The sequence below is a fragment of the Leptosomus discolor genome, chromosome 4, assembly GCF_034619465.1.
Source record: "Leptosomus discolor isolate bLepDis1 chromosome 4, bLepDis1.hap2, whole genome shotgun sequence".
Taxonomy (NCBI): domain Eukaryota; kingdom Metazoa; phylum Chordata; class Aves; order Leptosomiformes; family Leptosomidae; genus Leptosomus; species Leptosomus discolor.
Window position 1 is genome coordinate 23547111 of NC_141394.1, and position 67450 is coordinate 23614560.

The window sequence follows — 67450 nt, forward strand, 5'->3', positions numbered from 1 at the left end:
GCGTACCAGCTAACAGAATTTAAAACACCAGGGCAGACAAAACAAGCTCTTACTTGACAATTGCAAGTCACACACAGCCCTAATAAACTACTGATGGCCACCCAAGCAGCCAGGCCTCTTCACAAGCTGCCTGAAAGGGTAAATAAGATGAGGTGGTACGTTTTCACCTAGGTTATGGTAGGAAAAAAGCATGCCTCGATCCCAAGCTTTTTTTAAGAAATAATTTAATTGACAAAGCACATTTATTTCATGTTTGAACAGACACATTACAAAACAACCTGAAGAAGAAGAGAAAAAGAATAATTTTGCTTGAGGGAAAAAAAAAAAAAAAAAATCATCAGCCAAAGGCAACCCAGGGAACAGCAGCCCCCAACACCGGGGAAGGCCACGGTTACTTTGCCCCGCTCGGGACCCACGGCAAAGAGCTCGACGCCCGGCTCGGCTACCACAACAGCGCCGGAACGCCGAGACGGGGTCTCCCCTCAGCCCCCCTCGCTCGGAGGGGGACAGAAGCCTCTCTCCTTCCCTGCAGCCCTTTTCCCAGCGGAGGGAGCAGCCCAGAGCCGCGCCTGCAGGTCTCGCTTCCCCGCCAAGGCGGCCGCGAACGAGCCCCGCTCCCCTTCCGCCGCCGCCGCCCACCACGCATGCGCCGCCCATTCTCGCACCGGCCGTTCTCTCACCGCCCGCGGCGCTGTGACGCGCGGAGCGTAAACAAAGCGGTGCATTCTGGGAAGAGGGAATCGCTACGTGCAGGAAGAGGGAGCCTCCATCTTAGGCGCTCGACGCGGCGGCGGGATGGCGGCTGATAGCCGGGAGGAAAAAGGTAGCGGGTGGGAGGGGTGGGGGAAGTGGCTAGGCCCCGGGGGAGGGGGGGATGGCTCGGGCGGGGGGCGCCCCCTCCCGAGCCGTCCCCCGTCGCCCGGGCCTGCTTGGTTGCTGGTGCAGGGCCTTCACTCCAGGAGACGTCCGTGAGGAGAGCGGTGGGGCCGGGAGGCCCTCTTCGAGGACGATTTTCGTAGTGTTTAGACGTGGCGAGTGGGGAAACGAGCCCTGTTGTGCGCTGGGGTGCGGGAGGTGCTGAGGCCGTCGAGCCGTACCGTGGTGCCCCGGCGGCCCTGGGTTGGTGGCAAGGTGACTTGAGTAGCGGGAATAGGAATAAGTTTGTGGGCCGTAAGTTTAACGTTATTGGCAGGGATTTACTGCTGGTTATCTTCTCGCAGACAGAATCTGCTTTATTTTTGTTTGGATTCCTAGCCGTATTGTTTGGAGGAGTTTCTGCCGAGAGACGTAGTTGCTTAAGCGAGCAGAAGCTGACATTAGAATTTTATTTTAGCGACTTTTTTCCTCGGCTTTTTGCAGTCAGTTATGCTTTCTGGGCACTGTGGGCAGATAAGTTTAAATTAAAGGAATTGAATGTGTCTAGAGTAATGTATATTCACAGCTCTCATAACTGCCTGTCACCATCTGCAGAAGCTGAAGTGATCTGCATGTTGTCTGTGAGGTTATACGATCAGGCCTTCACAAAGTAGTCCGTTTAAGAAGTAAAACCAAAGTTTAGCTGTAGAAGATTCCTGTTTGCTGGTTACTGCAGATAATAGCAATGTTACAAAAAAGGTAAAGGGTCACTGTGATGTTGTGGTTTGGTTTACATTGTTTTGGATTTCTATGGAATACATTTCATGTAAAGTTTTTTGCAGGATGGTTGTCTATAAAATGTCTTTGTCAAAGTGGTGGAAGTTTGCTGTCTCTAATATTTATTGTGAAACTAGATCACATGGAAAATTTCCACTAGATTTTGTTAGAACTGATATGTAAAATTATTTCTGGTGCTTGATTATTAATGGTATTGTTATATGACTGGTGGGTAGGATACAACCAAGTTGTGTTGAAGCAGATGTGAGCTGCTACTGCGGATGAGCAGTGAAATTGAAACCTTTATTTCTACTAATATAATCATTTATCCAGATGGGCTTTATTTTTTTTTGTTCTTTGTGGGTTTTTCTTTTTTTATTTTTAATCACTGACAATGGCCGAGTCATGAGTAGCAGACAAGAAATGTTTGTATGTTTTGTATTTTAATTTGCTTTTAATTTTGTGTCCCATGAAGGGGATGATTCTGACTGAATAGCAGGTGTTAATGCACATTTGTTTGTAACTGAACTTATTTCTACTGTAAATGCAGTGTTATTTTTATGTTCATTTTGGAAGCAAAATGCTATTTCACTGCTTAAAAGAGCAGAGATGAATCTTGCGTACCCTTTTAGTTTGAAATTGCCAAGTCTTGTCCCCTCTGTTTGCCAAATCAGATTTTTGCTTGGACCCTTCCTTGAATAGATCTAACGCTTATGGCTAGCAGAGGAAGAATGGCCTCCCCAGATTACTTTCCTGCTGTTTCAGGTGAGTTAAATTTGTTCATGGAAGGATCCAACACGCCCCAGAGTCAACAAAAGAGGAGTTGCCGGAGAGCCCAGTTGGGAGTGTTTGTAAAGAAAAGGGCTCATTTGGACTGTCCACCTTCAGCAGTGATGAATTGTAAGAAATCTGTCCTCTGCCATTTTTCTGTTTCTTTTTTTGTGCTTTTCCTGAAGCTTATCTTGATCTGTCTGAGGTAATTTAGCTCATCAGGTTGAACACTAACAGTGACAGTTCAGTGAGTGGAATCATCGTGTGGAAGTCAGTTGAGCTGTATACCCGATGCAAGTGAGAGGTGGGAATTGTGTGTTTGGATTGCCATTTTTGCATCACCAGGCTGCTAAATAAATATGGACATTTATTTTTAAATAAATCGGGTAGATGTATCTACAGAAGGGGTTGGGGGGGAACTCATCCTGCTCCTGTGTTTTGCATACTTGTTTAAGGTTCCAACTGTAAATCATGCCTAGCTAACCCCAAAGGGGTTTATCAGAAAGTATGTGTCAGGCTTGCTTATTCCATTGAATTTTCCATATCCTCTCACTTATTTGTGAACCAGCTGATAAGTGAGTCTTCTAGCATCTCTGAGTGCTGCTGCAGTGGCTAGGTGAAATGCAGTTTATGCAAGTATGCTGTTGCCTCATCAAGAGGGAAACAAACCCAAGGTTTAATATTTGTGATTTGAGGTGGGTGATATGTTTAATATTCTAATCCTAGTGCACCTCTTTTTCATTAGTCTTCAGTAAAAAAAAAATTGTGCTTTGAACTTGACTAGTCTTCCGTGGGGAAGCAGAATGCAAGCCAGGAAATTGCAGGCTGTGCTTAGTGGTTGCACAGCCATGAATCCAACTCCTGTATATTTCATCCTTAACAGCAAGAATATTTGCTGTAGATATGTAGGTATTTACAAACATAAAGGGCTCTTCCTGAAAGAGTTAGGATGCAGCTTTGTGTTATATTTAAATACCCTCTAACTGTGAACTGCCAGGGAAAGGCTTGATCCACCTCTCTCTGCACCACTTCCTTTGCATCAGCTGCAGCAGCCATGTAGTTCAGGGTCCACTTCTGCATTCCTCTACCACAGAAAAAATGGATAAATGCCAGCAGGAAAGCTAGTACACATACTGACTTCAGATTCAGTAGTATGTAGAGATAAAATTATAAAACTTAACTTTTTTTCTGGTGTGGATTGGGTTTTCGGGTTTTTTTTATATCAAGCTGTAAAACTTCATTGTGGTGCAGCTCAAGACTTTGAGATGGACAGCTTGCCAAGCTCTGGAGGACTTTGTTTGCTGCCTTACCCTGATTTTTGTACAGTACAGGAATCCTTACCTGCTGCTTTATAATGTTGTACAGTGTGTCTTCTACAGATACTGTCAACTAGCTGAATCCTTGGAGATTGCTCCACTTTCCTTTTCCTGAACACAGAAAATAGAATCAATCATGGTAATATGAAGTGGAAAGAGCTAAGAATTCCAGAGTTCGGGAGAAGAAATACGACATTCCAAAATTAATACCTTTTCTATTATTTTTCCCTTTGCATGCTTAGGCTTAGTTCACTCTTATTTTTTAAAGTGCTTGGAATATAGATCTGCTGTCCTAAAGCTGGCGAATCCTTCTACCAGAATCACCGTATGTCCCCTGTGGTTTCAGACAAAGTGAAACGGAGTAGGAAACGGTGACAAATTTTAAAAGTCATGTGACCAATTGTGATCATTTACTGCTTGTAGCATGAATTTTCTTAAACTTCTGCCGTTTTGATCTAGGTGAATTAGTTGTAGCGGGTTTTTTCAGAGCACTTCAGAATTAATTATGCAGCAAGTAAGTACTACTTTCCCCTTCTTCAGCGGAGTGACCTAGTTTATGTTCTTCTTGTTAACTTGCCCTGTTGCATTTTTTTCTACCTGTAGGCGAACCAGAAAACTTGCCCTTAGCGATGACAACAAAAATAGGGGGGCAGGAGGGGAGATAGTTTAAGGTGCCAGTTCTTCAGGATTTTGTGGAGAGAGGTCCCTCCTCTTTGCTTATGGCACTTGGACTATCTCCCGGTCTCCTTTTTCTCAAACTTTGTACAGGCTTTTTTGTTAAGCTTTCATTTGTAGGTCAGCTTTCCTGCAAAGCTTGTGTGACGTGAGGAGCCAACTTGGACCTTATTCAGAGGCCTAAATGCATCCTGTGACGTATTTTAATTCTCTTATTGGCTTTGCTTGATCCTTCCAACTGAAATTGTGGAAATAAATTACGAAGATGGTAATTTTTGCCTTGTGGCAGATTTGTAAACCTAAAGGAAATGTTTGGGTTTGTAAATACTGGTTCTACTGTAGTTTACATATCCGGACTTTTTAATAGGGTTTTTTTTAGCTTGTTTTGTTTTGTTTTCAGATGGTGAACTGAACGTTCTGGATGACATTTTGACTGACGCTCCTGACCAAGATGATGAGTTGTACAACCCTGACAGCGAGCAAGATAAAAGTGAGAAAAAGGGTAGGTGGCACTGGTAGTGGACATCCTGCAGGAATGATAAATGATAAAAAAAATAGATAGATGATAAAAAAAAAAATCTTTCTTATTAGGGTTAAAGTCTTTGAAGTAGCAGCTTTTATAACCTGATTCAAAGAGTGAAAGTGTTCCAAGTGTCTCTGTTTTGTGGACATCTGCTTTTTTTCACCTGGCTTTCCAAGCAAGCAGTTAAATATGTTTCCTTTTGTCTCAAAAGTAATTGCTGAGTCTGGCTTGTTGTGAATCCGTTTGCTGTTAGAAAATGACTTGTCCTTTTTGGTTCGATGAAGTGAAATGGAAATGGAGCAAGGGTGTCCCAAAGTCTGGTTGCAGCTCAGCTCTTGATTTGACTTTAGGCAAATCCCATAAGCCTATAATTTAGCATTCCCATATATAAAATTTAGAAAACACCTACCTAAGCCTAAAGGGTTGGTCTTCTAAAGAAAAATATATATTTTGGAACACGAGCTGTCCCTAACAAGCAGTGTTGTTGCAAAGCCTGCAGCTGGAAAATGTTGCGGATGACTGCAACAGGGGAATTGCCCAAAGCAGAGAAAGTGGGAGCCTCTGTACCGTTCTTGGTTCGATGTACAAAATAAAAGTGAACTTCATATCTCTTTCTGTTTAAGGATCAAAAAGAAAAACTGACAGGATGGAAAACGCTGAAAGCAAGAGGCAAAAACCTTCTGTGCATTCTTCGAGGCAGATGATGCCAAAGCCTCCTAGTTCATCAGTTAGCAATAACAAGAGAATAGTGAGTACGAAGGGAAAACCAGTATCAGAATACAAGAATGAAGAGTATCAGAGGTCTGATAGAAACAAGCGCCCAGATGGTGATCGAAAGACCCGCATGTCAAGCAGTTCCAGGGAGCCTCCTTATAAAGGACAACCAGAAAAAACCTGCATGAGGAAGAGGGATATTGACAGAAGGGCGAAGTCTTCTACACCAGATGGTTCAGAGGTATTAAATACTCTTGCTGCCTTATAAATAAAGCAATTATATGAGACTTTTATAAGGCACATTCTCTTAGGACTGTGTGTGCATCTTGACAATGTTATGTGACTGCTGATTCGCTTTTTTTTTGAACATCAGAGAATCAGGCATGATGTGGATAGAAGACCAAGCAGATCCAGCCATTCTTCTAAAGAAGAGGTGAACTCTGAGGAATATTGTTCAGATCACGAGACCGGCAGTAGTGGTTCGTCTGAACAAGGCAATACAGAGAATGAGGAGGAAGGAATGGAAGAAGAGGAAGATGATGAAGGGGAGGAGGACGAAGAGGTAGAAGAAGATGGGGAGGAGGACGAAGAAGAGTATGAACAGGATGAGAGAGATCAGAAAGAAGGAAATGACTATGACACACGAAGTGAAGCCAGCGATTCTGATTCTGAATCTGCCTCTTTCACGGATGGGTCAGTCAGATCTGGGTCTGGTTCAGATGCATCAGGTAGGTACCATCTAGCATGCTGATCTGAAATACCTTGCCATGGGAAGTTTGGCTGCTTTTAAAAGTAACTCCTTCCTGACTGTCAAAAGTAAGCCTTAGTAGCATAAGTCAGTGAGATGTTAATTATGAGATACCGTAGGCGAGGGAAAAATGTACTGGAAATTGTTATTTCCTTACACCAAAACTTGGAAATATCAGGATTACCGTGCTGAGGATTTGTAGTGTTCTTGATTGCTTTGGCCTTGCTGTTCAATGCTTTGAAACTTCAGAATTAGTATTTTCTTAGGTATCCGGTGGCTTAGTTTCCCATACAATTCATTTTAAGTTGATAGTGAGCTGTGATTAGCTGTTAGGGCAAACAGAAAAAGAGAAATGTTTAAGCAGAAACTAGAAACAAACGCTTCCTGGTTGTATATTATAACTGGTCCTAACTTACAGATGTGAAGTATTAATGACATAAATCCTTCTGGTTTTGGCTGTTTGTTGCTGATTTTGTTGGTTTGGGTTTTTTTTTGAGAAAGCAGTTTGCAATTCTGTTAAGATTCCTCTTGTGTATCTTCCTTGTCCGAAGTCTCAACAGGTGGTCATCCTGCTTAACATAATGCCTTTTTTGGCTCAGCAGTGTTGTTTGGAGTTAGAGAACAGAGAAGTGTAACCTAAAGACAAGTGAAGCTGTAATAACTGTTCTAAAAAGCTCTGTAGTATAATGCAACGCTTCTAAGAGTGGAAATAAGTCCCTGTGTGCCACAGTGTTTTGTTTTCATACCTTGTGTCATTTTATCGAGCTCCAAGTGAATGAGCCTGTATCACTATTGCAACACAGTTTGTGCTCTGTGTTGCAAATTTGACTGAAGGCTGGACAGAGGAGCTAAACCACCCTCACTAAAACAGACAGGAGAGAAATTCTGTCTCTAAACTTTGCACAGAATTACTTAGGTCTGTGCTGTTTGTTTTCCTTTTGTGAATGAAAAGCTTGAGTAACTAGCATTTACGTCTTTTGTGCGTGATAGTTCTGGGGCAGCAGCCACAATTTTCACGTGCAAGCCAAATGCTGACTTCACTATTACAGATGTTATTTGCCTGTTTCGGTACTTTTTATCTTGATTTTTGCCTGCCACTTGATGCTTAAAATATTGCTTTTATTTGTCATGGGTTTTTTTTAGATGAGAAAAAGAAGGAGAGGAAGAGAGCTAGAGGTATCTCTCCGATTGTTTTTGACAGAAGTGGAAGTTCTGCATCAGAATCGTATGCAGGTATTCTTTCCTTTTATTGGTTGTCATGCTGACTTGCATCAAATCTTACTGTGTAATGTAAAATAAATATAACTGGCTGTAGAGATTTATGGGGTATGTAGCTTCGTATAATTTTATATTGATTTCTAGCATGTTGTGTGTGGATACCTTTGGGGGGGAAGTAGGCTTTCTTGTTACTTTAATGCTATTCTGTTGCTTAAGTGGAATTTTCACTTTTTTTTTAAACTTGGAAGATGATGATTCAGTGACTAGTTTTCTGAGTAGGAAATTGTTCAAATATTATTTTAAAAAAACAAACCCAAACCAAACATCCCAAAAACAAAACCAAAACTAAAACAAAACAAAACAAAACACTCGTGCACATTGAATAGTATTTTTTGTGTGTGTGGGTGCGCGCCAGAAAGCATAATTTGTCATGAATGAAAATTGTATGTGACAAGGCTGTAGAAATTGTATATTATCTCTATTAAGGCTCAATCTGAACGAATGTACTTTGGCTAAACACAGGTTCAGAAAAGAAGCATGAGAAATTATCATCTTCCGTTCGTGCTGTCCAAAAAGGTATCATTTAAATTTGAATTTTTAATGCATGCCCCATAGCAAGCCATTGTCTCTGTTCATGAAATTACCTGTAAGTAATGTTCCGATATAAATCAGTTTGAGCACGTCATTGTTCTGAGCGTCACAAGTGAATCTTGAGCCACTTTTCTGTGCGTTGAGGGTGATAATGCGAAAAGTTTGGTCACTTTGCTCCTTGCAGAGGTGGCAAAGCAGAAGATGAAGTGCTTGCATCTGAAAAGAGGAACACTTCAGCATTCTCTATTGGATGGCTTGTGCTGATACGAATGTTACCCAGTATTTAGCCAAAGATTCTTAAGCAAGGAGATAAGTCCAGTGTATCGGAACATCACTGAATCATGCTGATTTTATTTTATTTTTTTCTTTACCTGAATATCTAAGTTTTAATTTTGATTTGGTTTCCCATGGCGTTTTGTGCTCTACAGCTTAGACTTCAAGTTTCAAGTTGGGTGGTTGACTGTGATAATACATAGGTAGGAACTGGGTGGGATGCAGTGTATTTTGAAGGAAACAAACAACCGTCTACACTCAAAGCAACATTTTTGACAACTGTAAATATTTACAGTTCCGCTTATTTGACACTTTGTTTTTTTCAGACCAAACAAGTAAACTTAAATACATTCTCCAAGATGCAAGATTCTTTCTCATCAAGAGTAATAACCATGAAAACGTATCACTTGCTAAAGCAAAGGTATGTTGAATTTTCTTCAAACTGATCACTTTGTCTATTTTCAAACACACCCACTGTACCATAGAAAAGCATTTAGAAAGATACATTCTTTTCTCCCTCACTCAAATCTTGGTAGAGGCAAGGGTGAAAGCTACTGCTCCTTGATTCTTCAAGGGCAGCTATTCTGCTTCCACTGTTACCTAGAAAAGTTTCCAGACCATTGGTTGTTTATCTTAATAAGAGTAGGATTAACAAGAAGCCTCAAGGTCCATTTGATAATGTCCTAAGCCAGCCTCTATTGGGAATGCTGTGATGGTGTTTTCTCCCTTTCATCATCACCTGTGTTCAAATTGCTGTACTGTGAGGAGGTTCAGAAGGTTTTTGCTTCCATCTAATGCTATAAAAGTAATTTTTTTTCCTGTTGATTCGGGGATCTGAATCAATGATGCAGAAATCCATTTCTGGCAGTGCTGGTGTAAGGGAGTTCTTTGGGAGGGATCCCAGTGCGCTGGACTTCCGCTGCTGAGGAATGGCACTAGGGCACTCTGGTGGTTTTGTATTTGAAAGTGTTATTTGGAACAGCTTCTAGAGGAAATAGCTGGTTTGCTGTTACACAATATACACAGCGTAGGTGATTCTATTAGTGAAAATTTTCTAAAATAGAATAGCATTAAAATGATTAATTTTAAAATTCCTGGATGGGTTTGGCTCCCCCTCACCCCCAGCATGGGGTCCAGTCTGTGCAGTGAACACTGTTCTGACTGGTGTTTGCTTCAGCTCTTTAAAGGACTATATCCTTTCTGTGCCTCATCCACACTTGGGGATGCAGCAGTATCCTTGTTACTAAAGTTTTGGACTGGATGCTTTGTCTCTCAGCATGTAGGCATCAGTGCTTTGTTGCTGCGCTTTCATGACACTGGCTTTTGTGGTGCTAATGCAGTATGTTGCTCTAGTTCACATCAGGGTTTCACAAGCAGCTTAAAGCAAGCTGGAGCGTAGGAGGTTCCACATTAACATAAGGAAAAACTTTTTCACTGTGAGGGTGACAGAGCACTGGAACAGGCTGCCCAGAGAGGTTGTGGAGTCTCCTTCTCTGGAGTCATTCAAAACCCGCCTGGATGCGTTCCTGTGTGACCTGCTCTAGGTGGCCCTGCTCTGGCAGGGGGGTTGGACTAGATGGTCTTTTGAGGTCCCTTCCAACTCCTACATTCCCGTGATTCCCGGCTAGTAAAAAGTTGCTGATAGTTCTCTGATGACTCTAATGAACTGTCAGAGTCAGACAAGCGCTGATTTGAGCACAGAGTAGGACATGAAAACATATCCTCAATAAAAAAGGAAGGGGAGGGACATTTTCTTTGGTAGAGCCTAGATCATATACTGAGGCTGAAGCTTCAATGTGTTAAACCGGCATAAGTTTCTCCTCTGAGTTTGTCCAGGGAACAGAATGTGGAGCTGGTCTTGCTGAAAAGTAATGAGAAATGCGTATTCTATAGCTCAGCTCGGTCAGTACTTTTAAAACAGATTGGGTTTTATTGTGCATGGCTACACAATGGCTGGTGAAAGGGAAAAGGTAGGAATTAGTAGGTGGGGATGTGGGCGGCTGAACAAACTGTTCTGAGTTGTCTTGCCAATTTAAAATGTTGATCTGGTGTCTTTAATGTTTCTGGCCTTTCACTAAAAGAGTTTTAAAGTCTGCAAGCTGTCCTCAATAAATCTATCATACTAAGAAGGTTACTGAAGTCTACCTGCCCACTTTTCAGTATATATGCTGCTGTTTTTTTCATAATTTGCGTGTGTTATATGATACACAAACTCCCAAAGTCACTTAAAACATACATTAAAAATACTAAAGGCAAAGGTTTTCATGTATCTATCTGTCAGTATAATTACAAATGAAACCTTATAGATCACAAAATCATGAAATGGTTTGGGTTGGAAGGGACCTCAAAGATCATCTAGTTCCAGCCCCCCTGCCATTGCAGGGACACCTCCCACTAGAACAGGTTGCTCAAGGCTCCATCCAGCCTGGTCTTGAACACTTCCAGGGATGGAGCATCCGCAACTTCTAAATGCATCTGTAACATTCAAAAAAATATTGAAAAGACGGTGTTTTAAAAGCTTTATCTTGGGGCAGGCCAAAAATATTTTGTAAAGGAACTGAATTTAGCAATACCTTCCTGTTACTGTTACCTTCCATCCCAGAACACTGGTTTGGTCTTGTTTTCATCTTCTGCGCTATATACTTCTGTTAGCTAAATCACTTGAGATGAACTCTTAATGTTTTGGTGGTGGGGTGGGGATTGTTTTGTTTTAGGGAGTATGGTCGACACTTCCGGTGAATGAAAAGAAGCTTAATGCTGCATTTCGATCAGCGAGGAGTGTTATTTTGATATTTTCTGTGAGAGAGAGTGGCAAATTCCAAGGTAAGGGCAAGTGAGCTATTATCAAGGTAAGTGAAAGTGAGTTTTATGCGCAATAGCTTTTCTGTTGTGTCTTTGTTACAATTCATATGAAATCCTTTAGGGTTTGCAAGACTGTCTTCAGAGTCCCATCATGGAGGATCACCTATACACTGGGTGCTGCCTGCAGGAATGAATGCAAAAATGTTGGGAGGTGTCTTTAAAATTGACTGGATTTGCAGGTAAATAATTGTTCATTTATGTTGCTGTTTAGTAACAAGGCATTAAAAAATACCATTTCTGAGTATTACTTGCTCGAGTGCATCCTTTTGGAAGCCAGAGGCTCAACCAGAGCCCTCTCCTCCAATCTCTCCAGATCCCTACCTTCATCTTACTGAGCTTGGGACGCTGGTCTGTACCTGACATGCACTATAGAATTTTTTTTTTTTTTTTTAATGTAGACAGTTAATTTAGAGATTTTTAACACTCATGTTGCTTCGTTGATCTCTGACACGGAAACCAGGAAACTGTATTCTGAAGTCTTTGAGTAAAATCAACTGAATAGACAGCCGTGGATAAAAGGGGGGGAAAAAAAAAATCCTGTAAGGACAGATCTGTCTTCATCTGACCTCTTGGCATCTGACTGAACAAAGAAAATGCTACTGCTTTAAAATAACATATGAAGTAGTACACATACTTTGCATAGTGTATAGGTTGCGAGCAGGATGTTCATTGACTTAACTGAGTATGTCTTAAAGCAAAGGTTTTAGACCTCTCTTAAGAAAAAGAGCTATATCAGTCCTGTGAGATACATTGCATGGTTGTACAGGCACTTTGGGCTGCCAGAAAGACTAAATACAGGGAAGGTGAGACTTTAAATTAGAGAAACATCTATGTTGGACAGGTCCTCTGGAAGTTACTGACACCCACCTCCAGTTTAAAGCATTCTGGCTTCATAGTTAGGCCAGGTGCTCAGGGATTTATTTCTGTAGGTACCATGAGCTACCGCCTCACGTAGAGACTGGTCAGCGTATTCAGATGGTGAGATGACAAGCAAGCATGATCTCAATTTTGTACAAAGACCAACAAAAATTTCTTTAGTAAGGTAGGCTGTCATAGTATGGACTACACAAGTTGATATTGGAATACGTCAAAGTGAAATTTTCAGTAACTAGTACTTAATACATACTAATTTGTTCATTCAGAGACCTCACAGTGCGAAGGGTAACAGGATTGTTTTCTATGTAATGTCCTGCTGTATGCATTTTTAAACTTTTTTTTTTTTACAAAAAACGGGGGCAAAACTATAAATGATGCCACTTGCATGTTTAGGCGTGAATTGCCGTTCACTAAGTCTGCTCACCTGACCAATCCTTGGAACGAACATAAGCCAGTAAAGATTGGACGTGATGGACAGGTTTGTTAATTTACTCTTTTCCTATAAACCACATCTTCTAGTGCTTGCTTTCAGCTTTGTATGTACAGAAGATTTGGGATCAGTTTAGATCAGTTGTTACTTGCAGTAGAGTACAAAAGGCACTGTTGTTTCTAATGTTGCGGAACAATGAAGCAGAAAGCAATGTGGTGCCTTTCTGTTGTCATCTTTGTGATAAACAGTGTGTGATGCTTCAAAACTGTGATATTTTGGATTTGAAATGTAACATGCCTTGCATTGTGTAGTGTGCAAACCTATACAGCATCAGTTTTTAAGAACAAGTTCTGGTGTTTGCAGCTGTATTCTGCATTGCATTTTTTTTATCTATACTGTATTGCTTAGGGCATAGACTCCACCATTATGAAGTATATGCTAAATAAATTTTAAGTGGGGTGGTTCTTTATCTTGTCAGACATACCAGAGTGCAGGTATGTTGTTGCTGTCATCAAGTAACCCAGCCTTGACTAAGATAACAGGTTCTGCTTTCTCAAGACAAGATGGGAGTTGCATAATCCCCATTCTGTGTGCAAAATTGTAGACTGTGTGTGTTGTTTTGCCCATAGACACGTTCACTTGGTTGGGTAGCAAAGGTAAAACAATATTTTCAGTCGTGTTTTTAATGTAGTATGAACTTAAAAAAAAAAAAAAGGGGGGGGGGAATTTAAGGGACTTCAATTAAATTTGTTTCTGTTAAATGGTCAACGAAATAAATGTTTTCATGTTTTGTCCACTTCGCTATAGAGTTGCAATCCAGACGTGGGGTTCATCTTTTTTCATAGAATTGTTGTACAGTTAGGTACTGGGCAAGCATTGTCTGATGCTTGCTCTCCCAGCTTGTCAGCGGGGGATATTTCCTGAAGTGATGGTTGTTTATCCATTTACATTTTGTGTAACCCTGGACGGATCTTTCTTCTGAGGACGTACACACTGAATGTTTATGCGTTTACGACATCCTTTGGGAAGGTGTTCCGGAGGCTGGCTAGTCACCAGGTTGAAGAAGCACTTTTTTGGATTGTTTGCACCTGACTCCTCCTAGCTTCATGTGATGGCCCTGAGATCTTGTACTGAAGAGGGAGTCAGAAGGGTTGATCTCTGTCCCTCTGTCCTCCAAACAGCCCGTGGTGTCAGATGCTCCCATTGTATCAGTCTTGTCCCCCATGTCCAACGTATTCATCTTTTATTCTAGGCTGGAAAGACCTAGAATACATTCCTACATTGCACGTAGGAATTGTTGCTCTCATTCAGTTATCCTTGGTGCCCTACTTTGAAGCTTTTCTGTTTCTCCTGTCCCCCTATTTTTTGAGATGCAGAAACCACACCCAGTATTTAATGTGTGGGTGAAACATGGACCTTCAGTGTGGTACAATGACTTTCTCATTCTGCATTCCTTTCCTAATAAACCTGAACACACAGTTTGCTTGTTTTGGCTGCTGTCAGGCATTGAGCTGGTATTTTCATGGACCTGTCTATCATACACTGAAGAACTCACTTTTCAGTGATAATAGTCACCTTCTTCAGGCCATGCCTTTATATGTGAAGCTGGGATGGATTTTTTTTTTGCTACGTGTGTCACTCTTCTCTCTGTAATAGGTGATCATTTTCTTTGTGATGAAAAACAGTCTTCTGATTTTGTAGCAAAACAGTGATGTGGCCTGTATGTCTTATGGGAAGATATGGTTGCCCCAAGTGTTGGACTATTTTATGAAAATTCTAAGTAGTGCCTAAAGAGTGAAAGGTAATGTAAGTGAATTTTGCTCAGTCTTTAGTGGTACTGAAGTCTCTTCAAAGTGGTTTTTTTGTTGTTTTTTTTTTTTTTTCTAATGTGTGTTGTCAGTGTATTTGGGGAGAGTTTCGTTTCTTCAGTTTATAAACCACTACTGAACTTCTAACTAATTCTAGGAAATTGAGCCGGAATGTGGAACCCAACTTTGTCTTCTCTTCCCTCCTGATGAAAGTATTGACTTGTATCAAGTCATTCATAAAATGAGGCACAAGAGAAGAATGCACTCACAACCCCGATCAAGAGGACGCCCATCCCGTCGAGACCCCGTTCGGGACGTGGGAAGGTTAGAAACGTTCTTTGGACTGATAATAGGCACATGTATCAGAATAACGGGATGGAGGAATATGATTCGTCAAAGCTTTCCCTGCGATAAAGAAGAGAGAAAATCCTCAAATCAAGCTGCATGGACAAGTTTGTGGCTTCATTGAGGATTTCGCATGGTTCCCTGGTCTGTCATTTTTCAAGAGGAAAATGGGGATCTTTGCTTTTGCAGAAAAAAAGCTTTTAAAGTCCTGTCTAGTTTAGACCAGATCATTTATTGAGATAATGCAACGTGTAATGCTAGCTGTAGGTAAGCTTGGCTTGATTGAGCAGGCTAGATGGAGAGAAGGAAATATTTCTTTGCCAAAAATGTGTTAATATCTTGTAAAAGCCTTTTCTTTCAGGTGTGTCTCTGGATAAGCCTTATCAAATATGGGACTTTTATAAGGATCACTTAGAATTTTGCAGAAGATGCCGCCTCATTTTGAGGATAAAATATTTAAGTTATTTTGATATTCAAGAGGAGCATTATTGGGACTGTTTCAAATTGTGTCACCGTGATGTGTTAACCCCATTGCCAAATATTCTCTAACATGTAACCACTGAATTCACACATCTTGCTGAGCTTCTGAAAACAGTAGGTTCTTTCCAAAAGGGATCGAGTGGCCCTTGGAGACCCGGCAACAAACCAAAAAGAATGGCTGTTGCTGTGTCTGTATACACAACCTTTCCAGATGCTGGCAGTACCTGTGGACTTAAAGTATTTTTAGAGGATCGACATGGTTATTGATCACTGCTATATGAACTTAACATCATTTTCCAGAAAAAAGGGGTATAACTTGTTACAGAATTGGAGAAGTCTTTGCAAAGAACTGATACTAGCCCTTCTGCCAAACACCTTTTCCCCGTGTAGCCACTTTGCATACAGACTGATGTATGGTTTGGGCTGAAACCTTTGGTTAAGTTTCCTCTCTGTGGAAACATCCTGTGGTAGGTACAGATAACCAACAAGAGTCCCCATTTCCTTGAGCTTAAAAAAAGGACATTGTAACGAGTAGGTAGGAGGAAACCTGGCAGCGCCCCCTTATTTTTGGCTTTAAAGGACTGAACACCAAGATGGCTTTTGAAGTTAAGCTAAGAGGTTTCCAGTGCAATAAAGTATATACAAGTGAAGGTTTTGCAATGGACTGCAAACTATACATATAACAGCACCACACCTTCTCAAGCCTGCCAGGGCCTCCATTTATGTGTGTGGCTTACAGCTTAAAGTCAGTAGTTGGACTACTATATGAACTGTTTCTATCATATTTTATACCGGTCGTAAATGCACTCTCAAAACTACAAGAAAGCGGTATGTTTATTCTTTACACCAGCTTTTATTTTCCTTGATCTGATTTTGCTGTAGATGCAACTGCTTTGGTTTTTGGGCTTTTTGCTCATAGTAAAGAATCTGCTTTCATTTTAAAAAAAGCTTAGTAACTGGGTATGGTGGGCTTTAAAGACTGAAGTTGGGAAGGGGGAGGAGAAATGGTTCTTTATAAAACTAAAAGCTAATGAGCTTGTTACTCCGTGAGCAAGTTGCACAGTAATTAAGCAATTTAAGAAAGCGTTAATGTCTTGTCATAAGAAATTACATTGCTGGGGTGGGGGGGAAGGGAATGGATTTGTAGCTGCTTTGTGGTTAGAAACACTGTTATGTTAGCATTGGAGTTGCCCATTAATGTTTATGTACCTGGGTGGAGCAAAATTAGCAGCCAGTTTTCAGTTCTTTATTAAACGTAATAGCAACTGGAATGTAACTGTTTTATAATCAAACCTCCTTCTTTAAGAAGTGAAGTTCTTAAAGATAACATCTTTTCCGTAAAAGAGCTGTTTGTATAGAAAGGAGTCCGATTACTTTAATTACAAGGAAGCTTAAGCTTAAGCGTTCCTAAATGTTCTGTAAAAGGCACCGATGCATTGCTGGTAAATTGCTTAGAACAGAAGTTGTTAGAAATAGTATAATTGGCCTACCCAGTTAGAAAAGCTACGGTGAAAGAAGCAATTTCACAAAGCAAGCACCGTTTTATTGATAAATGTTATGGAAATAGGCCTTTTATAGAAAGAACTCTATAGCTGGCAAATACAGTAATGTCCGTGCCTTCTGACTGTAATGATGTATTTTGCCATCTATTTTCACTGTATTTAGTTCTGTAAAATATTTTGTTATCCAGTAGGTTGTTTCAAAATGTAATGTGGAAAGTGAATGTTAAAGCCTAAGTCTGTTTTAGACAAATTTGTTACCCTTTTTTTTTTGGTAGGAAGGTACAGTTGGGTAGAGTTCTTCCCTTAACTACCAAAGCTCCTGTACCCAGAAAGTAACAGTGGAGGGTATTTAATCAAACTGTTGTTCCTGGTTATTTGAGTTCAAATTTAAAGCTGTAGAACATTTTGAAGCAGATGGAATTCAGAATGATTAAATTGAGATCCTGGGCAGCTCAAGCTATTCCTGTGAGGTATTCTGCTGTGACGAATGCTCCAAGCAACCTTGTTTAATCTTTGATATCTAATTTGTGTAGGCGTCGACCAGAAGATTATGATATTCATAACAGCAGAAAGAAACCAAGGATTGACTATCCCCCTGAGTTTCACCAAAGACCAGGTTAATATCTTACTATGAAGATTTGTGTGCACCTATTCACAAGTGTTGTAGTATATCCTCATTAATTCAAAAGTAAAGTTATTGATGTGACTGGGTGATAAAAATGGGACTTGTCCCAAGTGCTGCCTACTGGTTTAAACCACCTCTTGCAGAAGTCAGTGTTACTGTTTCACTGGTTTGAGAAAGTTGAATTAATCTAGGCTGAGCCCTTTTAAGAGTCTGAGAATTGTGTGCATTGTTGTGAATGATCCTCTCAAGCGCTTTGTTAATATGGGCACAAGCGTTGTTTTGACCTACTTGTCAGTGCACTAATCTTCAAATTAAAATGTTTATCAGAAATTCCAGCTGGGAAAGTCAGCTGAGATTGCCTGACTATCAGCCTGTGTCAAGTTTGACATGAGGAAGGGAGGGCGAAGTTTCACTGCATTTTACAAGAGGGTCTGATGATGAATTTGAGAAAGGAATTTTGTTGTTCTCCAGAAAGAATGTTTGCAGAGGTAATGCAGCAACACTGGTAATATTGCAGATTTTTTTTTTTTTCTTCAGATAGCAATTATTAAGAAATTGTCACTTTTAATCTACTGAATCTTGCTTCATTGCTGTTAGGAATACATAGTCCATTATTTCAATATGAGATTTCTAAATCTTTTCAGAACCTGCTTTTATCTGTCCAGCTTGACTGCAAAGCCTGTGTTCTTTGCTGCAAAAAGAGTGTTGTTGCTGCTCCCTGGCTTTCCAAGACCATTATTTAGAGTATCGAACAATTTTTTTTTTTAAATAATGAAGCTCGGAAGCATTATTTTACTAGCGTAGGCATGCCTGGTGTTTTGCACCATTTTAATGAGCTCTTTTCCTGGGATTTACTGGAGAAGCTGTAAGAATTCTTTGCCCTGTGGGGCTTTTCCAGAGTTGGTGGTTTTTTGGTTGTTTTTAATTTTCTGTGTAACGTTGTATCCAAAACTTATTAGGAAAACAGCCTTAAGAGTTGCCCAGATGAACTCATTCTACTGAATACACAGTTAATGAGTAGTAATACCCATGTGCTGACTGCCAGGGAACAGTGCCCTTCAAATTTGTGGATGTTCCCAATTAATTTGACTAAAATTCAAGTCTCTTTTTTTGCATAGATACCCCGTGCATATTTGTTTGTACTGTGTGCATGTTCCTATGGGTGTATCTGTATAATTTTGTTACTACATTATACTATTTTTCTATACTGTGTACAAGAAGGTGTAAGTTTTTTGAGACTTTTTTCAATGCAAGGGTAGTCGCAGGTAGACACAACTTCATAGCAGACACAAAATGAAAGGACAGTTTCTAATGAGCTATTTTTTTAAGACTGTTAACTTGAGATGGTAAATTGAATTAATACTGCTTGATGTTCGAACAGGGTATATAAAGGATCCCAGATATCCCGAAGTAGACAGGTAAGGTGTGTTCATGTTACTCATTTTATGCCCTGGTAACTTGTCTGTATGGATAAATTGGATTTAGTTCTACAAATTTTTATTCCCAACAGACGATTTTCAGGAGTTCGACGAGATGTATTTTTAAATGGGGTAAGTTGGTGCATGTGGACTTCTGGGGAATTTTTTATATTCAGCTCTCTGCGCTTCCAAAGGACACTCATCACAAATGTTAATATTGCTGTCTTTCATTTTAGTCCTACAATGATTACGTGAGGGAATTCCACAACATGGGACCACCACCACCATGGCAAGGAATGGTTTGTGTCTTGTTGAATTCAGTTTTTCTCTGTAGAATATGGCTTTTTTTTGTTCCCCTCTAGAGGAGCCTAAATTATTTGATGTGCACTCGACTCTTCCTAAAATGTATCTTTGCTGTAACTATGTAAAATTTTTAGGAGAAAAAAATAGTTAGATCAAGTATTTTATAATTTACTTAGCTCTCAGCAATAGTCCAACATTGTAGTAAGCAGTACAGCAGCAACAATCTGGCTTGGTTTGAACCTACAAGAAACTGAAAGCTCTGAGGAAATAGCAGAACCCTCCTTTAGCCTACGCAAGAGGGTGTGATGAAATTTTGTATTCTGCTAAATATTCATAGTAATTGGCGCTCTCTCAAACAGCAAATGCACCAAAGAGGTGGACTTGCTGCAGAGGCTCGTGGAATGGGCTGGCATGCTCTGGTGTTGCGCAGTGGCTCGCTTCTGGCTATGGCAGTGAAGCATGCAGGAAAGTAGCAGAATGTACTGCACACAGTAACCAAAATAAGTCTTGCTATATTGCAGCCTCCACTGAAATGCACTTTTTCCCCAGTCAGATGAACATACATCTACGGCTACGTACATGGAAATTAACTGATAATTCACTTGTGCAGCTGTCGTTTTGCCATCATGTCAGGAGGAATAGTCATTATAAGTAGTTAGTTTGGTTATATTTAGTGATTCTAGCCCTGAGGGTCCTGATTTTGGATAACTGTAATGAGTCTTTTGGCTTTTGTGTAGACTGTGAATGAGCAAAAGGCAGTGCCAGATGTAGTGATGCTACTATAGCTTCTCATGTTTCTCAGCTGAAGCACCACTCTGGTTTGTCATAACTGAAGGAAGCAAACAAAGTTGTCAGACTGGGAGGAAAATGTTTTTTCAAGCACAGCTAAACCTCCAGAAACCCCCCCCCCCCCGCTATTCCCCATTCTGCATGCTGTCTGAGTAGTCAGCCTAAAATCCAGCACTTCCACCTACTTCCTTTGTGACAACAGTGCAAGCAAAGATGCTTTGGTAATATGGGAAAGAAAAGCCTTGCTGATTGGAGAAAAGGAAGAGAACAGCCAAGAGATTAAAAAAAAACAAACCCAAATTATCTGCTAGCTTTTGTTTTGCAGAGTTAAGTTTGTTCATTTAAATAGGAATATATTCATAAAGAATGGCACTGAAAAGACTCGTTTCTGTAAGAGTGTGCTGGTTTTGACAAAATACACATTCCATATGCATAGATTAAAAAAAAAAACCCCACAAACAGCAAATTTTAAGTAGCAGATGTTTTATGTACAGTATCACTTCAAGGCAGATAAGGAAGGCAGGCGTGTTTGGGGAGGGTGTTGGCTGAACTTCTAAAAAAGCAACGATAGAGAATTAGTAAGGCATGCCAACTTAATGAAATAGTCTGCCATTCAGTTAGGAGATCGGGTAGATTTAGGTGTCATATTTTCGATCTGAATGAAAGTAACCTCTGCTCTTAATTCCCAGCACTCAGCCTTGTGTGCAGCATTCCTTTTTTTTGAAATGCTCAACAACCTTCCTGTAACTTTCTTGTAGCCACCGTATCCAGGTATGGAGCAGCCACCACACCACCCTTATTATCAGCACCATGCACCTCCACCTCAAGCTCACCCTCCATACTCAGGACATCATCCTGTACCACATGAAGCAAGATACAGAGACAAACGAGTAGTAAGTGTCCACAGAGACGGAGGGGGATGTGAGTCTGCAGGCCAGAGTAGGAATTTGGGGTGCAGATGTAGCCTAATCTGAGATTTGTTTACTTTGATAAATTGCGTTTTTAAAAGCCGTATTACTTTTCCTTGGAAAGATCAGTTATTTAGATTGACTAGAGACCCGGCATCTTTGAAAAGCCTCTGTCTCCCAGGTGATGTAGATGTGCAAAATACTCTTAAACTGAGTTCTGTGCTTAAAATGGCTTCCAGCTGTCTAGCTCTGAATCTTCCCATACTGAAGCCCAGCTTGAATAAGGACAGGCCTGTAACATTGCTTGCACTCATGCACAGCAAATTACTTTTATCAGCAGAAGAGTTTAAGGTCTACAACTTTTTACAGTACATGAGAAAAACAGGGCAGATTGTTAAGTAATTTTTGTTAGCTGGCTTTGAAGGCTGCTTAGTTTTCAGGTCTCTTGCTGGTATCTGGCATTTGAACCCCAGCTTCTGCACAGTGGAAGCACAGACATGGTGCTGCCCTGAAGATGAAAGAAGAAACTTGTGCTTATGGATGCTGGACATAATTATTTTTTTTAAATAACGGGGCTTTCCCAGGAGACAACCAGTCCTATGGACAAGGGAAGGGAGGGGAGATTTTAATCTGGGAAAGAAAATGAACAGAGCTATCCTTTCATCGCAGCACGACTACGACATGAGAGTAGATGACTTTCTTCGCCGCACACAAGCAGTTGTCAGCGGTCGGAGAAGCAGGCCTCGGGAGAGGGACCGAGAGCGGGAACGGGACCGTCCTAGAGATAATAGAAGAGACAGAGAACGTGACAGAGGCCGCGATCGGGAAAGGGAGAGAGAAAGGATTTGTGACCGGGACAGAGACAGAGGTGAAAGAGGTAGATACCGAAGATAATCTATCTGGAACCAGTGCTCACTTGAAACAAAAAAAGCTTGTATTTTTTTGTGTGTTTACAAGTAGTACATTTTATTTTCAGCTGTCTACTTAAAGTTCATTGTGTAGAAGGATTTATAATGACCCTCTCTATTCCAAGCATGCAGTGAACCACAAACTGGAAAAACTCAAATCGGCCAAAAATAAAATAAGCAAAGCTGACACTCAACTTCGCGTTTCTGTTGGAGCAGAATGGGAAACGGCTAAGAGTGTAGATAGTAATTCTCATAAGTGTTCATCTACTTAGTGACTTCATTCTAGGTTTTTGAATACTGATGGATAACTGCCATATTTTTTTTTTGCTTTGATGTTTTCTTCCTGTAGTTTCACATGGTTCAGTGGGAGAATGCTGCTATAAAGTATGCAAATATTGAAGTATGATTTTTTTTTTTTTTTGACTGTATGGCAGTGTTGTAGCAGCCTTTTTTTTTTGTTTGTTTCTCCTTCGCCCCCTGTTTTTTAACGCTATCTTGTAAAGTCAAGTGTTTTTTCAGTCTTCAGTAATGAAAGCAATATTAAGAAGACATTATTGATATCTAATTTTTAACCTTTTTTAAAAATCTTCCCATGTTCAGTAACATTTTGGTCAATTCTCTTGTCTAGTCTCCTTCCAAAATGTATACATTGCTTGGAATGTTCACAACCTGCGTGTGTGGAACCAGAAAATATTGCTGTATTCTACATTGCTACCATTATTTTTTTTTTTATAAAAATAAATTGGTAACTATTGAAATGATTAAAACTCCATATCGGGTTTCTTGGTCTTCTAAGCTTGCCAGTTTTGACAGATTCTGGCAGTTCTAAGAAAATATTTGTGTTCAAAAATAGTTCAAAGGTTCTTGTGATAGATGAAATTGATCCAAAGCCTGAATTAGGAAAAGGACTGCTGAAATAAAAGGTAATTGCTTTTCTGTTTCCTCAGTAAAGTAGTCAGCTTATAGCTCTTCCAGCTAGTCAGAGTCAAGGCCCTTACATGTTCAACTTAACCAAATGACCTTTGAGCTATTGAGAGGCTTTAATCATACCTTGGCCATAATCATACCTGTCTCCCAGGAGTGCATTAGTCCTGCAAGATCCAGACTCTGCCCGTGTCTTCTGTGTAGGGATTACTGCATTGCTTGTTATTTCTCTTAAATAGGAAATGTTTGAATCGAAGTGCCAACGGTATGGTTGTGAAAAGAGGAAATTAAAACTTGTAGTGGAAGTTGTTCAGTTTCTCCAGCAATTTCCTAGTTCTTGAAACTCTTATGAGTAGCACTGTCTCGGCAGACTTCATAACGTTTCTTTAGTGTCTTCTCATGTAACAAAGCCAGATTGTAGCACGTGCTTTAAAGACCTCCAGGTCCACATGCTGAGTGCTGTGGCTGTTCTTACAAACTGCAATGTAGGACTGGCTGCGTTGTGGCAGTTGCGGAAACACATGGGGTTTAGAGCTGACAGTAATTTGGGCTCTGTATGTTTTAGTCTGCACAGCTACAGTAAACATCTACATGTGCTAAGCAGAAAGTTTGACCTCCAACATGCAAGTGTGTTGGGATTTTTTAAACACTACAAGAAGTTGAACATATGTTTTGGTTCCTCAAAGCAGTTTACTGTGCACTGAGTGGTATGCCTATTAGCAGATCAGTCTGTCAGATTCAGTACACATGCTGTGTCTAATTGGAGCGATGCATCACCTTCATTCTTTGTTACCTTTCTCTGCTTTATAGACAGATTCTAGAAAGAAGAGGGGGTTTTGGTTTTGTTTGGTTTTCTTTTTTACTTTTTAAATTCAATACTAGATAAGCCAGATTTTTCCAAGTAGGTTACAGAAAAAAAGCACCTCCTTAAAGTGACTGCAGAGCACTTTCTCTGTCCAACTTTTCCCAGCTATCCTGTTTCCCATGTCCTTTGTTAGCTCTGTCTGACCAGTGCCTACACAGTATGCTAGGAGGCTTGCTGGCCTTCCGGCAACCAAACTGACACCTCGGCAAATCTGCTTGCAGAAGCTGGATGATGGGCAGTGTTAGTGATCAAGCTTGGTGGAGCTGTGTCTAGGGACTCAACTCTCTGAACAGGTTACAGCAAAACCTTTCAGATCTGGGGCTTGAATGCCACGATGTTCCGCTTTCTGTTCGCTACGCGCATTTCAATATGCGTCTTCCTGCATATGATCCCATTATGACCACAGAACCGTGTACCAGAAGCTACCGTGAGAAGCACTAGTTGTGTTCTGACCCTTCTTAAGTTTGGAAACAATTCACTTGAGTAAACGTTGGAGTATGAATAGATTGAAGCAGACATTGAAACTATTAACAATGCTAATAAAAAAAGTTAATGTAGTGTAGGGAATTTTATTATGTAAACAGATATAATGTGTTTCCTCAGCCTGTTCTGTTTGAAAACAGTTCCACAGCATCCAGAATACAGCAAATACCAGTTAAAATTGGGGCAGGTTCTTGCTTGAGTGAGCTGGCACAGCAATGGAATCACCAGCAAGTGCACCTTGAACAATTTCAGGAGTGCTGCATTTACTACCACGGTTATCTGAGCCAAGAGCGGCATTATTTTCCCTCCAGCTTTCCAGGCAAGGCAAGTGACTGTTGCAGTGTTCCCACATGCAGTCTTACTTCTTTGCAGGTTTCATCGCTAGAGGCTTTCCTGCGTTTATCAGTTAGCATGGCTCAGAGGCGTTTGGCAGTTAAGAGGGGCAAGTTCCTGACAGAGATGGTTTTCACACCCCTAGGGTGTTGCAGTTAGAATGATGGTCTGGGCAGCAAGACTCCAGGCTGAATGGAAAAGAAGTGGTTCTCAGAAAAGTAATTTCTCTGCTGGTTTTAGGACTCTGGTCTCCCTTCAGCCCCCAAGTAGTGAGTGCATTTGTAAAAATGTGGTGATATAGGCTTCACCAGCCACTTGCAGCTCCCAGTTTTTCATGATCTTGGCCATTCAGATGGGCGCTTTGTAGGAGCCCCGACCTTAGCTTTGCTGTCCAATCTGGAGAGAGCTATTTGGACAGGAGAGGCATTTTGTCTGTGAATCATCAAGCCTGGGTGACATTATAGGACACAGCAGAGTTCAGGTAAGGAGACTAGTTGCAGATTTAGGGACCCACAGTACCACACGTAGGAAGGCTGAATTTATTAAATACACCAAAATGAATTTGGAAAGTTAAAGCAGCAATTACTGTTCTAGAGCCCGTGCGTGATCAGCTAACAGGATCCCAAAGTATAAAGCAACTATAATTCAGTCTCATTTAGGCCAGAAGGAATTTGCTGGCTAAGCAAGCAGCTCTGCCCCACGAAATCTTTTTTAGCATGACCCAGTTCAACGAGGTGCTTCATGATATGCCCAGCTTAAAGCATATCCTAATAATTTTATTCACCAAGGAATGTGCATAAATGCCTTCCTGAATCAGCCTAGGATTAGAAAAAGTGCTGATGGGAATGGGATGTCTATTCTTTCTTTGTCTTTGCAATCCTGCCACATCTTCTACAGCAAAATAAGCAGCACTTGACAATAACGAAGACAGCAGTGACTGTACAGGTGAACAAGAATGCCAGAACATCCAGGCAGTGGTACTGGTACCAGGTGAGATGGTGTGCAGCTGGTCTCAAGTGCTTTGCTCCTTTGTGACGCATGACAAATTCAATCCAGAAGACAGCTCTGTCCAGAGGCTTAACTGGCTGGTCATGGTGTATCTGGGATAACCTTAGAGCATTTTCCTTATAGCTAGGGAAGAAGGAAGAAACCAAGGGGATTTGTCACTGATTCCTGAAACAAGCCATCCAGTACCTGGCAGTCCTCTTGAGGAAGGTAGACAGACCTGCTTTTATTTTCATCAAAGTTGTTTAAATATATTTGAAACTGGCCCAGTTTACTCCTATCTGCATAAAACTGGGTTATGAACAGTAAAAGAGAAAGCCAGTCTTTTGCAATGAAAAAATATTCAAAATTATTCCAGATACTGTTTTAAAAAAGCAACATGGAAATATTTGCAGCATTTTTTGTTACGATATAGTACAGTGTGTTGCTTTTGGCTGGGATAGAGTTAATTTCTTTCATAGTAGCTAGTATGGGGCTATGTTCTGGATTTGTGCTGGAAACACACACACAAAGGATTTATATAAATACTAGCAGAGAGCAAGGAAGAGAGAGAGAGCAGGAAACTGTCTCAGGACTGCTCTGGGCTTACCAAGAACTATTTTTCTCAAAGGAATCATGAAGGGTAGTGTGAGGAAAATCAAATCACTGATCTCTCCTTTCTGAGAAATGTTGTTTCTCAGAAGTAAAAGCTGGTTTTCATCTGAAACCCAAACGCCAGCTACTCAGTATTTTTGGTTCCCAGAAGAGCCAGCAGAATTTCTGACATCAGCAGCCCAAGTTTTTAATAACCTCATCCTACTGTAAGGCAAGAGCAAAACTCACGTGGAATTGTTAATGACCGTATTCAGTGCATCAACTAGGTCCTGCGTCTTCAGCGTGCTGAAATCCAGCTCAACTGCAGCTCCCTTTGCCTTCATGTGAGCGACGTTGTCGTGCTGGTCGGCAAACATGGGAATCCCAACCATCGGGATCCCGTGGTAGATCGCTTCATAGATCCCATTTGTCCCACCGTGAGTAATGAAGGCCTTTGCCAAGGGATGGCCTGGAACAGGGAAGGAGAGGCACGTGTAACAGCAGCTGTGGCAGACTGCGTTCACTGGGCTGTAAGCGCTGCAAGCTACCCAGGCAAATGCACTGCTAGAGAAGGGAACGGCCCTGACCTCTGGATCAGCATCGGAGTTCGCATGTTTAGCTTTCACACATTCCGATTTATTGTAATGCCACGTGTGAATCGGCACATATCCCAGAGTTACTTCAGCCCTTCTGCTGTTGTGCAGTTCTAGTTTTTACGTGGTATCGGGTTCCCAACCATGCCCTGCTGCAGCCTTGCTTAGGTCAAGCATTTTGAAAAATGATCCCTGGAGATTAACTGCAGAGGCCAATTCCAGCTGCAGTATTATGTATCTGCTTTGATGTTAACTGCTGCCTACAGGTGGTTCTTAGCCCTTCCAGACAATTGCCAAGGAGCTCTGTAGGACAGAGGCTTTTGCTTCAGAGATCCGTCTTTACAGCTAAGCTCAAGTTCTGCCTTCTTGAGCCACTGCCCCCTACTCCCTTCACAGCCTGGCTGTATCTGCCATGGTTCTTGTACAGCCCCTCACTTTGAAGTCAAAAGCAGTCTAAGAAGTTAAGGCTCCAAGAGCAAACCCTCACTGCTTAAGCTGCAAAACTAATTGTAGCCACAAGTGTTATGTGGTTCTTTTCCCCAAATAAGCCATTTTAGTGGAAAAACAAAGAAGGAAACAGTTTTTCCAAGGGCACAGTGCATCCCAGATAGAATCAGTCTCACCAAGCAGGTCATTTTGGGGTATCCAGTCATAAACCCTGGTGTTGGAGCCCAGAGTTTCTGGTTTTTTTCCTTTGTACCGCCAGAGGACCTTGAACAAAGGAAGAATAAGATTAACAGAGTGCATGTGACATGCGCTTCTGTATTATTACATGTAATGTAGCGCTTTATCTGAAACCCACGTACTTTTTCCCAGTAATTGAAATAGCCTTGGCTCCAGCTTAGCTCTTTGATTAGTTATTATGTTATGTGCTTGTTACAAACATCTCATAGAGGGATTTTTAAATTTCGGCCTATGAAGACACCTCCACACCATTTGGGTCAGAGAAGGGGAAATGCCAGAACCCCTCCTGAGGTGACTCAGCAGTCTGCCTCTCTGCGGAGCCCAGCTTCCCAGCTGTGGCACGTCCAGCAGAGAGACAGATAGAAACCAGGCCAGTCCAAACATAAAAGGCTCACTGAAGACAACAGGAGTGACAAAAAAGCAGGCAAGTTGATTTAGACCCCAAAGGAAATTCACCTTTTGTGGAATCTGGCTGAGGGCTGTGGCAATCACATTACTTTTTTCATCAGTTAGGTTGTAGACCATCGACCCAAGAGAGAATACCACGATGCCGTGTTCCCCTGAGCTCTGAACAAATTCTTCCATTTCCTAGGAGAGGCAGAAAGCATACTAAGGTTAATTATGCACTGCAGGTTACATGGATTTCTGCGAACAGAGAGCATAACCTTTTTAGCTTATCAAGGAGATGATAGTGGTATGTGAGCACCTCCCCTGACAGAAGGGCATTACAAAGATAGACCTGGCCCCATGCAAAACACTTTGTCCCCAAGAAGGAGCAAGTTGAGAAGTTGAGACAGGTGACGGAAGCGTTGTCTTTTTGAAAGCAAGTCAAGCAGTTTCAGGACACATTTCTTTCAGAGCACAAGCAGCAGGAATGGATCCTGGCACTGGTGTGAGAGGGCTGTACCCTGTGACACCCTCCTTAGCGTAGTTAGTTATGGTTCTGGATTTTCCTGGAACAGGTACTTTGCATTTCATAGCTCTACAGGAAGGGACAGTTTTTCAGCATCCTGATCAGAGATTCATTGAGTCACTGCTGTCACTTTGTTAGTCAGACAGTTCCCTTATTTCTTGCAATACAGCAGATGTTGCTAAATAGATTTCCTACAAATCAGATCAATAGGTCTTCCTGTTCTTTTTTTCAGTTAGTGTCACGTGAAATGGAGCAATAGCATCCAAAGGAGAATGGTTATCCATTTCCCCCAACTCAACCCCTGCTACAGGGGAGTGGGAAGAGAGTTAGAAAGTTTCTTTTGGTAGACAACTTGCACTGAAACTACCCTACCTCCTCTAAGGCTCCTACAGGAGTGATAATCTAGACCAGAGCTTGTCATGTTGCCGTCATCAGTATCTGGGAGTTTCAAATTCCACCTGAATATTGTCAATCACAGCAGAGTGTAGGCTAGAGATGCTGAGTATTTTACTCCCTATAAGATGTCTTAAACTAAGCAACAATAGAAAAAGTGTTTATCACTCATCTCTTTTTGCAAGTCTTGACTCCATTTCATCCAAAGAATTTGGCCTGTCACAGTGCCTTTTTGCATCAGGTATTTCAATGTGATCTTGAGCTGCAAGTCTGTCTCTTAGAATTAAATCTTACACTTTACTCTGGGGTAGCACCTGTTTTTCCTCAAACAAACACTGTTCCCTCCTGCTGACCTCAGCTCTCCTCCTTTAAGACAGCAGGTGGTAACCCAGCCCTCAGTTTGCACAAGTACAGACATTGCTAAATAGCTCTGTGCTCCCCACCAGCAGCGGAGCATCTTCTTTCAGAATGACTGTTCTCAGGACGTGGCTTGCATGGTTCATCAGAGAGAGAAATGGTTTTTGTTCCACTGGGCAACCATCCAACCAGCGGCAGTACAAAGCTGGGATACCTTTGGTAATGGCTTTGCAGGCTGGCAATGAAGTCCTCCAACGAACTCAAAGTTGGGCAGGAAAGGGCGTGGAAATTCCAAATCCCAGTAGGTTCTGATTAACCATATCTCTGCTTTCCCCATCGTCTCACACAGGGTTGTGGGCCTTCCTGGGGACAAGGTACAAGAGGTTTACAACACGCATGGGAGTGGTCTTGTTTGCTGTAGATTGTGAAATAGGACCCTTACCTTTGTCTTTTGGCACTTCCAGTCAGTGTTACCTATCAAATCATGCATGAAATGAAAACGTGGACAAATCCAGACCTATTCCTTGCCCTGTTCTGCGTTCGGCCTTGGCAGATCGCCACGAACAAGGCAGTATGATCTTTAAAAGGATTTTGAACCTTCAGGATTATTTAGAGCAGTTCAAGAGTAAGTGAGGAGCATTAAGTCTTACGTGATATTTAAAAAAAAAAAAATCAATCCAGGGAAAAGGGACGAGTTTGCAGAGCACAAAGGCGTTCTTGGGAAACGTGGGAAGGGATTGGAGGGTAACAGAACGGATGTCTTTGTGCTTGCTGTTCATTTGTCATCTGCCTAAACAAGATTCAAAGTCCATTGAACTAAAAGGTCTCTTTAATAGGCTTTGAATCAAGTCTGAGTTGTACTAGATTGGAACAAAAATTTCAGGTATGTGTGTAGTTTAAGGAGACTATTTCAAGTTCTGAATGATGGGTGAAAGGCAAAGGTGACAGTTCTTAGCATTCTTTATTGGAGAATATGAACTCACGCTTAGTATCCTGTGCTACGCGGGGTTGCAAGATGATACCGCCAGATGATGCATGCTATGTGAATGAAGCGGTTTTTTGCTCTGCAGTTGTCCAGAGAAAGCCAGCGTTCCTCCTTACAACAGGGTTAATTCCATCCCTGTGTTGTCAGTGGAGCTGTCTCTAGTACCTTACACTTAGATAAGGAATGATTTTGCCCTCCAACCTTTATCTACTACCATCTTCATTGTCAAGGTGCCTGTCATCAAGATGAAGAGGCAACAGCTGTCCTCTGAAGGCACTAAAATGTGCATACAGATCACTGCCGGAGCTCACCAGCAGTATCATCATTGACAAAAATTAGAACTGCGTGCTCTAAAGATCCTCAAAGGGAACTATAGCAAAATGGCACTGATGTCTTTTAGACTAGACCAGACTTAAAAGGGAAAGCACAGCCTCCATGTGACCAAAATGGGATTACTATCTCTGCTGGCCATTGAGAACGAGTACTTTGAAACAACAGCATTGAGCTCCCAAAACACTCAAAAGGCACAACATATTCAAGAGGAGAAACTGCTCGGCAGCTGTCTTACCTAACACATTGCTGTAGTACCCATCCCATTTGTCATGCCAAAGCTTCAAGAACAGTAAATCCGTGTAAAAGTAAAAGAGGAAGTTCTGTAGTCTTTCCACAAAGGACATCTGGTCTGTCAGCCCCATTGTGCTAGCAGGCACATAAGAAGGTGGGGATGGGAGCCCACCGCACAGCCGCTCTACCACATTCCCATCAGAGAAGCGGAAGCTGTAGACAAAAGGGATTGCTAGGATTTCTGCTGCAAGCTCCCCACCTACAGTCAGGGGGTCAGCAATCAGAACATCAAACTTGGCCTGGTGCAACTTTGCTATCAGCTGATGGTTCATCAGCAAGGTGTCACAGATCTGCTTTGTTATATTAGTAAAGACCTCCAGGTCCTTTTTTAGCCTCCATATGACCTCCCAGGAGGAGAGATTAGAGAGCTCATTTGTCCAGAAATTGACGAATTCCTCCATGATAGCATCCAGGGTCTGCTGGGTAAAGGGGACTTGCAGGACCTCAAAGGTAAAGGGTGAGGAGGTGTCTTCGTAGTTGATGAGCAGATTGCTTGAGGGCACCAGCACAGTCACTTCATGACCCCGGAGAACGAGCTCTTCCAGCAGCACTTTCATATTGATCCAATGACTTGCATCGGTGGGCCAGACCACCACCTTCCCACAAAAGCCAGCGCTCCAGCAGCATGTGTAGGCCCAGAGCAGCCAGGGGAACCTGGGCCTCATCATCTCAGCAGTCCGTGTACAACTCCAGTCTGATTGAGCTGGAAGCAGTCCACTGTGCGAACACTTCAGAGCCAGCCAATAAAAGTGAGATCCATTGGTGCCAGGCTTAGCCAGAGGGCATGTCAGAGCACAAAATAACACTCACGGGAGGACTAGGCAAGCAGCAAATCCCGTTCTGGATTCTCCTACAGAGCCACAGCTGATCTCCAAATGATGGCAACTCCTGTTTCTGCTCACCACAGTGTGCATTGTGCAGCATGTGAGGACCAGAAGCCCTTTCCTCTCCTGTGGTTTAATCTTGATAGGCAGCTAAGCACCACAGAGCCTCTCACTCCCCCGCAGTAGGAGGGGAAAAGCAAGGGCAGAAGTTAGAAAACTCACGGGTTGAGACAAAGACAGCTTAATAAGCAAAAACCAAAAAACAAAACCAAGAAAAACAAGTAATGCAAAAAGAACAGTTGCTCATCACCTGCCAACCAATGCCCAGCCAGTCCCTGAGCAACAGCAGCCCTGGAAGCCCCCCAACAGCTTCTTTTGCTGAGCATAACATCACATGGTATGGGATATCCCTTTGGTCAGTTGGGGTCAGCTGTCCTGGCTGTGTCCCCTCCCAACTGCTTGTGCACCCCCAGCCTGCTCACTGGGAGGGGCAGTGTGAGAAGCAGATAAACCCTTGATGCTGTGTAAGCACTGCTCAGCAATAGCTGGAGCACCCCTGTGTTATCAGCACTGTTTTCATTACAAATCCAAACTATAGCCCCATATAGCTACTATGAAGAAAATTAATTCTGTTCCAGCCAAAACCAGTATACTCTCATACCATGTTTTCAAGGTGGAGATACACATTCCTGTACCAAGCAGGAGCTCAGGCTAGGGAAAACACATCAGCGGCCCATGGGAGTTTTTTGACAGCTGCAAGATGAACCCCATCTTACCGCTTGACTACAGCCTAGATTTGCTTCTTTGCCCTGCAAGAACCAACCTGTGAAGCTGGTTACAATTTGTATCTCCTCATTTACTAGGTGCAAAATGTCCTGCAGTGATTCGCAGCTAGCCCACAGGGTGCTCTAGTTCTGTATATAACCAGATGCTGTGGACACGCAGCACTGCCGCTCAAAGGATCACGCCACCCCAGGCGTGAAGCAGGAGGAGGTGAGGAGCACAGGTTTTGCTCACCTTGCTGCTCCTGTGCCTTCGCTTGGGAAGATGCTGCAAACTGGCATCAGTGTATCTGTATCATGTAGTCAAGGACAGATACTGCCAAGACAAGAGACCTGACTTCTCCTCTTCACTGTATCCTGCAGATGCAGTGGAGATGCTTGGTGCTACTGATGTGTTCAGGGAAAAGAACAGGCAGCTGCTCTCCTCAGCAGCGAATGAGGCTCAGACTGAGTCTAAACAGGGCCTGAGCACTCCTCCAGGAGCTCAGCACCACCACATCAGCTCCCCTCATTAGACTGACAGTGGGGCAAGCAAACTTTGATCATGCTTCAACCTCATCACCTGAAGAAGCATTTAGGTAGTTCTAGGAAAGCAGCTAGAATAGTAAGAACCCTGAAGAAGATTTTCCAAGGAGAAAAAGCAGGTGCATGCATACACTGCAGGAGCTGGGGCATTGCCCCGTTCCTGTGAGATGTTTGTCCCTTTCTTTCACACTTGCTTCAGGACTGGATACACTCCAGATCAAAGCATATCACAGTCAGGGTAGAGAACAGCTACGCTAACGCAGCTAACGGAACAGGTATTGCACATGGAGCCTTAGATGCTAAGCCCCATATTTAACAGTAAAAAAGACAACGCAAAATCCAAGCAGCTCTGAGGCTTACACAACAGGTCAGCAAACCATGGTTCTGCCAGCACAAGATTTTCTAGTCTGGATCAAACATGATAAGGAACACAAGTGATCACACAGCTAGGTACTCTAATAGTAAGATATCTTAACAACTTAGCTCACTTAGCAGAATTCTACCGTACTAATGAACTATAAATGAAAACACTCAGAGTCTCATATTGAAATAATATCCATTTTATCTGCCCGCCAACAATGCATTGTTTGCCCTGTTTCCTTTCAAGCATTACGATAATCAGAGCAAAAACTGTGAAAATAATTATGCAACTACAATCCAAAAAAAAAAAAAGAAAAACTTTATAAATAAATATAACTATCTTCTAATGTTTCTTTTAGACACTTTCAGAAAAGCAAAGAATGCTGTCTCTGCTGAGGGCCTTTTATCACTGCAAAACGGGGCTCAGCTGCTCTCCCAAGCCTTTAAAACAGAGGAGGCCATTAGCTTTCATTCTGAGATAAGCTAGCAAGCAAGAAGGATGCTAGGGGAAAAGAGGTAGTATTGCTTTACAGCTTTCCAAAACTATCTTTTATTTCTACTTAAAAAGGTTTAATTCAGTACTAGTGTTTGGTGGGTATATAGTATAATTTTGCTGTTCTTCCTGTTTGTCATGATTTGTCTATGAGTGATGAGCTCTGTTTCAAGTGGCTTTAGCACTGTTTTACCTACCCTAGAGGTACCTGTACAGACTTGGCTGTACTGGCGTAGCACGTCAGGATTAACAGGTAGTGTTCGTACTTACCTGGATTGTTTGACTTGACACAGGAATTTTGGAGGAAGGAGAGTGAGTTCAGGGCTGTCTTGCTCCTGATTTGTGCCTTAGCCTCTAAGGTCTGGGTATTTACTTCTGTGTGTACAGCAAATGTAACTTCTGGAAGTAAGAGCAGCCTTACCTAAAACATCGCTGTAGTATTGATCCCAACTTCTCCAGACAATGTAATGATACAAGATATCCTGAAGAGTGTAGCTGAAGATGTTTTTTAGCCTTTCCGGGAAGGACATCCTATCTGTTAGGCCGCTTTGGGAGGCTGGTACATAGGATGGAGGCACTGGGAGCATCCCACAGAGCCGCTCCACCGTGTTGCCCATGGAGAACCGGATGGTGTACACTAAGGGGATACCCAGCTTCTCAGCAAACAGCTCCCCACTGGGTGCCAGTGGGTCTGCCAAGAGGACGTCAAAGGCGGAGTCCCTCAGTCTCTGCAGCAGCGCCTTGTTCTTCAGGACTTCATCACAAATTACTCTGGTTACATTCTCCAGCTTGTATATCAGTTGAGCTATCTTGTAAACACTTTCCCAGACAGGTGACATTGCCTTCTGGTAAAACCAAAAGTAGAAAGCTTCTTCCAGTAAGGTAGCCATCTCCTCTTTGGTGACTGGCACCTCAACCACCTCAAACTGGAAGGGTGAGGGCTGTGTGGGGTCAAGGATGAGAAAGCATGAAGGCAGCAGCACGGTCACCTCGTGGCCCCGAACCACGAGCTCCTGGAGTATGTACTCCATGTTCAGCCAGTGGCTGTTGTCAGCCGGCCAAACCAGCACCTTCCCCCCGGAGCCCCAGCCCAACACGGCCAGCAGCCACAGCACTGCCACCTCCTTCCCAGCCATAGCCGGCCCTGCATAGCAGCGCCCGCCTGGCCTTCCTGCACCCGGAACAGCAGCGCCCCCGGGCTGGGCTGGGCTGGCCTGGGCTGGGCTGGGCTGGGCTGGCCTGGCCTGGCCTGGGCTGGGCTGGGCTGGGCTGGGCTGGGCGGAGTGACACCGCCTCGCTCCGGGGGGCAGGGGGCCAAGGGAGCTGCTGTGAAATCCCGTCCTGGATAACGGGGAAGAAAGCGACTGGGACCGGCTGGCACCACCTGGTGGTAAACAGCTTGCTGGAGCTGGGAGGTGTGCTTCCTCTGGAGCAGCGGGGAGAGCCGTCAGCCGTGGGGGGCTCAGCCCAGCGAGGGCTGTGTCCTGTTGGTCATCCTGGCCCTCCTGCCTGCCTCACTACAGTCTCTATGTTATTTGTTTGGTAGCAGAGGTGGCTTTTTCATTCTTCTGGCCCTTTCCAGCACAGCTGGGTATGCAGCAAAGATGTCCACCCACTGTGTGGGCACAGTTTTTCTTCATAAAGCCACTCAGCGTCTGTTTGCAGTGTACTTAAGGTGCTGATCCAGGGCTGCAACTAAAAAGTTGCATCTCGAAGTAGATGGAGCTACTCAGCAAGTGACTTCAGTATCAGAGTAAGACTGTCTTCATGTGAACTTGCGTCTTCCAGAGCATGCATCGCAGGAGGCCAGAGCTGGTAGGTGGTGGTGTGGGCTGTCCTGCCTGCCACTACGTGCCCATTGTGCACTGTAAGTTGAACTAGAAAATCTGCTGAACAGTTTATTTATGGTCACCCTTCTGATGTGCAATTAAGAAACAGTGTACGTCCTCTTCACTGTGCTAAAAATCATCATTACTGGGCTTCTGCCCAGCTCTTTTACGCAATGTTTTCCTACTGTTGTTGTGCAAGGCTTTTGCTATGGCTTCCATCTGCCTAGATCATCCTTTCCAGGATGAAAATGAGGGTGATGGAAGCAGTTGGGCTGTGAGAAGCCAAGCTGAGATACCTCATCTGCTGTGCACATGACCACAGTTTGGTGTACTTACGGAGTCCTGCAGCATGCAGGTATTTGCAAGCGGTTGAACCCTGAGAGATTTGCAAGTGCTCTTTTTAGGAGCTCAGTGTGAGATTGATAAAAATGGGGTGCTGATCACATGTGATTAATACTTAAATAAATGTATTTTTCTACATACTCAAAACAGTCCAGATGAAAAGCCTGTAGAGGAAGGGTTGTTGCTTTATTGATTGCTTGTAGGTGGAGGGTATGTTTTAAATAAAACTTGTTTTGTGCAGAGAGGATTGGGTTTATATGACAGGTGACAGAAGTGAAATCTGTATTACAAAGCCACAATGCATTTCAGTATTGCTACTGAGGGTGGCAGGGTTGGCTCGTAATTCACCAGCTCCTCCCTCCTTGTTATGATATTCTGGGTAAGGAAAACAGCTCTGTTTCTGTCTGCTTTCTGCCAAGCAGTCATTGGAAGGGGGCTGTGTAAGCTGAGCTCCCTTGCTGAGGGTCCTGTGTGGTGTGGAAGTTGTTTCTACCTCCACATTAAAAATAATGACGGCAAAAGTCAAATCCATCAGTTGAGATGACTGCTGATCCCTGTCTTAATGCAACGGCATAGCAGCACAGCACCCTGACAGGGGAGTGGGTGCAACTGGTGGACCCCGGTGGCTCCCTCCCTCTTCCGCATAGGGACATAACGACAAACTTCTCGCTGACCTCTCTCAGACCCTGACTTTGTGACCCTGCCAGGTTCCTAGCTCTGCAGGTCGTTAAGGCAGGAGGTAATGGGAAGTGAAGCAGCAGAAGGCTTACCTAAGACCTTGCTATAGTAGATGTCCCATTCTCCCCAATAGCTCTGGAAAACGTAGTCTTGCAGGTGATAAGATGCGATGTTTTTTATTCTCTCGACAAAGGACATGCAGTCGGTGAGCTCAGACAGGGCTGCGGGCGTGTAGGACGGTGGGGCTGGGATCTTGCCACAGTGCCTCTCCACAGTGGAGGCCGGGGAGAAGCGCAGTGAGTAGATGAAGGGGACAGCCAGCTTGAGAGCCAGGAGGTCCCCGCAGAGGGTCACCGGGTCTGACAGCAGCAGGTCATAGCTAGACCGCTGCAGGTGGGCCATCAGCTCTGGGTCCGTTAGCACTGCGTCACACATTAGCCTGTTCATCTGGTGCCAGTTTTTGGACAGTTTTCCCAGCTCCTTGTAAAACTGCCAGAAGGTCAAGGTGGTTGGCCTGTTATTCAGCCACAGTGCCACTACGTCCTCGATCACGTTCTCAATGGTGTCTTTCTTGAAGGGCACGTTATAGACCTGAAACTTCTCCGCGGCCTCAGCCCTGGGTTTAATGAAGAGGGAGGCATTGGATACCAGGATGGTAACGCTGTGCCCGCGGTGGATGAGCTCCTGTATAACTATCTTCACATTCAGCCAGTGGCTGCCTTCTGTTGGCCAGACCAACACGTTCCCACAGAAGACAGGACCTAGAAGAGTGACCTGAAAAAGGAGCAGCTGGAGGTGTTTCTTAGAGCCGATGGCTTTTGTGGCCATGACAGGGTTAAGGGCTAGGTAGCCTGGGAGTTTTCCCTTCCAGTTGGGAGTGCCGAGCCTCTGTGTTGTGTTTGATGGCTCTTTAGGAGCACTCTTAGCAAAAGCAAGAGTTTGCTGTTGCACAGGTGGGGCCTTTAAAACCCACATTTGGTCTCAGGTCTGAAAAGACAGAAAAGGATGTTTGGTGATTCACTTTTCCCTTTCTGCCTTCCGCCCTGTTAGTTGCCCCCTGAGGGAGCTCCTTTCCCTGGTTAGCAGGGTGGCAGGAATCCTCACTGCTGTTGAAGGTCTGCCTTCCAGCTACTTACCCTTTGCACAAGAAGAATTTAATCCTTTATTTTTTAATACCTTTTTGTAGTTTTTCGGAGGAACCCTTACCATGAAATAAAAACAAATAACAGGGGTTCTCTTCTAGCTGTCTAATTACTGTATCGGTAAATGCTGGCAATTTACTATAAATATTAGCAAATAAGTGGCACTGCTGCCAACACTGGAGAAATACTAAGATTTGATGGAGAACGTATGACCACATCTGATTTTAAAATGCCTGTTTTCAATTGCAACAGCTGTGGTATCTATTGTTTCTATTAGTTATGGCAGCAAACCTACCTGTACTTAAAGATACATTTCTCTTACTCTGAGAGTTTCCCAGCTTTCTCCACCTTTCTTTCCAGAAGCAGCACAGGGGCTTACCTAGCCGACAGGCAGCAGTGCTACAGGGAGTGCTTACTTGAAGATATTGCTAGACTTGGGGCAAGAGCCCTGGGCAACACAAGGTGGAGGGACACCTGTGATGGGACTAGTGGTGGCAAATTATACCATAGGCATCCTTAAGCCTCCTCAACCCTTCTACAGCCATGTCCCTGCTGGTCAATAGTATCTATTACTGGCAGTCATGCCCCAGCCCCTGCGGAGAGCTGCTGCCTCTCCAGGCTTCACCATTAATTCAAGCTGGTGCATCTTTGCAGGGGAAGAAACTGAAAGTGAGCCGGTCCCCCGGATGCCAGCTCTGATGATACTCAAATTATTTGCGTTGCTCCCACGAACTAGCGATGCCAGAGGCAGATCAAGGAAGGAGAGGCCCTAGGGTACATTTAAGTGGCTGACTTGGAAGCGACATCCTTTTTCAGGGTGAGGTGTTAGAAATGCTGATGTTTCCCATGCTGAGAGAAGGTAGCGCATCCTTCATTTGGGTGATGATAATGCCAATAATAACAATGTGTATTTTGTTCTGATTTGTGGCAGGTGGTTTGTGCCTGCTCCCAGACAACTCAACACAGGGAGCTCATTGCTACTGTCTAGGGCACATCACCACCAACCTGGTCATGTTGCGGGCTCAGTTCAGGTGTCTAAGCATGGGGCCGGGGCCCTCCTGGCCCCTAAAGGTGCTTCGCAGAGCAAAGCCCACATCTTCTGGGGTGGCTCTCACGTGGAAAGTCAGCACTTGAATGTAAGGGGCTATGTCCTGGAAGGAGCTGTTAACCACCAGGAGCCAAAATGACAACTAGAACCCATGCATATAATGATACGCTCGATCCAGTACTATCTGAGGAACAAATGCCGTGCAGCAAAAAGCTCTTACCTAGCAGAGTCTCCCAAGGTACGTAAGCACCCCAGTCTGAGTTGCAAGGTGCAATTTGCTGCACAGGTTTCCTTCTGCTTCTTGCAGCTCACCTCCTCTGTGCCTGGGCTGCTCTGGCGAGGTTGGGTATCGGGCAGAAGGAGCTTAAATAAGTTACCCTCTAAAGTGGGCTTTTCAAAAAGAGGAAGTAATACAATATGGGATGACCACAAAAGGTATGTATTCTGGGATTATTCATTGCTTTGTTATGCTCCAGTAATTTAATAGTCAAGATGGTCTTCCCCATGCTAGGGTATATGACAATGTTATTACAGAGCCAGATTCTCAGAAGGACTTTGCATCCTATAGCTCAGAGATACGGTGCCTGACTGCTAAAAAGATTTTTCACTCTGTTTAGGGTCCCAGCTGGCAAAACAAGGTTGTGTGTTAAGTAATAGACTTGTTTATAAACTGTCCACAGGAACAGAGAGAAAATCTTGTGGTTTGTTTGCAGAGTTTTTCAAACGTTGGTACATAACATGTGCTGGGTGTGTGGCCCTTGATTCTGGAGATCTAGTCAAGCTCTTAATTACTTGAAAATATAGGAATCTAAAGGTGCACCTCCATGGTTTTTAAATATTGTCCATAATATTCACCCTGGCTTTTTCTAAACCCTCAGAACTCAGGGCAATTATGCTAGCATGTTTCAACAGTAACTTGGCCTTACAGCCAGGAGTTTCACTACGATCTCTCCATAGACCTTTGTATTCAGGGTTTTTGGTTTTTTTTTTTTTTTTTTTTTTTTTTTCAGGCTAATTTAGCTTATTTGGGAAAGCCCTGTAAGAAATTAAGAGCTTTCCCAGCAACTACTGAAAGGCCATTTTCATGTGGGCTAGGGCAGTTGGGAACTTGGGGTTCGTTTCTAACCCCTCAATAACTATTTCCTTCGTAACAAATGAGAGCTATTACCAGGGGAACCAGAGGGTTAAACTTGTCTCATTTCCATGGCCAGCTTTTAAAGGCAATACTCAGATTACTCTTAATGCAGAGAGAATAAGCATTTTGAGAGGATTAAATGACAAAATCCAGCAAATGAGAGAAAAGTGGGGCTGAAGAAAGTAGACGGTGTTAAGTGTCTGTATTTCACACATCTAGCATTACTAAGTAGAAGTGCTGCAGACACTGATGCAACCCTCCAGCCTTGTTAAATAACGACAGGCTTTTCAAGATGAAGGCAAGTTATGCAAAAGTTGGGCAATACAAACTACTGTTCTCCACATACAGGTCTCTTCACCATTTTGCTGAACGAGGATTATAGTGTACATGGCAAGTTTATTCCTAGAAAACCTTGATGCCAGCCAGCACCTCAAAAATTCCATGACAGGGTAGAAAAGGGAAGCTTTTGCCCTGAGAAGCACCAAATGGCTCTGTGGTTTTCCTTTCACTTACTGCAATAAAGCAGCTTCTGGACTGAAAGCAGACTTGAAAGTCTTGACTATCTTTTTTTGGGACTGGGTGGGGGAGGCAGGATGGGGAAAATACCAAGATTGGCTCCTCCCTGAGTACAGACAGAAGTGAGTGGATTGAGCAATTTTGCTCAGTAAAACACCTACTCCCATGTAATCCCCAGCATAACAGGAAAACCGCCAGCAAAAGTTAACGAGCTGAAATAGCCTTACCATAACCACTTTTCTCAGCTAAATTGTACCTTTATACCTCTCCCTTGCAGCTGAAGGACAAAAATACCACAAGCATTTCCCTTGTTTTTATTGATGCAGTTTAAGACTTCGACTCTTTTCACTGCTATTGCAATGCTGCAGGGGCACCTTGGCATGTAAACGTGTAGACACCGGGGTGGCTTGTGCTGGAGCCACTGCCACTCTGCAAAGCCAAAAAAAAAAACCACAAATGAGAGAAGGTCCAGGCCAAGCTTTGTGTCTCTGCTAGGAATTGTGCATGTTTGGTGGAGAAGAGATGCTGCACCCTGTCCTTCCCAGCTCTACAGTGATGCGCAGCAAGCGGAGACTTGCTGAAGCTGCCTGCAGATACAGCACACCCCTGTTTTGCCATCATCTTTCCAACCCCCAGGGGAAAGCTGAGTGCTATGGAGAGGGGCAAATCTGCAAATGCTGGGGATATAGACATGATGGGACTCATCTAATGGCTTACCAGCCCAGAATGGGGCAGTTGGTCTCTCCATCCCACCTTCTCATGCGTGTTTGCTGTTTATGCTTCCACACCAAGCCTTTCCCTGTGCCAGGTCAGCTTGCCAACGATCGATTTTAGTGGATGAGTTTGCTGCTGGGCCAGGGAGGAGTTGGGCAAAGACCAGGCTGTCACGGAGCAGAGTTCCCCCTGAATGGTTGGCCAGTAGCCATTGCATTGAGCCACGTAGTAATGTATTCACGTGCTATAATGAGTTTGTGTGTTCATCGCTCTGCAGGGGAATGAAGACTAAATTAAAATCCCTGCTAAATTTCGGCTGAATCCACCAATTCTACATAACCCTGATGCTGTACTGTAGCTTCTTACTGGCTTTCTGATCTAAAAAGGAATTTGGAAGCAGAGCAAAGCTTATCTCTGGCTAGGGGAAATTTATCAGAAATAACTTTTTCTTACTTGCTTGCGGCCTAATCAAGGTCCTCAGCCACATCTGTGTCTTGCAGGAGTGAAGTTTTGCTGTTTGACACTGGAAGCTGCTTGTACCTGGGCCTTGGCACACAAGCAGTACACCTGCCATTTGTTCCCCAGAGGTGTATCCGTGGGGGAAGTCTGCACCTTGGCCTCGGCACGCATCCTCGGAGACAGCCTCCTCGCCAGTACTGCCTGTGACCATGACTCCTCTTGTGTTTCAGCATGCAGGGAAGGCAGAGACTGCTTTTCCTCTGGTATTGCGAGTTTGGAGCTGATCCATCACAGCTTAGTCTGGGATGCAGAGGAGAGCACCTCATCTGCTGCTGATTGAAGTGTGGAGGAGTGTTTCTGCACATCTGTCTGGGAGGCAAACAGAGGCACCCCCTCCACTCCCAGGGAATCAGGTCTGGAGGTTTGGACTTGGGCTTCACCTCATAACTGTGAGGGCTGCCACGTCGTCCCTGGGGGTATTTCACTAGGATAGGTTTGTGTTTCCTCCTCTGTTTGCACTGGAGGCATGGGTGGGATTTCGACTGGGGCTGCTGTATCCTGCACCCAGGGTGTTTGGAGGCTGGAGGAGTGAGAAGGAGGAACATTCTCTGCTTTGGATGTCATCAGCTCGGATGTCTGGACTTCTGCGTGCAATGTGGGAGCATCCTTGGCCACTCTCACTGTCAGCATCAAGGACTTCCCCTGAACTCCTGCCTCTAAGCCAGTAGGGAAAGCCCTTCTGTGGCCCCTGGCTCCAGTCCCGGGCATCTGTGCGCGGCTGTGAGGAGGAAGTCTTTTCCATCCCTGCTGGGGCTTTCACCCACCAGGTGTACACCTTGGCATCAACAAGCAGTGGGAAGAAAGGCACTGCATTCTTATCAAGGGATTCAAAGTCCAGGTTTTACAAGGGTGTTTACAAGGGAGTTGCACTTATCCTGCCCTGATTTGGTAGATGATGCTTTTAAGGGCAAAGTTACTTCTGCAATCCCTCCACTGGCCTCATAACCAAATACTCGTTTCTTTCCCAGGGTCTTAGCACTCTGGGTCTACACAAAACTTCTGGGGGACAGCATTTTAGCCTCCCCTAGCTGATTATGTTGCATCTCTTCAGCTGCTATCAAGCACCGTGTCTACAGCAGCAAGGGCAGGTGCTGTTTGGATTGCACTTTGAGCCCGGGGACAAAAGATGTAAATACAAACAAAACTGGCTCTCATAGAGAGTGGTAAATGAAAGGTCTTCTTGAAGCATGTTTGATGCCCCTATACATTTCACAGGACCTGCTATCTGAATTATGAAGAGGAAAGAGGTGTCATTAGAGAGTTATCTAACAGACCAGAGATGCTTTAGGGAAACAAGCTATTTGTACTTCCACACAAATGGAAACATCTAAGGAGCAAAGCAGGGGTGATTGGGAGCACTGGCTTTATATCCAAGAAGGAACAAACAGGCGTGCAACAGAACTAGGGAGAGAAGAAAATGTCCTGGAACAAATTACAGAGGAAAAGTTGTTGACATTAGTGGAGGAGCAGTCTTTGGCAAGAGCAGCGGGGCCAAAACACATGCTGATTGTGCTGAGTGCAACAGCAGGAGTAAGAATGAAAGGAAATTCCTTTAGCAAGACGTCACGATGTCAAGGGGCTGAGAGATATACCAGCAGAGGAAATCCAGTGCCTGAACAGACTAAGATGCCGTCAGCCTGAAACTACACAGCTGGGGGAGGCTGTGTTGTGAGAAAACCCTATAGAGTCCCAAAGGATGAGGAAGATTAATGTGGATGAATTGCTGGTAGCATCTCAGTGCAGGAAGTAAGGGACCTCAAAAAAAACCCAAAACAAAACCAAAAAAGCTAGATGTAGGACAAAAGCAAATACTCAGGGGAGGTGCAACATGCCATGGGATGGGGTGAATGTCACAAGAGTAAGGATTTCAAAGGTAGATTTGTAGAAGACAAAACTACAGACTGACCAGACACAGAGAATCACATCTGGCTCAGAAGCTGCTTTCCTACGCACCATCTTTTCTGTATGACAGAAGTGGTTGAAGCCACCACTCGCCAGTTCAGGTCTCTCTGCTCCTCTCTGCAGTTACCTGGTGTCATGGTCTAGGCCCACCCAGCCGGCAACAAAGCACCACGCAGCTGCTCACTCATTCCTACTTCACACTCGGTGGGATGGGGAGGTGAAAATATAACCAAAAGGCTCAAGGGTCGAGACAGGGACAGGGAGGGCTCACTCACCAGTTATGGTCACGGGCAAAAGACAGACTCAACTTGAGGATAACATCAATTTAATTGAAACACCACCACCGACAAAGGTAATGAGAAATACAACCAGGTCTTAAAAACACCTTCCTTCCACCCCTCCCTTCTACCCCAGTGTAACTTTATCACGAATTTCTCTCCTTCCTCCCCCCCAGCAGCACAGGGGGCAGGGAATGGGGGTTGCGGTCGGTTGGTCACACGTTGTCTCCACTGCTCCTTCCTCCTCAGGGCGAGGGGCCCTCGCAGTCCTCCCCTGCTCTGGCGTGGGGGTCCCTCCTGCAGGCTGCCGCCCTCCCAGCGACAGGCAGCTCCAGCGTGGGCTGTCTCGGAGTCACGGTCTCCTTCAGGCCCGGTCGCTGCCCCTCCGGCCCGGGGCCCTCCACGGGCTGCAGGGCGACCTCTGGGCCACCGCCGGGCTCCAGGGGCTGCAGGGGCTCAGCCGCCACCCCACCGCAGGCCGCAGGGGAACCTCTGCTCCGGCACCGCTCCCCCTCTCCTGCCTCACTGACCGGGGTGTCTGGAGGGTTGTTTCTCTCACATCCCCCTCCTCTCTTCTGCTCCCAAACACAGACTCACAAAGACTTGCCTAACAGGTTTTTTTTTCCCCTCTTAAATGTGTTTATTTGCAGAGACACTGATTGGCCTGGCCTTGGCCAGAGGCGGGTCCAAATTGGAGCCAGGGGAGCTTCTAGAAGCCTCTTACAGGAGCCACCTCCATAGCCCCCTCCCCCACTACCAAAATCCCACCAGACACAAACCCAACACACCTGGATTAGTTTTATCATCTCCTCTTCTAGCATCTCTGGCTCAGTTTTGTTTGTACTGAGACTGCAAGGTAAGGGGGGACGGCGAGGTTCAGAGCCTGCCATGTCGTTCTGTAGCAAATCACGACGAGCACGCGATACACAAACTGCATCACACAACACAGGGGCGCCCCCCGCATCTGAGTGAGAATGAGAAACCATTTGCAATTATTTTGTTATGACTTAAAATAACATTTCTTCCAAGGAGGGATCACAGTTCTGCATCTTCTCTTTTTCTCTTTCTTTTCTCCCCACACATCCATGTAGGTAAGACCTATCTCTGCTGTAATGCCCACCACCCCCACTTTTGTTGGGTTTGTGGTACCTAATGGCCAAACTGCAAGGATTTTGCTGAAGGATGGGATTTAACTCAGTTTTGCTGCCTGTATTCCCAGACAGGTTCCACCTGACTGTCAGTCTCATCCCTGGGGCGCAGTGGACCTCTTTCACATCCGAAAGCCCCTGTGTCAGTGCTGGGTTGTGCCTGGCTGCATCCCTGTCACCTTGCCTCTCCCCCAGGTCTCCAGTCATTTTTTTTAACCTCTTGGCCTATTTCACCCACTCCAGAGAAAGAAATTGCATCTTCAACGATGTTCCTTGCCTACAAGCAACGAATATTTCCTTCAGCTTGGAGGCAAGGTTGTCTTGCATGTGTACCAAACAGAAGAGAGGATGATGAACACGGGCAGGAGAGGACAGCATCTGAGGAAATGGTACCCAACAACCATCTGACTCACAGTTTCCTTTTCTTAAATGATTATTACATAAAACCAGCTCTATTAAAAGCACCCAGCTTTTAGCAATGCTGTTCCAGACCCTCAACTGTGTCGTGTGCCACCGGCACTGCAGCGTGCCCTTCAGCTGTGGTTTTTCTGGCCACGGTGGGAGGGGGAGCAGCCAAGGGGACCCTTTCCTCTGACCCCCTGGGGACCCACCATACCTGATGGGCAACATGGTTGTGGGGAGACTGGCACAGCATAACAGCCTCCAGGTCACTGGAGAACAGCACAAAAGCAACCCACAAAAATCCTCCTTTTGCCTCCAGCTTCATTGCTCCTGGGTGGAAGGATTTGTCCCAAGCTCCCCAGGCTACGTCCATCTCCCGACCACCCTGGGGCTGGTTTTGTCCCCGTCCTCCTCGCCTTGTCTCTTCCACATAGCCCCAGCAGTGGGACGGGAGGTGCGGCCATCACTGTGCCCTGTCCTGTCCCCCCCCAAAGCGTGACATCAGCAGGGGGATTTCTGAGGTCAGAGGTGGTGGGTGCAGGACCCTGTGTAAGCCCTGGCCATGGTAGAGTTGCACATGTGGAAGCTGTTAACAACTTTCATTCATCGCATGCTGGAAACACCTCTGTACTGTGCACTGGCTTTTTTATTCCTAAAAAAAAAACCTTCACAGGTGTATCCTATGCATGTCCTGGGCAGGCAAGGACAGGCTGGGGCGATGCGATCTGGGATATGGCTCCGTACCAATGTACTTTGTATCAATGCAGCAGCTTTCACACGGGTGCAAATCTGGGAGGAAGACGTAGAAATAAAATTCTTTATTATTGCAAAAGCCTCTCTGGTGCGGGTGAAGCCAATGAGACGCAGGCAGGCTGGGGCGGTGCTGGAGCTGCTGCCAGGGAGCAGGATTGGTGCGGGTGGGTTGCAGGGCAGGCAACATCATCATCTCAGATCTGGGTGCGGAAGCGCAGGTCGGTGCCCGACATCTTCTGCGCGTAGTCCTGGTCGAAGCGCTCGTTCTGGACCACGGTGAAGTAGTTCTTCCAGTCTCCGGCAGTGCCTGGGACCGGGTGAGATGGGGCTCAGTGGGGGTCAGGGGGATGGTGCACCGGGAGCCCCCCACAGCCACTCACCTTTGCGCATGAAGGGGGAGACACCGTGGTCCATGAGCTGGGAGGGCACCATGGTGTAGTTGGTGGTGGGGTTGTCCCGCATGGCCTCAAAGGAAGTGTGTTGGGTGATGGTGTCCAGCGCCGTGTCCGGCAGCTCTCGCCCCAGGAACCGGGCCACCTTGGCAATCTCCCGGCGGAGGTCCTGCGGGACACAGACCGATGCTCACCCCTCCTGACACCCCCAGACCCCATCCCACCATCCACCCTGGTCCCTCACCTCCTTCAAGTCCTCATAGAAGAGGTAGAGGATGGGGTGATTCTTCCTCCGCTCCCAATAGTCCTTGACATGGTCGTACCAGGAGCCATATGCCACTGGGTGGGGAGAGCAGCCAGTGGGGTGTCAGTGGGTGACAGCACCCCGCAGGGTCTCCACATTCACCCATGAGTGCCCTGTCCCACCTCTGCCAGCCATGAACTCCTCCAGGTACTGAGCCCACGTCCCAGGGTGTGGCTCGAACTTGTTCATCAGGTCAAAGTGGTAGAAGGAGACGGCCACGTCCTTGGCATTGCGCCCCACGTAGATCATCTGCAGATGGGCCATGGTGTACAGGGGGCAGCCCCAGGGTGCCCAACAGGGGGGATGCTCCAGCCCCTAAGGCTCCCGACACCACTTAGGATGCTGGAGGGAGCAGCGAGGGGTCCTGCCCTGGAGGAACGAGGGGGCTGCAGTGCCCCCTGGGACAGAGACCAGGATTGGGGGTTACCTTGCAGCAGTTTTCCCAGAAGGATTTCGGCAGGATATGTGCGGGCAGGTGGGTCTTCACCACACGGGGTGAAGGCATGGTGGCCAGCAGGTCCGTCCCTGGGAGAGCCCAAAGTATGTCCCCAGCGGGCCTCTGGCAGAGTCCCCCTGGGCTCAGCCCCTGGTGTGGTGCCCGTGGCCAAGCCCCCACACCCCGCTACCTGCTGGCATCTCCCCAGGGGCAGAGAACTCCAGCATGGGCACCCTGTTGCTGATAATGTCCCGCTTGCACTTCTCGGGGTTGCCGCCTTGCAGGATCATGTCCACAATCTCGCTGACCCAGGTGGTGCCTGAGGAAAGGAACCCACCAGGGGGGCGGCCAGGGTAGTGTTGGGGAACTCAGACCAACAACCCCCCTCAGCCCTCGACTGGGCACCGTGGGGGCAAAGCGATATCCCGCACAGCTCTGTCCCAACAGCCCTGAATGTGCCGCATCCCCCCAGGCAGCGGGTCCCAGCCATACCACACGCTCGCCCACCCGGCACCACCACGTCTGGGGGGCTCAGGGACACTCACCCGATTTGGGGAAGGTGACCACCACGATGTCCTCGGGGCGGCTCTGGAAGTTGTCGACCCGCTCCCAGTTGTGGGCGAAGGCATTGACCATGGGGATGCCATGCACCGTGAGCCAGGGCTGCCGTAGGTAAGTGTCCGAATCGGCCATCCTGACGGGGACAGGGACGAGGACGCGTGGCTGGGCTGGCCGGTGAGGGGGAGACCCTTGCCCTGCCAGGGCGGCCGCCGGCCAGGGCAGCACAGGCACCTGGAGCCATGCCCTCTCAGGGAGTGACAGGGACGCCGCCAGCGCAGGGACCAGAGGTCATCACTGCAGTCCTGCCACTGTGCCCACCGCTGGGGACAGGGTCCTGCTGCGGGGGGCGGGAGCCCACCCCGCGCCCCGCGAGGGCCGGGGGTACATGCAAAGTGCCGGCTTGACCTCTCCCCCTGCCTCAGCAACGGCAGGGGAGCAGGGAACCGGGTCCCTGGGGTTACCGCAGCAGCCCCCAGCCCAGCGGGAGGTTTAGGGGTGCTGGCTGCACTCCGAAGTACCCCAGACCCACCACCCTGCACCCCCCAGCCCGAGCGGCCGAGCAGGGCGCCCGCAGGGTGCCCCGGGGCACCCGGCTCACCTGACGCCCCGCTGCTCCGCGCCGGGAGGCGACGGCGGGAGGCGACGGCGGGAGGCGGCGGCGGGAGGCGGCGGCGGGAGGCGGCGGCGGGAGGCGACGGCAGAGGACAGGGAGCCGCGGGGCCCCGCGGCGGCTTTTACGGGAGGAGAAGGTAAGAGGCAGGGCGGGAGAGGGCCACGGCGGCAGCGGGAGGGAGGAGCGAGCGCGGGGAGAAGCCGGCGGCCGCCAACCTCCCGCCGGACACCTCTTGCCCCGCCGGCCCCGCTCCCCGCCCAAACGTCCCGGCCCGTGTGCCCCCCCGCGCCGTGGGGACAGGGAGGCCGCCTCTGGCGGCCCGCTGCCGTCCGGCACCTTCCCGGCACACGGCTTTGCCGAAATCCCCTGCGATCCGGCGAGCTGCCGGCGGCAAAGCCCCCGGCAGGGTGGCTGAGGGGACGTGGGGTGACAGCAGCTTGTCCCCAAGCCGAGGAGAGGCCAGGGGCACGGCTGGGTTGGGGTCAGTGCAGGCGCAGGGCAGTGAGCTTCCCATGGCGGGGGGAAGGGAGGAGGTTTTATTTCTCTCCAGCAGTCCCAGGAGAGGGGAAGGAGCCCCCAGTGCGGTGGCGGTGCCATCAATACAAGTCAGATTTTGGGGGGCTTCAAGTGATGCCTCCTCAGATCTGGGTGCGGAAGTGCAGGTCGGTGCCCGACATCTTCTGCGCGTAGTCCTGGTCGAAGCGCTCGTTCTGGACCACGGTGAAGTGGTTCTTCCAGTCTCCGGCAGTGCCTGGGACCGGGTGAGATGGGGCTCAGTGGGGGTCAGGGGGATGATGCACCGGGAGCCCCCCACAGCCACTCACCTTTGCGCATGAAGGGGGAGACACCGTGGTCCATGAGCTGGGAGGGCACCATGGTGTAGTTGGTGGTGGGGTTGTCCCGCATGGCCTCGAAGGAGGTTTGTTGGGTGATGGTGTCCAGAGCCGCGTCCGGCAGCTCTCGCCCCAGGAACCGGGCCACCTTGGCAATCTCCCGGCGGAGGTCCTGCGGGACACAGACCGATGCTCACCCCTCCTGACACCCCCAGACCCCATCCCACCATCCACCCTGGTCCCTCACCTCCTTCAAGTCCTCATAGAAGAGGTAGAGGATGGGGTGATTCTTCCTCCGCTCCCAATAGTCCTTGACATGGTCGTACCAGGAGCCATATGCCACTGAGTGGGGAGTCAGCCAGTGGGGTGTCAGTGGGTGACAGCACCCCGCAGGGTCTCCACATTCACCCATGAGTGCCCTGTCCCACCTCTGCCAGCCATGAACTCTTCCAGGTACTGGGCCCATGTCCCAGGGTGCGGGTGCAGCTTGTTCATCAGGTCAAAGTGGTAGAAGGAGACGGCCACGTCCTTGGCATTGCGCCCCACGTAGATCATCTGTGGAGAGCTTGGTGACATGTGGGGACTTGCAAGGCCCTGGTGGGACAGGTTCCCCCCTTGTCTCTTCTGGGTCCCTCCAGGTGTGTCCCCTTCAGCCTGCTACCTTGCAGCCGTTTTCCCAGAACGATTTGGGCAAGATGTGAGCTGGGATGTGGGTCTTGATGATGCGAGGGGACGCCATGGCCTCCAGCTGCTCCGTGCCTGCAAAGATTTCCCCCAGGAGCATTCCCAGTGCCAGCAGGGTGCCCCCCTCTAAAACCAAACCTGCCCCCCATCCAGCACCTGTTGCCCCGCGCTGCCTCCTGCCACTCTGCTACCTGCTGGCATCTTCCCGGGGGCAGCGAACTCCAGCATGGGCACACGGTTGATGATGATCTCCTGCTTGCATTTTTTGGGGTCGCCACCTTTCAGGATCATGTCCACAATCTCACTGACCCAGGTGGTGCCTGGTGAGGAGAGGTCAGGTGTCCAGCTGGCGTCATTCCCACCAGAGGCCCGTCTTGGGCACCACAGGGGCACCATCTGCCAGCATTACCTTTCGGAATCACCTTTCAGCATCATCCCCCAAGTCCCACCCCAGGGGGCTGCAGGCTGATGCCTCCCTTCCCAAGCACAGCCCCTCTCCGGTGCCAAGGACGCTCACCAGATTTGGGGAAGGTGACCACCACGATGTCCTCAGGGCGGCTCTGGAAGGTGTCAATCCGCTCCCAGTTGTGGGCGAAGGCGTTGACCATAGGGATGCCATGCACTGTGCTCCAGGGCTGCCGCAGGTAGGTGTCCGAATCGGCCATCCTGCCGGGGATGGGGACGTGTGGGTGGGCTGGCTGGCAGCAGGGAGCATCATGGGGCCACCTCATATCCCAGGGTCCGTAAAATCCCTGCTGAGCCAATCCATCCCAACCACGGGAAGGAAACCCTCCCTTGCTTGCTGGCATCCTGGGAGGTGGCAAGGTGGCAGCTGCCTCCCGCGGGGATTTTGGGGGCCGGCTGGCAGTGCAGGGAGCGTAGAGGGGCACGGTGGGCCCTGGGGGGTTGGCTCAGGTCAGCACAAGCAGTGGGCAGCTGCCTGTACCACGCTGGCAGCGCTGTTCCTGGGGTGTAAAATCTCGCAGGGGCTCTGCTGGCTGGGGTTTCAGGCAGCGTTCCCGGCTCTGTTGGAGGGCGGCAGAGGAAGCCCCGCCTGGGGGGGGGGGGGGCGGGCCGCGGAGGGTCCGAAAGAGACAGGAAGGGGGAGCGGGGCTTTCGGGACTCCCTCCGGGAAACCTTTCCACCCGCCGGCCGGGACGGAACCGCTGAAGATGGCGGCTGCGGGACCCCCACGCTGTGAGTTTTGGGGAGCGGCTTTGCGGCTCGTTTCCGTCCCGTGTCCGTCCCCCACCCCCCCCACCCCCCCCGCCCAGGCCCTGCGCTTGCAAGGCCAGGGTACCCCGAAAAAGGCCGGGGTCTCCCCCCCTACCTGCCTCTTCGTCTGGTGCTCTGGCAGGGATGAGGCAAAGCTTCAGGGGCGGGATTTGGTGGTTTCCCTCCCCGGCGTGGAAGATGGAGGCGGTGGGACGCGCCTGGGGCGGCGCGGGGAGGCCGAGGGACGTCGTTAGGGACGGGACCCGGGGCGACCTGGTCCCAGCGCTGCGGAGGGAGGGGTGAGGGGAAGGGGCGAGTGGGGGTGGGGACGCAGCCCCTCTGGGAACGGTCCCCAGGCGCCTGTGATGAGCTGCGCCGTACTCAGCACCCCCCGGTAAACACGCAGGTGGAGGGGGGTGGGGGGGTGGGGGTGTGTAAATTACAGCTACCCCCCCGCCCCCGCCTGCAGAGGCAAACGGAGGGAAGAAACCCCAACCCGCGTCCTCGGGGGTTCGAACATCACCTTGTCCCAATCCAGGGGTCACCCCCGTGGACGCCCCCAGCTCCTTGCACCAGTGTGGGGCTCGCTAGTGGGTCAGGATTTGGTCGCCCCTACCACCTCCACCTGCAAGGCACTCAAATATGGGTCCAAAGTCTGCAGGGTGGCAAAACACGAGAGCAGCCGATATGGTGTTGCTGGGACAAGGGTTTAAAGGTGCCCGTGGGGGTGAAATACTCCTCCTGGCCTGCTTCCCATGGGAGAACACAAGCCAGGAGGGCAGGAGAGATGGCAGTTGGGCAGGGAAGCAGTTCACCTTTTTGCAACCTTGAGAAAAACGTCCCCGATTTGTCCCCACGGCCAAGTTCCTGGTGAGGCGGGACACACCATGTCAGGGCTTCGGGTGTTTTGCAGGCAGGGACGTGCCCTCTTTGTCCGTCCATCTGTCCACAAGCCAGCAAAATTGGCTGCGTGTGCAAACCCCACAGGCAAAGCCAGGAGCTGGAGGAGCACAGAGATCTTCATCGGCATGTAAATAAATGTGTGGAAAGGATTTATTCCTGTGGGAGATCTCCCCTCATAGTGCTGCTGCTCTTTGGGAGTCGGATCCATGTTGCATCTCTTTTGGGGATGAAACAACCCACTTGGCTGCCTTGCCAAAAAGCTGCAATCTTGGAAACTCCAAACCAGGCTGGAAATGGGGCATATCTGTGGAATTCAGAGCTCCAGAGCAAACCCTTGCCCCTAGTGGGATGTGGACTGGTTTGCTCCAGCCATCCCTGAGCAAGGGCTAGGCGCAGCTGGGTCGGAGGTTGCAGGGTGTGTTCCCCATCCAGCAAGGACATTGATGTTGCCGAGCGGGTCAATACGCCAGCAGGGAGCTGTTGCCCTTCACCTTTCCTCCGCAAGCCACGGGCTGCTGAGCTCTGGCTGGGCCAGCGAGCCTGGGGCGAGCCCCGCCACCGCCCGCTCTGTCAAGAAACTTGCCACAACCCGGAGGCGTGAAGGCAAGCTTAGGCTGCGGGGCAGCAGGTTCACCGGCGGTTTGGGGTTTTTCCATTCTTTGCCAATCTTCGCTCCTTCCAGACACCTTCGTAGGATGGGGCTGGGGCAGCCCAAGGTGTCATTGGCCAGCGGTGGTTTTGGGGAGGATGCCCACCCCTGGTGATGCCTGACTACCACTGGCTAAAAATCCACTGTATGCACCCACCCTCCTGCCCAATGAGGATGCCCCCAGCCGCTGCCCAGGATTTGGGGGGTTCAGCCGCTCCCCCTTTCCTCACAGACAATGGCTCACTCTCTGTTTATCCCAATTTATTGCAGGGGGCAAAGCAAATTGGCATGAGGATGCTCTGCCCGGACTCATCCTCCTCGCTGGGTGAGCGGGGAGAAGCGGAGCCCCCCCCCCCCCAAGGAAGGGGGATGAGCCCCTCACACCTCCATCTGGAAGTGGAGGTCAGAGCCCACCATGTGCTCCCGGTAGTGCTGGTCAAAGCGCTCATTCTGGGCCACGGTGAAGTGGTTCTTCCAGTCCCCGGAGATCCCTAGGGGTGAAGAAAGCGAGTGGGGCAAATCCTGATACCCCTGAAACATTTGCAGCCACAGATGGGGGCTGCAATAAAGGTCAGGGAGACCCCTCCCAAGCTCTCTACTGCTGGCTGAACCCCACCTTTCCGGAGGAAGGGGGAGAGGCTGTGGTCCATCAGGGCGGTGGGTATGGTCTCATAGTTGGCAGCAGGGTTCTTCTTCATCTCCTGGAAGGAGGTGTGGTGGAGGATCCTCGCCACTGTCGCCTCTGCCACCTCCTTGCCCAGAAACTGCAGGATCTTCTGCACCTCCCTCTGCGGGTCCTGAAGAGTGGTTGATAAGGTGAGGCTGACAAAAAGGGGGGGGGGGGGGGGGGGGCGGGGTGTGTGCACCCGGGGTCCCCTACCTTCCATCCCACCCTCACCTTTTTCATGTCCTCATAGAAGAGGTAAAGGAGCTGCTTCTCCTGCTTCTTCTCCCACCAGCCCCGCACGTGGTCATACCAGGACCCGTAAGCCGCTGCAGGATGCAGTTGAAGGGTTAGCTGAAAAGCAGGGTGGTGGGGGATGCCCTCCCCACCAGCATTTTGGGGTGCAGCTCAGCCCCCACCTTTGCCAGCCATGAAGGTCTCCAGGAACTCGGCCAGTGTGCCAGGGTCAGGGTGCAACTTGGCCATCTGGTAGAAGTAGTAGTAGGAGATGACGACATCCTTGGGGTTGCGGGCCATATAGATGATCTGGGGACAGCCGAGGAGGTGGTTAGGGGGTGCAGAGCAATGCCTCCTCCCTGCTGACCCAGGCAGGGAGAGAGGTGGGGGCCAACCATGGCATTACCTTGCAGTCCTTGTCCCAGAAGGAGGTCGGGAGGAGCTGGACCGGGAGATGGGTCTTCACCAACCGCGGGGGTGGGGTTTTCTTCAGCAGATCGATGCCTGTGGGACAGGGGGCTTAGCGGTTTGAGCCCCAGCACCCTCCCCCACACCCCGAGTCAGCCCCCCTCCCCACCCAGCCCAGGAGGCACAGCCGAGCTGGGGGGCTCACCACTCTCCGTCTTGGGGGCCTTCATTTCCAGGAAGGGCACCCGGTTGAAGATGGCATCCCGTCGGCACTTCTCCACATCGCCGTCATGGTAGATCATGTCCAGGATCTCGCTCAGCCACGTCGTGCCTGCAGCACAGGGACAGCGTTACAAGGGCTGCCGTCCCCCCTCTGGCCCCCCCTGCGCCCTTCCCCAGGGCCCACTCACCCGACTTGGGGTAGGTGGCAATGAGCAGGTCATCTGGCCGGGCTTGGAAAGCCTCCACCTGCGGCCAGCCCTCGATGAAGCACTTGTAGAGGGGGATGCCGTGGAGGCTGCCCAGCTCCTCCCTGACCACGTCTTCCACCCCCATGGCCGGCGGCGTGTTCCCGGGGCGCTGGCTGGCTGTCCTCCCCGACCGCAGCTGCTGCGACCTGGCCACCAGCTGGATCCTGCGGCGGGACCGTGCCCGGGGCAGCGCCCGTCTCCGCCCCCGGTCACGTGCAGCGGGGCTGTCCCGCTCCCCTTTTGGGACACCGCCGCGAAATCTCCGGTGCCGGCCGTGCGCTGGGGCCGCGCCCTGAGGGGCCGGGGATGGAGCCCGGCATCGCCTCTCCTCCCGCCCGGCCGTGCGTCTCCCCCCGCTGCAGCCCCACTCATGGGTGCCGCGGGGACCGCTCTGCCACCCGGACACCACCCCCCCTCCAGCAGCCGTACCTGCCGGGGTACTGAGGGCGCTGGGCGGCAGCGCGGCTGCCCCGGCAGCGCCGGCACCGCCGCCCTCCCGCCCCTCCCCGGAGCTGATGGCTGAAGCAAGCTGGCTCGGCCAAGGGCCGCCGAGGGTGGGAAGCAGGATTAAAGGCCGAACGGCCGAGGCGCGGGGCGGTTTTGGGGTGAGCGTACCCCGGGGAGGCATCGGGAGGAAGCGGGGGGAGCCTGCGGGGCCCCCTGACCCCCACCGCGATCGGTCGCTGGCGAGGGACAGGCGGGCGGAGCGTTGCGAGGGACAAGGAGCCGGGCGGGGAGAGCGATGGCGCTTGGGGGGAGGGCAGGACGAGCCGGCTGCTTCGCGCCCGGGTGCTGCGATGGTGTCACCGAGGCCGGTACCGGGGGGCTGCGGTGCCGCCTGCGGCCGCCACGGGGCGCCGCCGCCGCAGGACCAGCGTGGGGACGCGCGGAGGAGGCGGGAGCGGGGCCGGGGCCAGCGGATTCCGGGCTCCCGGGTCTCTGCCCAGCGGGGGCCCTGCTGGGCCCGTCTCCAGGCGGCCCGGGGCCCGTGCGGGGGCTGCTTCCCCCCGGGCGTGCTCCGGGCCGGGGTCGGGGCGAGGGTGCCGCTGTGCCGGGCCCGGGCTGCAGCCCCGCCGGGCCCGGGTGTCCCGTCCCCTCGGGGCTCCTCCGGGGCGGCTCCGGCCGCCGCTCTCACGGTCCCGGCGCGGGGCGACCGCAGACGGAGGCCGGGAACCGGCAGCGACACCGCCTCCCGCCCGCCCCGGACGGCCTCGGTGTCCCGGGGAGGGGCCGGGCGAGAGAAACGGGGGGAACCAGGGCAAAACTGGGCCAAAGCGCGGCAGCCCGAGGCCGCGTTGGTTGCATCGGTGCGGAGAGGGATCCGAGGGAAACCGCGCTCTTGGCTCCCTGGGCCCTCCGGGCGCGGGGCCCGCAGCCCAAACCCTTCCCGTCTGCAGGGTCTCTCTCCCCCGAACCCCTTAGAGCACCGTTCCCAGCTCTTCCTACCCACTGGGCAGGGACCAGGGAGACCCTACGAGCTGCAGGCACCAGCTAGGGCGTTCCCTGAGGATGGGCTGGGAATCCTGCGGGCCCCCCCGGCACTAGCAGAGAGCAGGGCTGGAGAAAAGCGGAGGGGGGGAGCACAGGGGCCGACGGCAAGATGGAGGTGAGGTGCAATGCCAATGCCAACACCTCAAGCTTTGGGCCTCGGCACCCCAGGACCCTGGCATGGGGCTGGCACAAGGATGGCTTAAGGATGGCTTCTTGGGCAGCTCCAGGCTGGGCTCTGCCCCTGGCTGGGGCTTCCTTGTGAAAAAAGCAGATGGGAAGAGCAACTCCATCTGGTAAGAGGCCAGGTGGGAGCCCAGGAAGCCATTCCCGAAGCCGTGGGGTGATAGAGGTAGGTGCAAGGGGCCAGGTAAAGACGGGGAAAGTGTGGGAACAAGTGTGTGCCTGGGAGAACAGAGGGCCACTGGGGCTGGCCCCTCACCGAGTGCTGCTGGTGACATGGGGACACACATGAGGGACACCCAGCACCGCTGAAGTGAAGACGTGTGATGCTTTCATCTTCCGAGCACTTCAAACAGAAACAGGACCAGACTGCTTTCATACCTGTTCTTCCAAGAATTGGCTAAAACTCCATGGCGTCCTTCCTGGCTGATGGATTCAAGCCTTTCAACAGCAATCAGGGCTGTGCACTGAGTGCCAAATCCAGGCAAACGAGGGGTATCAAACATGGGCTAACAGAGGGAGGACATCAACGGATGTGTAACATGCTTTATTTGCAAGAGAAAACTGATTTCCATCTCTCTGTTCCTCCAGAACAGCTTCTGCCTTGCCCCTGTCATCTGACACAGCCCCCTCCACCCCATTAGCTGCTTCACACCACATTTTCTCTCTCACAATATACCCTTTTTTCCCCCAAGGGTCCACTAGAGGATGACACAGACTCAGATCCCTGCCTTATGGGTGCTTCGTCTTCACACAAATAATTTGTTCTCCTTAGTAAAACTTAATAACTGCATGTAATTTTAAAAGCAGTTTGTAGTTACAGGCAAGAACTAAATGTCCTTCCTGCTCCTCATAGAATTTATATCAACACAAAACTTGTGTTTCTATCCTGCGTTTCCACAATGCCCAAGCAATGCATTAAGAGCAAATAATTTCTGAAATCAGAGACGTCTGGAACAGGATCAGACTCATCAGGGTGCACTTCTTCCTCCCAGGACAGTCCTCACCCAAGAGCTGGGATGGCCCCAGGTCCCACCAGCACAGCACTTATACTCGCCAGGGCTGAGAGGCTCAGATCTGCCCCTAGCCTGATGCATCTCATTTGCCCTGTGGCTTCCAGTGGCAAAAATACATCAGTGCGAACAACTGTGGGCTTAGAAGAGTGAATAACTGTATGGAAAATATAAATGGCAGCATTGTGTGCCTCGTGCTACTCATAATAGCTTCCTTCTCGCTTGCAAGAACAGTCTTTCCCCTGGCAAAGCCTTCCAGTGCAATTAGCAAATACAAATATTGCCGTTTGTGTTCCAAAAAAATCCCAAAGCTTGTTGCCTGAAGTTGTTTAAAACCTGCAAACAGACTAAATGAGGTGTCACAGTTAGAAAAACTCCTTGCTTGTAGCGGCTGGGTTTGGTTGGGTAGCTGATCCTGCGTGCTAACCTATAGAGGCCTTCACTCTTTTCACCACCTTGACCTTTTCATTGGTAATTCAGGAAATAATTTTGATATAGGGAGATGATTCTCGCTATGTCCATATCAACAAGTGTTTGTACTTAATTCTAGCAAGGAAGAAACCTTTTTCTTGAAAGTAGAGCCATGTGGCCTTAAACTGTGTTCGGTTGCCGCTGCTGTTTCAAATTATTTTTCCTTATTGCCATCCTCACCCACTTGTGCCTGCTATAATTGCTGCCCCCTCCAGCAAAATCAGGGACCTACAGGGCAAGGCAGTTCAGCTATAGGTAATTTCAAGGTAGTTCATGCTGTGGTGACTTCCCTGGCTTTGTTCCGTCAGGTGTTATATGCCAGCCTGACATAGAACCTATTTGTGCTAAGAAAGATATGAACAGGTCTAGTTCTGCCTTCTGAGGGCCAAGCTTATACAGTCATATTTTCCTTCTGTTATGACTGAACCAGGAGTTTTCCTTCTGTCTGAAACAGAAAACAGTAGGCTGAAGCAAAATTAAACAGAAAGAATCACTCCTCTATTTGGAACAGGATGAGGATTTAAAAACAAAACAAAACAAAACAAAAACAAAAACGAAGCACCAAAAAAACCCCAACAACAAAACAAATAAACCACCAACCAACAAAGACTGTAAAAAACGCAGAGCCCGGAAGGATATTTTGGTAGTAACCTTGCAGGTGCAGCTGCTAACGTAAATGTTTTCTAACAAAAGTGCATTTTATGAACTGATGTGTGACTGTTAACCCATGAAGGCTCCTGTAGTGAGAGCAAGGTTTGGGGAGCAATTACCTTTGGCCAGGCTGATTTGAGGCAGGTTGGGTAATTCTGCTTTGCTTCAACTTCTGAAAAAATATCTGAAAGCCCTTCCTAAAGTTTGGCAGGGTGGTGATGGCACCGGCGTGGCTGGAACTACAGAAGTCCAGCAAACCCTGAGCAAAGTAACTCCTCGATGCTGCAGGGCTTAGTTTGGCAAGGGAAAGGAAATTCAACTGCACCCTTGTGGCCCATCCTCTTGGCCAGGGAAAATAATTCCCGGTGGTGCCTTTGCAGCTGCTTGCTGCCCAGCAGAAGGCTGGCTCTAGGGAGAAGCTCTTCTTTCAAAGCAACGTAGCCCCACCATTTCTGAACAACTTGGTCTAATCTGCTTTTTACGGGAAAAGCTACGTTGTGACAACAGAGATGCTCTTGGGTCATCAGGCTGTACCCTGAAGCATCTTCTTCTCTTCTCTTCTCTTCTCTTCTCTTCTCTTCTCTTCTCTTCTCTTCTCTTCTCTTCTCTTCTCTTCTCTTCTCTTCTCTTCTCTTCTCTTCTCTTCTCTTCTCTTCTCGTCTCGTCTCGTCTCGTCTCGTCTCGTCTCGTCTCGTCTCGTCTCGTCTCGTCTCGTCTCGTCTCGTCTCGTCTCGTCTCGTCTCGTCTCTTCTCTTCTCTTCTCTTCTCTTCTCTTCTCTTCTCTTCTCTTCTCTTCTCTTCTCTTCTCTTCTCTTCTCTTCTCTTCTCCTCTCCTCTCCTCTCCTCTCCTCTCCTCTCCTCTCCTCTCCTCTCCTCTCCTCTCCTCTCCTCTCCTCTCCTTTCCTCTCCTCTCCTCTCCTCTCCTCTCCTCTCCTCTCCTCTCCTCTCCTCTCCTCTCCTCTCCAAGTTTCTTGGGTTATTTTTAAAGTTACTGTCACATTTACAGTAGACATGTGCATGTGCAACAGGTTAAAGAAGCCATCTCCCAGAAAACCAGCATTCCACTTGCCCACTATTTGCTTTTACACCCTCCTATTTGATTTATTGGTGTAAATCATATCAAATACCTATCTATGTACATCTGCCTTTTGTTTTCTCGGGGAACTTTTCCCTCCGCTGGAGCATTGATGGTGAGGACCAGGACAAGCACGCCATGGGGGTGTCCCATGAGCTGTTGGTGGCCGAAGTGTCACTCACTGCACATGTGAGCGGGAACTCATGCCAGCTCTTCTCAAAGTGATTGCACTTTTATATGTGTTCATGGACTTACGTTTCCATTGTTAATGGTAGATGATTTACAGCAGCACAGGGGAGAGGCTGCTTTCCAGCAGGCGATTTAAATGCTGCGTGACCTTGCTTTTTGAAGAGTCATTTAACCTTTGAATTGCATTTACCCTTATGGCTTTCAAGTCTATTATCTTATATATGAGTGGTAGACCCCCAAAAGCCCTGTTTTGGCTTCCTACCTCCCCCCCACTTAATTCTTGCTATTTTTGGCTACACTCATATTCCTCAACAAAACCAGCTCCTGTCTGTCACTCCCATGAAAAAAATACAAGCAGTAGAAAGTTTAACAAGACCTCTACCAGAGATTTCCTGCAAGTTACCTGCTCAGAGGTCCCACTGCCATTACTGCAGTCCTTGGCTTCCCTACGTTTGAGCTGTAAATGTACTACTTACAGCTGGAACAGCATCAGCAAACACACTTCTGGCCAAGTGTCGGTAATATGGCTTTCGCTCAAACTTTGGAAACAGCATATGACTGATATTACAAGGACTTCCAGCTCCTAAGTTCTTTAATAAAGTGACTGCTAAAAAAGAAATACTGCAAACCTCTCAAAATGCTTATGTGATTTCCCAGTGTTAAAAAGTGGCGCTTTGAAGTGTACCTTTGGGACACAGCATTATGAATTTCCTCTTACAACCAGCGTTACGCGGACGTTCAACTCTGCAAAACTGCATCAATACCGTGAAACTTGCTGAGTGCCCTTCTACCTTGTCAACACACTGTGTCCCCGGGTGTGGAAAGAGGGACGAGTTTGTCACCACTGCATATGGCAGAGCACGTCATGTACTCCTGAGTAAATGCCATGGCAAGGCCATTCCCACTCCTGAGAAGCCAGAGCAGTGTGCACGTGCTGCATCCGTTCTGCTGATGGCTTCTCATGTCCCAGGAAGCCTAACTTAACTAAGGAAAAGGCTTGCAATCATTACAAACGATCTCTGTCTCCCAAGTAATTTGGGGGAAACAGATAACCCCGTCAGACAGAAGGAGTCGGGTTGGACACAGAGGACACAAGAAGCACAGCCCAGATGGCGTGAGGAAGGGCACCTAAAGTACCAAGTGGCGGTACTGGGAGAGATGGGGAGAGAAACACCGCTTAACCACCGCAGCTTTGCTCACGGCGAATTTTAACTGCAACATAAACCACTCTGGGCCGTGTCCAATACCTCCTGTGCAGCCAAGGGGGGAGGAGGAGGGCTGACGTCATGGTGAGGTGGATTCAAGCTGCTCGCCGCTGTATGATGAGGCAGGACTCGAGCTCATGACCTGCACTCCCAGCCAGTTCCAGCTGCTCCTGCTGGCCAGAGCCGCACACAGCCTCTGCTCAGCTGTAGCAAGGACATCCTTACAGGATGACTTTTGGCCATCCTCTTTTCCCAGCACCCCTCTGGCTGATGAACTGCAAGTGTCCTGAAGAGTTTCTGGGGAAAAAATAGAGCCAGAGCCAGAAGGCAGAGCCTGACCAGCTGGCTGGTCTTTTTCCCACTGGGCAGGATATTGAATGCCCTCTGTGTAACAAAATAGCTTGGCATTTGGCCCACACAAACCAGAAGTGATGCCTTCTCACCTGAAGGGAATTAAAAGTGTTTCACCTCCCCGCATGCAACAAGTCTCTTCGTGATTAATTTCTGTCGGCCCATGAAGGCATCTCTGCCAGAACATCAAGCTGAGATCCACAAAGCATGCAACATTGGTGCTTTCTCCAAACAAAACCCAGCTCAGACAAAGAGGTTGTCATGTCACCTAAAATTAGAGCAACTTCAAGTACCTTCTGAAGCCATCAGTATACCTAAGTCCCAAAATTTTTGTCCTTCATACTGTTCTGTGTCTTAAAAAACACAGCTAAAAGATTAACGGACTCATTTCTGGTTAAAGGTGTTTTTCTGACCCTGGTCTGTTTGCAAACGGCTTCTTGTTCAGGTAGTGCTTGGGAGCAGGAGGCAGTGAAGCTGAGACAGCGATCCTCCAGCAGTGTCCCCCAGTTCTGCAGTTTAACAGACAGTTCAGATACCCAGAGGGATGAGGAACTGCTCACCACCAACCTCCTCCCAAAAAAGCTCTTCCATCTCTACAGCTGCTACCCCCCATGACTCGAGGACAGCCCATGCCCCTTCAGCTGCTGAGCTGGAACAACTCTGCTGTCAGGGGAATACTCAGAAAGCATTGCCCAGACGGGACCAGCTCCCCAAAAAGTTTTTTTTTAAATCAAAGAAGCCATTCATTTAAACAAAATTGATGCAGATTCGGAACAGCAACTCCATGCTTCTGGAATTAAGTTAACATTTTTAATAGGGAAAATATAAAGAAACCAGAGAAACAAAGCAGAAATGAGAAGGCTCATCCCCAGCTCCTGGTCACTGCACCTTCCGAGGGACTCCTGCTCCTGGCCTCTGCTGCAGCTAATGGTCTGCTCTGTCCATGCCCTGAGGGCCTTGAGGAGCTCCTTGTCTCTCTGTCTACAGCTGCTCCAGCTGCTCCAAGTTCCTTTCAAGCTCTCCCTGCTGAAAGTGCATGGAGGCTTCACTGCCCCGGGGCTCCAGCCAGCTCTGTCTTCAGCAGTTTTAGGGCAAGCCGTGTTCAGAAGTGGGGGGATGCTTGGGACAGCCTGCTTGATCCTGGCATGGGGGTGAGATGGGTGAAGGTGGACCAATGCAGCGGACATTGTCCTGCCAGTCTGACTTTATGAAGGTTGCTGTTGTGCTGCCCCATTTCAACTAATTAAACGTGTCCTATGTGTGCTTCTTGGAAAGCTTCAGTATTGTGCTCACTGGCTCCTCTACCACCTCCTTCTCTGTTATTTTACTTTATTTGTCAGAAGCCAAGCAGTCATGCTTTGACGCTGAAGGTGCTCCCAACAATTTTCTTCCAGCAATTTGGTCCTTAGGGGTCTAGCCCTTCTCTCTCCTGTAAGATGGCTAATTGATTTCACTCCAGGATTTAATATATACTCCCACCCTGGCACAGGTCCTGTGCCCTTTGTACCTCCACATTACTGCCTCATCAACCCCCTTCCTCCCACCTACTGCACTATGTCCTAGCGTGCTTGTCCCTTAGGCTCCCTGCATTTGTGCAAAAGCACATGAATAATCCCACTAGCTTCATTTCCTTGTAGCTTGCTGGCAACATTTCCCGAGAGTTTGCCTGGAAAGCCCCTGCTGTCCCTGGCCAGCCATCCTGCTCTGCCGTTGCACTTCATTCATGGTTGTCAGCCTCCCTGTGTCACTGGAAGTGCTGCCAACCAACCTTCTGATCTCCCGGAGTTTATCCAGATAAGATAAGGCAAAGAGTTGGTTTCAAGGTCTTTAGTCCACACTTCTATTTTCTCATTTGGCACCTCCCCAAGTGACAGGAGAACTCCCAATTTTCCAGTGAAAACTGTGTTGTAAATGTAAATCCACGGGCACAAAGCATAGCTGTGTGGGTGTTAGTAACTTGTTGGCATGCGCTAGACACCACCTGGCATCCCGGGCAGGAACAGGGGTGCTCCTTCTTCCCATCCGCTTCATCCTGTCAGACAGGGATGTCCCATGCCAGGCTCACCACGTGGGCAAGGCGCATCAGCAAGACCTGTCAGACTGGGAACTGCCTCAGGTCCTCAGCTGCTGACCATCCAAGTTGTCTTTCTTCGAACCAGCTGCACTCCTTGCGCTCTCTTGACTCGCCATGAGGCAGTCTTTGATGGATGGGAGCACTCCAAAATTCCCACTCCCACCTTAAAAGCCGGGCCAAAAGCCCTCCCCATCTTTCTTTGCTGAAACAAGGCAGGCCAGGCTTTTGATCATCAAAGTTTTCCTCTTTGGAAGGAGGAGGAGCCGTCTAGTCATGGGTTCATTGATTCCCTGCCCAGCAGGAATGTTTGCTTGGGCACAGCCAAGCCACACCTCTGATGACTGTAACAGGCCGCGCTCCTTCTCTTTTGATATACTATCAGCTGGGTTTATCAGAGTATCAACACAACCTCCTCACTCCAGGACCGGTCCCTTCTGGCCAGCTGTCCCTGCAGAGTGGGCAGGGGCTGCGTGGGAGCTGAACTCACCTCTTATTTCAAGGAATCTCAACAGCAGGTTTTAAGCTACTTATTTACTTTTTTTGGTCTGTGCAGGAAGTCTGAGCTAAAAAAAACGAGACAGAAGTATAATTACTCTGGCACGCCTGCATTCCTGCTCCAGGCTCAGGCGGCGAGAGACTCTTTCTTGTCGGAGCCAGGAAGAGGATCTGATCCCTGGAGATCATCGCCACAAACGTGCGTAACTGAAACCTGCAGCCATGCTGAAACAGATATTATCGGACATGTACATCGATCCTGACCTGCTGGCAGAACTCAGCGAGGAGCAGAAGCAGATCCTCTTCTTCAAGATGAGGCAGGAACAGATCAGACGATGGGAGGAAAGAGAAGCTGTCATGGACAAAGCTTCAGCAAAGAAGCCACTGCCGAGAAAAGGTAAGTCTCTGCCTGCCAGCTGCTTCCGCCTCTGGCACAGATCTGGCCGAGTCAACTGCTTCCTAGAAATAGGAGGTAATGTGTCCTTAGAGTAATTTCTTCTCCCAGGGACATATCATAATTGTTATTATTCCCAAACTGTAACTAAACCCACCTGGGATGGGGTAGTTTCGGCCAGGCACACAATGGTTTTACTCCCTGGCCCAGACATTCTGTCCTTGACCAAATTGCTCAACTCCCCTAGCTGGCAAGACAGGGTTTACTTGCCCCCAGGAGATGCATTTCATTAAGTTTCCCACTAAATGGGGCCTCTGAATCTGTCTATAAAATAACCATGGACTTGAACGTCTGTCCTAGGGTACCATATCTGCAGGGGGGTTCCCATTGTGCCTTTAGACCTGAAGTCCCCTTGCCAGGATTACACAGCATGCTGGCTGCTAGGAGGATAGCGCTCTTCTCCCAGCTCTCCCCCACGTTCTCTGTTTGCAGGCAGGGCATCCTCACACAGTTTGGGGAGGGCAGTGGCAAGGAATTAAAGCAAGAAAGGAAACAGTGGTGAGTCTTCTCCCTCGCCCCCAGACTGAGAAATTCCTCCTTCACTGACCTGGCTTCAGTACTGTGAAAAGAAAGGGGAGACGCGTGCTGCAGCCCAGCCAAGCTTTCCGCGCGCACAGCCGCTTTTGGAGACTCTGCCATTGGCAGCAGCCTGGAGGGCACAGCAGGCAGGACACGGGCCCTCCTGCATGGAGCTGCCAGGCAAACAGTGTTTGCCAAAGAGCTGCTTCTTTTCCAGACAACGGGAAGTCGGTGACATGGAAGCTCGGCGCCGACAACGATGTCTGGGTCTGGGTGATGGGCGAGCATCCTTCAGATAAATCGTACGCGGCCATCTGTGAAGAGATTCAGGCACAAAGGGCAAAGCGGTTGGAGAGAGAGCAAGGCGAGGAGGGCAGGTAAGCACCCTTCAGCTGGAGGACTTGGTGGGCAGGCGTGGTGGAGAAGGTGTTTGTAGGGACCCAGAGGCTGGAGTCTTCTCTGTAGGGGCTGTGGTTACCACTGCCATGCTTGACTCGCAGGCCAAAGGCACAGGCAAAGGTTGGCTTTCTGCATGTATGCACAGTTCTGGCGGAGACCAGCTCCAGCCTGAGGCTTGCCCCAGCTCATCGAGCCTCCTGTGATGCGGCTCCTGCGCGGTACCCTCTGCAGACCACAGGAAATGCTGCCTCTGTTATTGCAGCAGGTGATGAGTTTGGATTGCACTGATTCACCGAGGGGTGCCCATGTACAGCAGGATGACAGTTACTCACCACAAGTTGTTGATTTAATTATTCCACCTACCTGATCTGGAGATATGATAACTGCCTGCACACAACATGGCTTCATTGCGGCACTGCTCTGCTCACGTGCAGCTTCCTCACAAGGTGCTCAGAGAGCAGAAAGGGACTCCCTCAGGTTCCTAAGTCCTCTCTCTCTTGCATTGCAGAGAGACTGACTCTTCTGTAACATGGTCTCTACATCCCCAGCCCGGAGCCCTGGGTGAGACAGATCTTCACAGAAATAAAAAAAGCACTGTGGAGGAAAAGAAGGAAGATGGGAGAAAAACTGCTGCTGCTACAACAGGGAAGAGCCAGGAGCTCACAAAGGTAGTTTTCCTGCTTTTCTCCATAGCTATCAGAAACATGTGCTTTGAGATCTAGGAGGTGCAGCAAACTTTGGCTGCTATAAATAGAAATTTGAAAAAGAAAAAAAGCCAGCTGGCTGTTAAGGCTTTTCTTCTGCAGTCAGAGAAGAAGCTGTGCTGTTACATCCTTCCTTAGGACTCGGGAGGTCCAAGTGCTGTTCTCAGCTGGGATAGATCTGCTCTGTACCAACGGAGAAGTTACTTTGGATTCCTTTGCTTCCATCCTCCGTGGGTAAAACAAGTGTCACAGTACTTGCCCTCCTGCTCTGTGGCTGGTTTGGATGGCTTTTGGCGCAAGATCAGGGAGGCTATCCCAGGATCTGTACATGCAAGGCCACAATCCTCAGAAAAATCATCTGCTTGTAAAAAGAACAGATGAAAATCATTTTACAAGCGTCCTCTGACGTGCATATTTTAGGTTCTTCTTGGGTTTTTTTTGGTTTTCTAAAATAGAAAATAGCTTATGACCTTGACAGCACAGGACAAGTCCAAATGCAGTAACTACAGGGTCTGCTTTGCTGTGATGTTTCATTACAGAAATATTTTTCTCCAGCAATAAATGCATTTCTACTTTTTAACTGGCTACAAAAAGCCATTTGCAGAGAACTGAGAAAAAGATGAGTTAAATTAGCTACCCGTGTAACCAAAGTTGAACAGAAGGAACAGAACACCCTGCCGATTTAAGGAGAGAAGACAGAGCGAGTCAGTGGAGTTTTCATTCAGCCTTTTGCTTCTAACTTGTACAAGTATATATTGTTTTTTATACTGTATGTTTATATAGCCACTCTGTATTTCGGTATAAAAAGCACGATAAGTGAAGGTTGGGTTTTGGCAATGCGCCTCTTCTGCTGCTACCAAAATACTGAAGGGAATTTGGAGTGGCTGTCTCCTTTATCAAAAGCCTCCTCTGAGTCACACCGGGTTTTTCTTAGCACTGTTTGCTGAAGTTGAGCAACTATGTGGGAGGGTTTTTTTTCTTTTCAAAGGAAGTTATTAGTCAAAGCTAACAAGCAAAAAAAAAAGCCAACAAAAACCCCAAACCAAAAATCCCACCACCACCAAAACCAATCATCTAAACCCTTGTCAGTCTTGCACATGGAAATAGAGGGAGGTTATATATTTTGCTTTTGTTTTCCGTCATTATATTGTTAGCAATATTTCCCAGGTTTCTTGGGCTTTTGCTGTTAGAGGGAGGGATCAGACTGAAGAACGTTGTTGCATTTCCTAGGCCTGGAGGGGGGCTTTTTCTCCCCTCTCTCATCAAAGTGCTTTCTCCAGGATCGATTTCCCATTTAACCCAAGGGGCCGGTCATTGTGCTTGGTCTGCTGCAGGGGATGGGGGGGCTGATCCAAGAAAACAAGCTGCTTCACACACATTTGAAGTTCCTAGTTTCCTGTGAAGGAGAGGGAAATTGGAAAGCCGTGTTCATATTAAATATTAGCCAAGTAGGTGATGGAGATAAAACAAAGCGTGTCCTTGGTAAGCAGAGCAGTACAGTTAACTCATTACTCACTGTGCCGTGGGAGGCAGGCTGGGTCCAGCAGGGAGGTGGGTGGGTGTTTGCTCAAAGACGAGTCTGACTGTTCATCTCCAAAGGCAGGTCTCAGCTAGCGACTGCTGCCAGGGTAGCCAGACTGGTTTGCAGAGAAGAGCGCTTGGGAGATACGCAGCCAGTTGGGTCAGTTTGACGAGCAGGGGTTTGCAGCGCCCCAGCCACAGCAGCAAACCAGCACAGGCAGGTAAAGCTGTGGAAGGCAGGTTCTGCTAGGGCTTGTGTTAGAGGGAGGGAGGGAAGGAGCTGCTCCCTGAGAGCACTTGGGAGCATCGCTTAGCAAATCTAGCTGTGCTTATGACAATCCTGACACTCCTGAATTCTCCTCCTGAGGCATATTAGGCCTAACATGATGAAAACCCACAATGTTTGTCAAAGAAGGCTGGCAAAATTTGTTAACATAAATGTCACATCACTG

The 67450-nt window shown here is 47.9% G+C and overlaps 6 protein-coding genes across 19 annotated transcripts in view; 2 read left to right on the forward strand and 4 right to left on the reverse strand.

The window, feature by feature from the left end:
* The first annotated feature begins 718 nt into the window (after nt 1–718).
* Nucleotides 719–22487, forward strand: YTHDC1 (YTH N6-methyladenosine RNA binding protein C1). Of its 8 annotated transcripts, none has more exons than XM_086464706.1 (19): nt 719–823; nt 1270–1332; nt 4795–4896; nt 5541–5872; nt 6005–6359; nt 7523–7612; nt 8120–8173; nt 8788–8882; nt 11176–11284; nt 11385–11502; nt 12593–12677; nt 14595–14761; nt 17298–17380; nt 18771–18807; nt 18900–18939; nt 19044–19106; nt 20658–20792; nt 21477–21675; nt 21764–21909. In XM_086464706.1, the coding sequence occupies exons 1-19, from the start codon at nt 796–798 to the stop codon at nt 21793–21795; spliced, it is 2187 nt and encodes a 728-aa protein (XP_086320832.1). In that variant the 5' UTR covers nt 719–795; the 3' UTR covers nt 21796–21909. The 8 variants fall into 8 exon arrangements, 6 of the variants coding, with proteins under 6 accessions (XP_086320832.1, XP_086320833.1, XP_086320829.1 ...); XM_086464704.1 differs by lacking the exon at nt 1270–1332 and adding exons at nt 1471–1614; nt 2398–2532 and having other exon boundaries at nt 809–823; nt 21477–21909; XM_086464707.1 differs by lacking the exons at nt 1270–1332; nt 21764–21909 and adding an exon at nt 22065–22487 and having other exon boundaries at nt 21477–21684.
* A 2687-nt stretch (nt 22488–25174) lies between these two features.
* On the reverse strand, nt 25175–37108 carry LOC104345263 (UDP-glucuronosyltransferase 2A2). 2 transcript variants are annotated; one of them, XM_009949644.2, is made up of 6 exons: nt 36373–37108; nt 29053–29201; nt 27632–27763; nt 27115–27202; nt 26148–26367; nt 25175–25451 (listed from the first exon to the last, which is right to left on the reverse strand). In XM_009949644.2, the coding sequence occupies exons 1-6, from the start codon at nt 37106–37108 to the stop codon at nt 25175–25177; spliced, it is 1602 nt and encodes a 533-aa protein (XP_009947946.1). The 2 variants fall into 2 exon arrangements, with proteins under 2 accessions (XP_009947946.1, XP_086319867.1); XM_086463741.1 differs by lacking the exon at nt 36373–37108 and adding an exon at nt 33853–34321.
* Nucleotides 37109–46031: 8923 nt separating this feature from the next.
* On the reverse strand, nt 46032–47662 carry LOC104352030 (sulfotransferase 1B1-like). The gene is made up of 7 exons (XM_086464036.1): nt 47515–47662; nt 47160–47288; nt 46961–47058; nt 46656–46782; nt 46474–46568; nt 46218–46398; nt 46032–46144 (listed from the first exon to the last, which is right to left on the reverse strand). The coding sequence occupies exons 1-7, from the start codon at nt 47660–47662 to the stop codon at nt 46032–46034; spliced, it is 891 nt and encodes a 296-aa protein (XP_086320162.1).
* Nucleotides 47663–48781: 1119 nt separating this feature from the next.
* Nucleotides 48782–50325, reverse strand: LOC104342233 (sulfotransferase 1B1-like). Its single transcript, XM_086463983.1, has 7 exons — nt 50178–50325; nt 49852–49980; nt 49638–49735; nt 49405–49531; nt 49224–49318; nt 48968–49148; nt 48782–48894 (listed from the first exon to the last, which is right to left on the reverse strand). The coding sequence occupies exons 1-7, from the start codon at nt 50323–50325 to the stop codon at nt 48782–48784; spliced, it is 891 nt and encodes a 296-aa protein (XP_086320109.1).
* Nucleotides 50326–52805: 2480 nt separating this feature from the next.
* Nucleotides 52806–59977, reverse strand: LOC104344324 (sulfotransferase 1 family member D1-like). Of its 6 annotated transcripts, XM_086463920.1 has the most exons (8): nt 59962–59977; nt 54147–54278; nt 53945–54067; nt 53735–53847; nt 53511–53637; nt 53326–53420; nt 53044–53224; nt 52806–52918 (listed from the first exon to the last, which is right to left on the reverse strand). In XM_086463920.1, the coding sequence occupies exons 1-8, from the start codon at nt 59975–59977 to the stop codon at nt 52806–52808; spliced, it is 900 nt and encodes a 299-aa protein (XP_086320046.1). The 6 variants fall into 6 exon arrangements, with proteins under 6 accessions (XP_086320046.1, XP_086320045.1, XP_086320044.1 ...); XM_086463919.1 differs by lacking the exon at nt 59962–59977 and having other exon boundaries at nt 53735–53832; nt 54147–54291; XM_086463918.1 differs by lacking the exon at nt 59962–59977 and having other exon boundaries at nt 54147–54291.
* Nucleotides 59978–63623: 3646 nt separating this feature from the next.
* Nucleotides 63624–67450, forward strand: part of SH2D4A (SH2 domain containing 4A) — a 9199-nt gene continuing 5372 nt past the window's right edge. The window contains exons 1-3 of the mRNA XM_009947675.2: nt 63624–63798; nt 64592–64751; nt 65282–65441. Of these exons, the coding sequence (XP_009945977.1) occupies nt 63624–63798; nt 64592–64751; nt 65282–65441 (495 nt within the window). The remainder of the gene's footprint in view (nt 63799–64591; nt 64752–65281; nt 65442–67450) is intronic.

Excerpts from the sequence above, each read along its gene's own strand:
- YTHDC1 (XM_086464703.1), top strand. The coding sequence starts at position 796 with ATGGCGGCTGATAGCCGGGAGGAAAAAG. Across the intron at positions 4,897-5,540 it reads AGATAAAAGTGAGAAAAAGG|GATCAAAAAGAAAAACTGAC; the intron begins GTAGGTGGCACT and ends TTTCTGTTTAAG. Across the intron at positions 11,503-12,592 it reads AAAATTGACTGGATTTGCAG|GCGTGAATTGCCGTTCACTA; the intron begins GTAAATAATTGT and ends TTGCATGTTTAG.
- LOC104352030 (XM_086464036.1), bottom strand. The coding sequence starts at position 47,662 with ATGGCCGATTCGGACACTTACCTACGGCAGCCCTGGCTCACGGTGCAT. Across the intron at positions 46,783-46,960 it reads TCTGGGAAAACTGCTGCAAG|ATGATCTACGTGGGGCGCAA; the intron begins GTAACCCCCAAT and ends GCCCATCTGCAG. Across the intron at positions 46,145-46,217 it reads CTCCCCCTTCATGCGCAAAG|GCACTGCCGGAGACTGGAAG; the intron begins GTGAGTGGCTGT and ends ACCCGGTCCCAG.
- LOC104345263 (XM_009949644.2), bottom strand. The coding sequence starts at position 37,108 with ATGGCCACAAAAGCCATCGGCTCTAAGAAACACCTCCAGCTGCTCCTT. Across the intron at positions 27,764-29,052 it reads CTGCAAAGCCATTACCAAAG|GAAATGGAAGAATTTGTTCA; the intron begins GTATCCCAGCTT and ends TGCCTCTCCTAG. Across the intron at positions 25,452-26,147 it reads ACGGTCATTAACAATTCCAC|CTATAAGGAAAATGCTCTAA; the intron begins GTGAGTTTTGCT and ends CTTCTTCCCTAG.
- LOC104344324 (XM_086463915.1), bottom strand. The coding sequence starts at position 54,291 with ATGGGGGTGGAAGACGTGGTCAGGGAGGAGCTGGGCAGCCTCCACGGC. Across the intron at positions 53,848-53,929 it reads GGAGAGTGGTGAGCCCCCCA|CCCCCTGTCCCACAGGCATC; the intron begins GCTCGGCTGTGC and ends CAAACCGCTAAG. Across the intron at positions 53,638-53,734 it reads TCTGGGACAAGGACTGCAAG|ATCATCTATATGGCCCGCAA; the intron begins GTAATGCCATGG and ends GGCTGTCCCCAG.
- LOC104342233 (XM_086463983.1), bottom strand. The coding sequence starts at position 50,325 with ATGGCCGATTCGGACACCTACCTGCGGCAGCCCTGGAGCACAGTGCAT. Across the intron at positions 49,736-49,851 it reads CCCCGGGAAGATGCCAGCAG|GCACGGAGCAGCTGGAGGCC; the intron begins GTAGCAGAGTGG and ends AAATCTTTGCAG. Across the intron at positions 49,532-49,637 it reads TCTGGGAAAACGGCTGCAAG|ATGATCTACGTGGGGCGCAA; the intron begins GTAGCAGGCTGA and ends AGCTCTCCACAG.